The sequence below is a fragment of the Symphodus melops genome (assembly GCF_947650265.1).
Source record: "Symphodus melops genome assembly, chromosome: 13".
Taxonomy (NCBI): Eukaryota; Metazoa; Chordata; class Actinopteri; order Labriformes; family Labridae; genus Symphodus; species Symphodus melops.
In genome coordinates, this window is record NC_136703.1 from 6,258,220 (window position 1) to 6,329,283 (window position 71,064).

The window sequence follows — 71,064 nt, forward strand, 5'->3', positions numbered from 1 at the left end:
CAGCTTTCTTCTTCCAGAAGAGGAAACGTTTTAAGAATTTAAGATTGTGTAAAAAGAAATACTTTGTGAGTTGAGTTGTAAATATAAAGCTCAGTGCCATTAAAAAACAAAATCTGATGTTACAACAAGACGTGAAGGTTAGTAAAACCATATTGAAGGTATAAATGTGCAGGGCAGCCAAACATCTGCAAGGAGAAAAGACATCAACATCACAGAAAGAATTTAACATCTCAACCCAATGGTCTCAGGTTTATGAAACATGGGCTCCATGTCTAATTGATTATTTTGCACACCAAACAGTCTGGTAACAAAAAAGTAGTAATAGTTATTAAACCAGCATTACACTGATCTTACAAACATTTAACATCTGTCTGCAGGCTTTTACTGTAAAGTTTACACAACATCCTGTAAATAGTCTTAGAAAAAAAAATACTTGTTAAATATCAAACAAATTCTAGCTGTTCCTGTAAAGACAAACATTTTTCACACACTTGTGACCAAAGTGTTCATTTCAGCAGCGTCCAGCTGCGTTAAAGCACGTCGACTTCCGGCGTGGCGATGTGACGCACCACTCGCAAAGGCACAAGGGAAGTGTTTATAACAAGTTGGGACGCTCCAGCGGCAGATTTTTTTTTTTCCCCACACACAAGATGCACAACTGGCAGGAGAACGAAATCGAGAAACTATTGACGATCCGTGCTTCGGAGCCGATCCGTCACCTGATCACGGGCACGGTGAAGGACTCTGTGGTCTATCAGAGGATGAGCAAGCTGCTGGCGGAGAGGGGGGTGTACAGGACACATATGCAGGTTATCAGCAAGCTGAAGGCGCTGAGGAAGCAGTACCTCAAATATCACCAGCTCAAGATCCGCTGCGGGAGCGAACACGTCACCTGGCCGTTTTACGAGCAGTGTCACCGGGCTTTCGGGAGCGGGCCTCTGCCTGTCAAGCGATCCAGGAGTCCCTCACCTCCTCCCCCACAGCACCTCTCTCCTCCTTCTCCGCCTCATCCGCCGCCTCCTCTCCCCATCGACGACGAGCATCATGAGGTCGTCGTCGGCCTCTGGGACGATGTGGATGACAAAGAGATCAACAAGCACCTGGGTCCTGTGGAGCCAGAGGAGGACGAGGGGAGGTACAGTCCTCCAGAACAGTTACAGCCCACCAACACCAGTAAGTACACACGTTCTTACTGTGTTGTGAGAAGACACCTGGATGACATGCATGGTTCCAGACACCTTCCCTTCAATAGGGCTGAACATTACAGGGTAACTAACGATATAACTTTAAGAGATAAACAAGCGTGACGTGCTGCTAAATTAAACAGTTCATGTTGGAATAAGGCAGAGGTATTACATTCCCATGGAGGACAATAGGAATTTATGAAATTTGAAAAGTCAGAAGGGGACAGAAATAGCAAAGGTTTGTCATTTAAATATACTTAAACTATAGAAACAATCATGACATATGGACACCAAAATCTGTGCCAACACAAAATAATGTAAATTACAATTAGACCTTTTTTTTAAAGATGGGGCAAGAAGAGCTTATGTATGATCCAAAGGACATTAATGGAGGAATGAGAAAAGAACTCGGACTCATGCAATACAGAGCTTTCTTCTTTAATTAAACCCAATATTAACAGCTGTCGCTTTTTATTGTGTGTTGTGAGGTTCCAGACACCAGCCCTTCAATAAGGGTGAAGCAGCATTTCGGTAATGACTGGAGAAAAAGAGTTCAAGAGAAAAACATCTAAATTGTCACATGCAAATGTGTTTGGGAACTCTTGTTATAAAAATAGTCCTTTTATAAACCTACTGTGTTGAAGCTTAAAGATGAGACCAGTCAGCGTCAGTGTCCAGCGACTGACAGGCTCCCCTCTCTCTTTTGTTTTCTAGCATTCAAACTTCCGTCAAAGAGAAGGAAAACGTCAGTGATGGACCAGGTCTCGTCCTTAGTCAGAACGACAGTATCCCAGCTCAAAGAGATGGATGCTTCGATGCAGGCACAGGAAGAAGCCCGGCTACAGAGGCTCATGGAGCATGAGAAGGAAATGCAGAACAATCTGATGTGTCAGCTGGTTTCCATGCATGAAAGGATCAGCAGAGAAACCCATGAGAGACATGTGGAGCTGGTGGACAGGATTCTCTCTAGGTTCCCCTCACAGCCAGGACCTTCAGGTCAATGACTGACACTTCCCGAGTGACAGTATACAACAGGTTTTTCAGGTTCTCTCTCCTCTACCAGATGATTAGTGCCTAAGCCCACATTCCTTTTTTTTTTTTTTTTTAATTTGACGGGTTACTCTGAAAATGTGAGGTGTATTTCTCTGACATCGTCTTGCCTCAACTCTGCTCACTTGTAGCCAATACAAAACCAGGTTGGTAACGTGCCATATCTTCTCTACATCATGCTCTGTCACTGCTCATAACTTTCACCTTGAACATGTTATTGGGAACTGTTGTCACGTGGAAAAGAAACGATAAATCCCTTGTTTGAGCACTGCCCGATAGTCTCAGCAGCCCCAGCATGTCATGTTCAATATTAATATGCAAGAGATAGTTGCATACAGATGAAATCATTGCAGCCAACTGGTACCATAATTGCATTACAACCAATGCATTTGCCTATTTTGCTTTCCCCATAATTTTCCAGTTTATTACAAACATACACCAAAAAACATACAGCATCACAATCACACACAGATTCAATGTTTATCTGCAGAACCTTTTTATCGATTTAATTATATCATATAGTTACATCTATGTTATAAGTATAATTATCTTGTATAGCCCTTTTCTAATCTTCTGGCTGCTCAAAGAGCTTTTAATCTGCACGTCACACCTTCTCATTCACACACTGATGGCAGAGGTTGCTATTTAAAATGTACAAGAGAAGTAACTCATCACATTCATACGCTGCCAACCGAACAGTGGGAGCAATTTGAGGTTAAGTGTCTTGCACAAGAAAACAGCGGTAATTATGCTGCAGGAGTTGGGTATCAAACTCCCAACCTTCCTCTCCTGATTAATTTGGATTTTGTGACTTACATCGATTTAAATCACAAGGCTGAAAATCAAAATTTTTAGACTTAACTTAAGTAAACATTAAAAGGTAAATATGTCTGTTATGAAGGGTTCAAATTGTCATGGCCGTTTGTCATCATCATGGGCATCAGGTCATGATGGGTTCAGTAAAGGGGGCAATGCAAACACTCATGAGATGCTTCAAACTATTAGCACAATAAACAATTAGTAAATTAAGATTGACTTTCTGATGGAAGTAATGACAAATTAAGTACTTAGGATAAATTTAATTGGACTAGATCATTGGATCTCAGCTGGTGGGTCAGTAATCTGCCTCTGAAAACAAATGGTGTGCAAAAGTCTTTCAAGTGCTTTTAAAACATATTTTGTTAGGTCACATGTTTTTTTTCTGTCTATAGTCCAAACTGCACTATTGTTTAATTAAATCTGAGTCTAGATTTCACATGAAGGAGTTGTTGCTCCAGAGGCTGGCAAATTGAGAACGACAGGTTTAGATAATAACTCTAATAGTACAATCAAAATAACACCTTACCAACGTTGAGCTGTTGCGGCCCTCTGTGAGGGTCCTCAGAGTGAGTGCAGAGGCGTGCAGCGATCAGGTGAATCCAATCAGACTAACGAGTGACAGGATGCAAACAGCAAGCAATCAAGGGGAAGGGAAAAACCAGGAAGTGCTCTACAGGAAGTGATGAGGTGAGAAGTAAGGAAGTGAAATTCAACAAAATAGTGGTCTTCATATAATAATGTCTTTCAGTACTGTACCTTAACTGAGCATGTCGGCAAGAGCAGAAAACCAAACTGTAGCAAACGCTGAACAATGTCAAGAGCAGCAGACATTTCCTTGGCATCTTGACCCTCAAGTGTTTTCATGTGGACTCTTTCTGTTGTTGGATCTTGTGTGTGTGACTTCAGTGATAACAGTTACTGGACCGGGCAGTGTTTCTCTGTTACACTCTGTAAATATTATTTGAGTCATAAAACGTGTATCTGGATGATAATTGTAAAAACAAGAAAAACAGATACAGTAAAAATATTTAAATTTATTTAAAAGGTATTTTAACAGATGATGTACAGAAACAATGAGAAATACAGCAGCTCACTTTACAAAGAGAATTTCTAAAAGGAATTTGCAATAAGTTGCTGATCTCGGTGTCATTCTTGGCTGACACGGAATTCCCGGTTGCATTTTTTATTGTCAGCAATCCGGGAGAAAACGTGTCATTGAGGAAAAACACCAGGAAAAAAAGAAACACTTCTGTCATTACACTCCAGGATATCCTGTTCTAACTTGCAACACAGCACTTAAATAAGTTCAACACAGAACTTGAATCAGTTGGTTTCATTTTCCCTATTGATTTTAGAGAAACAAAACTTAAAATGCACCTTGAATGGCCCTTCTGAATTGCTGTATTTGTATGATCACATCAGCCTCTTAAGTTTCGTCTTTCACATTGTGTTTGATATTTATGGCTCAGTCAGCTGGGGTGTGTATATTCACTGTAGATAACTTTTATACTGTCTTTAAATGCTCCAAGTGTTTGATTGTTTTTATTCTTTGGTTTTGTTTATGAAGCAATGTTTTCAACTGACAAAAATGAATCCACTTTCAGAAATAAATGCTATCTGAGTAATTCAAGTGAGCACAAACAATAAATGAGTGAAGTGTGGTAGGAAGGAGGAGGCTGTTCTCAGTGTCTGATTGAATGCTCGGTATGGGCCCATCTGTCCAGGATGTCCTGTGCATTGTGGGATGGAAACGGACCCCATAACCAGCTGGGGCTTACAATCACAGCTGCATTATGGGTTCCGTTACAATCCCACCCACCACGACACACGTGCAGGTCCGCGTTCAGGTCTCGTCAGGTTAAACCACTGTGAATGAAATAAATAGAGTTATTAGCAGGAACACTTGAATTTATGTGCCAAGAGTTGAACTCTGGGTTTTATCTGCAGATCTTGTCAGAACAGTTGTTACAAACTCTTCTTGTAGAAGATTTAAGTGAATTAAAGGTCACCTATTGTGCAAAATACACTTTACTACGTTGGTCTCACACTAATATGTGTCTCTTGCCTGTGTACACCCCCCCCCCCCCCATAAGAAAAGAACGTCCCATTGTTTGTTCTGCCCTCTGAATCTGCCTTCTCTCTATAAAAAAAAGCGTGCAGCAGGAAATCTCGAGCCACATAACTTCCAGAGATTGGCGTGGTCAGACAAGGCTCATTTACATTTAAAGCTACAGACACAGAAACAGCTTGTTCTGAGCTGGGCTGACATAGAGGAGATTATAGACATTAAATACAGGATCAGAGTGGATTTTTAGCTTCACATACATGTTTTGGGAATCTCTAGACTCATTTAAACTGGTTGAAAAGAAGCACAATTAATCAACTTTAGACAGACAACATGCATTTTTAGAACAAGTGTATGGTAAAGGCAGCCAAACTAAAAGACGTTAAATAGTTGACTTTGAACCCAAACTTTTTTATGGGTTTAATTTGCATAGACCGGCTATTTAGGATTATTATTCTGCATCAGAAGCAAGGCCTAAAACGTGCATTTGTCTGAGTGACCTCCCACAGAACTTCAATAAAAATTGAAGAAATTTTAAAAAATCAGAACAGTCGAAAAAGATGTTGCACTAGTTCAACATCTTGCTAATGAGGATTGTTTCCAGAAAAGTTCAGAAAACTATTTCTGCTGTAGTAAAAACATCTCTGGTTCATCCTGTTTTGTTCTTTAGTGCTGATTAAACCTACAGTAAACTCAAACAACCAGTGCTGACTCACACTGTTGAATGAAAACAGAGCTCTACTTTCACAAACTTTATGACTTTCACTCAAAATCTTCCACTTCACTTTTCATGTGTAGTACACGTACTGAACTTTGGTGATAATCAAGTTGGAAATAAACATTTCTCTTGTAAATAAACAGAACACATTGTAGGCTCTGAAAAAGGACATTGTTTGTTTTTTGACTATTTTTGATTTAGTTTGTCATACATTCAATACTTTTTCATGCTTTGACATTAAGCTGTCCTTTTCATTGGATCATCTTTTTACAACAGCGAAGAAAACACTACAGGTGTGTCACCAGGTGGGAGAGAATCAAAGTTCACTGAATTGATAACTTAGCTGTTAAAACTCACTTTTGTTGCCACAACAAAACGAGCTAAGAGTGTGTCTTGGCTGTTTAAACAGTTCTTCTAACCTCTTTCAGTCCTGTTGACACATCGACAGTGTTAAAAAAAAAAACTGCTTTATTTTACTTTTTAAAAAAAAAACTTTTGTCACGTGTCAGTGTTTCACAATTTGTGAAGTATGAGGGAGTTTTTTCTTCAGGAATGCATGTAAAAGAATGAACATTTTGAGGCTTATTGTTTATCAGTTTGTCATTTTATGAATTTTCTGTATAAAACTATATATTTAAAATGAAAAGCTTTCATCCAAGAGACTTATTTTCAGCCTTCAAGTGAACAGTCAGCACATTCATCTTAAATGAGCAGTATTTTTCTTTTTGAAATTACATTTAAAAAAAAGTGTGTCAAAGGAAACTCAGCAACTCCACAAGTGGATGTCAGAGAAGGACCAAATTATAATTCAATGGACTCCTTCTCTCAGGCACAATCCAAATAAAGTACTAGAGCACACAAATGACTATAGGCACATTTATTTTGGTGCCTGCAGTTATTTGTGCACTTCAGTACTTTCTTTGGATTCCATTAAATTATAATTTAAAACATTTGACTTGGTAACTGCTACAAGCTAACAGATCATTCACCTTAAGGGGGAACAATGGCACTTTTCTGAGCACTGTAATTCTATAAAAAAAAAGTCTATTTGTGAAGTCCAACACCGGAATTCTTACTAGAAAATTCTTTCTCTGGCTACAACTCAAAGAAGGTATAAGCAAAGCCAATAAGAGAACACAATATTCTCTGAATCTCATGCCTTATAATAGGCCACTCAAACTTAAAGCGTCATCATTTCTCCTCCAAAAGTGTCCGAAATAGATTTGAAAATTAAATGTGCATCTCTTACGGTGTCAAAGTCACAAATAGACTTTTAAGTTGCCCAGTCTTGAAAAACCTGTTGTGAATCATCTGATGTGAGGCACAAGAGGTCAGCCAGACACAACAGAGCTGATAGAACGATAAAAGGAAGGAGGGAGCCGAATGAAAATTTAAGGAAGAGATTAACTTCATGGGGATTTTCCCGTAAAGCCTAAAGAAAGGTTGTAGATCTTTTTTTTTAAATGCTGTTTTTATTTCACATGTTTTCAAAAGCCCAGAAGAAGGAGAAGAAGAAAGACTAAACTCCGAAAGAGTGAAATCAAGACAGGGCTTCCATATGAAGACAGACTGCAAAATGCTTTCAGTTTGACATCTACATCAGCCTTTGATAAGAAAGACAGAAGGCTCTTGAAGTGAACAGATGAACCGTCACATTGGTTTCAAGCAGTGAAAAAGAGTTTATGGGAAGAATGTGAGCGGATAGGTGAAAAGAAGCCAAATGAGAAGACATACAGAGATTGAATAAGGATTTCAATTTAACAAATCCAACAGAGTGAAAAAAAGTGAAAGTACAAGAGCTGCGTAAAAAGAAACTCCACAATCAATCAAACGGAGAGTTAGATTTGATCGAGAAGTTCTCAACAATAGTGACCAACAGAAGAAAAAAAGTGTGAGAAAGTTCTCACCTGCATGTCAGGTCAGCGCTTCGTCCCGTCTGCCAACAGCTCCAGAAGCTCAAACTTCCTCTTTAAATAGTCGAGAGATTCCTTTCACTTTCGCTTCTCCTGATCACTTAAGTCCTCCTTTACTTACCTCATTCACTCTCCTCCCTCCTCTTCCTCCCCTCCCCTCTTCCTCCCTGCAGGAGAGAGAAGCCAGCTCATGCTTCGGCTTCTTTCGTAGTCGGTTTTTTTCCCCTAAAAAAAGAGTCAAGGTGACAATAAAGGATCATTTTTGTCATTTTATCTTAATTTTTATCTTCAAAAGATGTCAGTCGTCACAGGAAATTAGATTTTATTTGGCTTTAGCTCTTGTCTTGAAGTGCTCAGTTTATTCTTGCTCCAAGAACTGATGATTTAAATGGTGTTTTTTGAATTTATTTTATGTAATTTCACACACACACACACACACACACACACACACACACACACACACTATATTTAATAATTATTTTCCCTTTTTAGTCCAGAAAAATCACCTTGTATGTCGTCAAAAATCTGCTTTGAGTTGTCATGTTTCTGTCATTCTCCAACATGAGTGGTTTCTTTGTGGACGAGACCGCTTCAAAGACGACCTACATTAATACAATTTAGTTTCTTTCATCTCAGTCAAAAATAGGTTAAATAAATGCATAGCTAATGTAGACTATTCCGTTTAATTTGTGTTGAAAAGCATTAAATGAAATGGGTCATAGTTATTTGAATGGTAGCATTCGTTTTGGACGTGGACGTTTTTTTCTTGGTTAGCATCTTTTGTCAAAACAGTCATCGTCATATAGTCCATTTATTAGTCTTTATTTATTAATACACCATTTCATAACTAAATTTATCTCAAAGCATTTTTAAAAAAAGAGCACCGTAGCTAACCTCCCTTTATAGAATTTACAAAGACCCGACACCATGAGAAGGACAGACAGCAGACATTTATCAAAGTCAGTGTTCAGTTAAAAACAGCCTTTTACCGGCCCTTTAAAATGAGGTAAAGAAAAAAAGAATTGATCAAAACATTTTTTTTTCTTGGTTATTGTTCCCTCTCTCATTTTCCGTATTCGATGCTATAATGTTTATGTGAAGCACTTTGGTCAGTTTAGATGTTTAAAGCGTGCTAATCAAACTTGATTTAACGTGTGGACATTAATGTTTAACCCATCTGCAGCAACAAAGCAGATAAAACGTTAAGAATTCGTTTTTAAAAACGGTGACATTTTGACTTTTATGTTTGAATCAAGGACAGTGTACAAAAACATTTGATATCAGAAGGGCAAGGATGCTTTTATACCAGATTTTATTTTCCTTTGTTAACATGGGCAAATGATGGAAACAGTCAAGTGCGCACACATTTCTTTAGAGAGAAGTAAACAATAAATAAGTAATCCATCTGTGCGTTACGTGCTGCAAATAATACTCACATAAAACTCGCCTAAAAAAAAGTAAAAAATAAAGTAAATGTTTAAATGTTGGAGTTTTACAAATGCAATCAACAGGTTTTTTTTATGTATAAAATGTTATTTTTCTGAGCTGTGTTTTATTCAGATGTAGGTCAAAATATAAGGTCTGCGTTTCGAAACGTGTTATTTTTTATTTATTTATTTTTTGCAGAGATTTCAGTGTTTGGAAATGTATGTGATGCAGGCATATTTACAAAAAGTACCTGAAGTCGAGGTAAACAGCAGCATGATCAGTTATGGGAGTAGCATTGCGCTCTAGTGATGTTTGTGGCAACAGTCGTGGAGTAATTTATGGATAGTAAATACTTGAATCAGTCAAAGTAAAGAACTGCATGAATCATCCTTACCTGTTTCACTGATTGAGAGACATGTGAACTGATCCTGTCCTTGTTTGTTAATTAGATCAAGGTGACATGATGAATGATGGCAAACAGGTGCGATCAACAGAGTGTGACTGGAGGAGTGCCATCAGGCCCTCTGGGTTTCAGCCTGGAAAGTCCGGTGATTTAGGCAGAGCACCTGATCCTCCCCAAGGACCTCCAGCAGGCAGAAGGTGAGGGGCTGCAGGTGGAGTGGAGGGGAGGGGGCTGCTTGTTCTCTGATGGAGGAAGTCTAAATGCACCGCTCCCACGCTTTGTCCTTGAATGTTCTTGAGTAAAGAGCACTTTAGCAGTAAAGCAACAATAAAAGCCTTTTTATTTATTTAGCAGGAGAACTTGGTTCCTAATATTTTCGAATAGTAAACTGATAAACATTTAAAAATTAAATACAAGTCTATCTATGGTCAAGCTAACAATTTATCGCAAATTTTGAGATACGGTGTTACATTCGGGTTTCGGGGGGCTTTTCTGAGTATCTCGAAGAGAGGACAGGGATGGAGTCAGAAATCAGAGAGTGGGAAATGACTTGAGGGAAGGGCCATCTGCTTGGTGATTCTAAAGCCTCTGTACATGGGGTTCATGCATTAACCACTGGTCCACCTGCACTCCCGATCAGGTCGTGGATTGCACTGGTAGATTTTTAAAAAATCCTTAAATAAAAGGAGCAATCACGCATAGCTTAAAATACTCTGCAGTGATTTACATCACTTAATGTTATTGCATTACAATAAGCTTGCATTCGTTTGTACACACATTAAATTAAAATTGTAACGGAAAATGTGACTACTTAAGACTTAGTGTATGACTCAGCAGCATTATCCATAACATATTGTCTTAATGCCGACCCGTTCTCATTTGACACTAGCTGCTTTACATCTCCTTATCGTTCTCTTCATTGACAGTAGTACGAAAATAAAAAACAGAAAGTTGCATCTTGATTTGACTCAGTAGTATTTCAAAGTGTCTGAAATTACATGCAAAGTTGCATAGAGAACGGACAACAGTGTTTGGTCTTTCTAGATGATGTGCTCTCGCACAATTAAAAATGATTGATTTGACTGACAAAAGGTCATGGAAAAAACATAGGCTTTATTATTGGACAACGTTTCTTTTTGCCTAAAAACAGACGACATATTTATGACAACATGAAATCCATTGGAGGAGTCAATCACTCGTGCACTGATTGATAAATGCTTAGTTCCCTTTCTACACGCACAAACAGTTACATGAACAAAGACGATGCATAGATGACACTGGAAGGAAGACCGATGGATCCTTGGAAGAGCAAAGTGTGCATGTGTGCGTTTACTTTGAAAGTCTAATTTGTGGTGTGTTTGCATAATGTGGAAGTTCGAAGGATTCTCCATCTGTAGGCTGAATGGCTGACTTCCTCTCAAAACAGACGCTTCTCATAACTGTGGAAAGAAAGAAGAGTAACTCAGATCACACAGCAGTCCATGACAGTCCCTGAGGTTTCCTGTTGAGACAGACTGGAGGGGCTGAAGAGGAAGTTTAACTGAACTGGTTTGTGTGGTTATGGGTGGAAACTTTAAAGACAATTGAAAAGAAAACTGAACAAAATGACAATTTTGTATTTGTATTAACTAAGTTGACTGGATCTGTACAGAAAAACACCACATTGCATGTGTGTGTGTGTGTGTGTGTGTGTGTGAGAGAGAGAGCGTGGTGTGTGTGTGTGTGAGAGAGCGTGTGTGTGTGTGTGTGTGTGTGTGTGTGTGTGTGTGTGTGTGTGTGTGTGTGTGTGTGTGTGTGTGTGTGTGTGTGTGTGTGTGTGTGTGTGTGTGTGTGTGTGTGTGTGTACCTGTGCAGGCTGTGGACGCCACCCTCTAATTGAGCTGATGCAGTCCTCTTTTCAAATTTCAGATCTCCTGAGTACATCATGGCTCTACAAGAGAAAAGGAAATGCTGTTAAAGGGACTTGAGCTTGTAGGACACTTTTCTCTGACACTTTAACACCGCAGGTCACACCTCCACATTCACACACTGATGTCAGAGGCTGCAATGTAAGTGTCCACTGAACTATTCCCATGCATACTTCATTCCCACGCCGCTGGCGAAACAGCAAAAACAACTTGGTGTTAAGTGTCTTGCCCAAGGACACAGTAGAAATGTGGCTACAGAAACTGGGGATTGAACCCCCGACCAACTGAGCCACAGTCTGCCCTGATACACACAACAGCAGACATCGAGGGACGTAAATACAGAGTGACAAAAGGAAAGAAATATAGTTTATCACACACAAAAAGCAAATACGGCCAATTCAATGGTATCCAAACTTTAAACTCCATATTATACACGGATATGTCATTCCATAAAGACCACTGCAGCGATCCTACACAACTGTTCTGCCATTCATTCTACTGCTACAAAGCTTTTACATTTATATCTTTGGTCAACATGTTCAAACAGGGGATCATTCTTTATTAATGAAGTCACAGTGGGTGGTGCTGCACTGGAGGTGCATGTAACACATCCAAAGTCTACATGTTTGTGAGCGGCTTTCATTATAGTGTAAACCACCACCTACTGCAACTACTGTGCTTTGGAAAGCCATCATTTCAGCCACGTGATATCATGTACACATTTACATTAAAAAAATTAAAAAACCCTGCTTGACTAGAATGTTCTGTGGATTAAGGACACAATGCAGTTATGAATTATAAGGTGCCTTTGGGAAAACTGTAACAAACTTTTATTTTTTTAATGTTTTGGCCCAATCCCTACCTTTAGTAGCCTCTTCTCGTCTGAGCTACAAGGATTAGGACCACTGGGTTAAGTCTATTTTAGAAGAATTTACACAAAACTTTTCTGTAAAAAATAAAATACCTGTACTGACAAAAACTAACCACTATGTCTTAAACCCTGAGGATCTGGCTCATTTTTTGACACCAGTGATTAATTCAATGCATTCATAATGTGCATAAGATGTGGTTTGGATTCATCTTTATTATCAAAACTTTTATTCTGAAGGCTTGAGGTGTATTGCACCAAATGAATCCCCTTACTTCGGTTTATTTTTTGCATGCATTTCCATGACCATCATATTTCTCTGGGTTTTCACCTGAGCTGTGTGAGACTCTTGGCTCCGATATCCTGGCAGGAGTGTTGAGTACCAGCCAGCAGGTAGGGAACAAACTTGTGGATGGAGCCTTTGTCCTGCACTGCTCCAGAAACACCCTGTGCAACTTTAATCTTGTCGCTCTCACTGTGAGGAGACAAGAGGGGAAAAAGTTAAGACACATAAAGCCATGATACCTCTCAATACTATTCAAAGCAAAAGACATTTGACAACCTGTGTGGTGCCAACTTGTGGCTGAAGGTTTTACCATCATGATAATACACTAAGAGTTCTTCATCTTGAAAACTCTTCGATCCTAATGTTGGTTTAAATTTGCAAATCCCCTTTTTTTTTTACTGGTTACATTTCTGCCACTCTGCCGTTTCTAAACTCATCATTCTGTATCACCACTACAGGTTAAGAAACACTGGCATTTATACAAAGGTGGGGAGATTAGACAATCTAACACTTTTCTTTCCTTTCTCTTTACCTCACTGATGATAGTTTCTGTGTTTGTGTACCTGAAGTATCGGGTCTGGGAGCCCAGGTTTTTGTCCATAGCGTCCAGGGAGCCCATACCACGGTACTTCTTCAGCCGGATGCCGTCAGAGAAAAAATATTCACCAGGAGCTTCGCTGGTGGCCGCCAGCAGGGAGCCCATCATCACTGGACACAGAGAGGAGGAGATGGTGTCGGTCAATAATGCTTAAACAGTGGGGATGGATGTAAACTTAAACACTTGACAGGAGCAAGAAGAGGGGAAGAATCTGTCCTTTTACTTTAAGAGGAATACAAGTTTCAGGACAGAATATACAACCATAACTAAATATAAAGACTCCTGTAACATGGATTTGAGAAACACAGGAAACATGGCCACGCCATCTTGTTGTCAAACTTGAATTTCTAAAAACAGATCTTACAAACTCTTGCCCCCAAACTATTAAACTGCCATCCTTCCGTACCTGTGGATGCCCCGAGTGCCAGGGCTTTGGCAATGTGCCCGACAGTCTGGATGCCACCATCAGCGATGACCGGCACCCCGAAACGCCTGGCGTACTCCGACACCTTATATACGGCTGTGGCCTGGGGCCTTCCACATGCCAGCACTGAGGTGAAGAATCAGAGAGAGAAAGAGCAGGATTCAATGAGGTGAAGTTGGTCAACTTGAACAGGTTTCTATTGTCATCATCACTGCTGGTGAATTTAAGGGCGCACTCACACGAGGCAATCTGTACCGAGCCTAAGCACGCTCCTAAAGTCCAGTTTGTCTGACTAAAAACTCCTTGGCCCTGGCACGCTTGGAAGAGGTGTGCTTCAGCATGCATCTGTATCCCACTAAAATGACTCAAAATCAGCCACAAAGTCAGAAAAGTAGCTGTCATGTTCTCAGATTTGCACGACGAGAGGTAACCGTGCTCAGGCCTCGGTGTTTCCTGGAGCAGTGTGAGTGCAGGCCAGTGGGGGACAGTCGTGCTTAAGCACATCACAGGACAACTTAGCTTAGCTTGAGCATTCATTCTCCTACAATAATAGCCTGCAAAATACTCACACAGCACAAAGCTTAACTTTCATGTTGGACAGTGGGATGAAATGCAGTCTTCTATACAAATCTAATCAGAGTTGTGCTCTGCATGCAGTGTGGAAACTCAGAGATTCTAGTAATGTTAAATAAAACACAGATAAACACACTGGATGAGCAGACACACTGGGAATATGACTGAATGTTTATGAAAAGTGAGAATAAGGAAGTAAAATGTGTCACATCAGCAGACTAATATCCCAGCACAGTACGGCTCCATCTTACGTAAACATTTGAAATCTTTATCTGCTCAAACAGCTCATGAACTGATTTTAATTCTCTAACATCTTTACCTTTCGTCTTTCACACCATCATGTGCTACACCCTGAAACTTCAATTTACACAGTGCCAACACGGGAACATTTACTAATTCCTTTTTTTTTTTTTTAACGTCTGAGGTTCTTCTGCTTCCTTTGAGCTCGGGGCTGCCCGGTACTTACCAAACTAATGATCCTCCTACCCACAGACACCTTAGAGCACTGGTGCTCAAACTTTTGGACTCACAACCCCCAAATAGAAAAAAAAAAATCACTTCTATCCCAGCACCTCAGGCTAAGTGACAGAAAATGTTTTTCTGCTGAGTTTAGTTGACCTGCTGTGCTCTCCACTAACACTCTGTCATATCACAGAGATCGTCTGGTGCAGTGAAAGCTCTGCGTGGAGAAATATTCAACAAAACCTTTGAACATTACAGAGGGAGCCGGATCCGTTTGACTAAATGATGTCAAGACAACAAAACATCATGTTTTTTGTCTGATTACTACTGACTGAAGAGGGTCAGAAATAAATAGCACTGATATCTTTCTATCCTTTATTTATGTAACCACAAAGTGATTGGACAAACGATTTTCTTATCATAAAACAAAGATTTCAAAAATATTGGACAGAAAACAAGAAGTTTGGGAAATATATCATTTGAATCTGGTAAAAATGGTTTCACTAGGCTACTGACATGTGGCTGCCTGCCCGCAGCATGTCGAAGCCCCTCTACAGCGTGCTCCTTTCAACACAGTGTGTTTGGAATGATAAAAGATGTGGTCTTTATTTCACACAATGGTGAGGAATTAAAGGAAATACATTCACTTAAACCAGACACCATCTGACCAATACACGAGTGGACAGTGTGTCAGCCTGATGTCATCATCAGCATCAGAAACCAAAGGGTCAGTAAAGTGAATGGAGGAAGAGCAACATTCAATCAGTTTGATTGACAGATTAGTGAGGACACAGGATCAAGCAAAAAAAAAAACCCCAAACCCCAAAACCCTCCAAGGCCACTTCTCAACACAGACAAGCCCTTCCTACCCCTACCTCTGCTACTTCTACTGATGCAAAGCTGTTAACCAATCAGTGCAGCAGGCTGTGAAGTGGGAAGAGGCGGGCACACTCTGACAGCTGAGCCTATCAGAATCCAATGCAGGCCAAAGTTTTGGGGAAACTTACTGGAGTATCCTGTAACTGTGGTTGGGGTTTTGGGGCTGTGGAGCTTTATTGCTGGTGGTACACTGAGGGGAGCTGGACATGGACATACACACACAAATACCCCATTCAAATGCAAGGTCAGGAGACAGAGGAGAGGTTTGAAGAGGATAACGGGTGGACAACAAGATGGAGATGACAAAAAGTATTAAAAAAAAAGAATAAAAAAAAAAAGAAGGCTTAGATCAAAATGATCAAGAACAAAGATATTCGATGATATGATAAATGGCTTTAACACAAGAAACAGACAAATAATCTGCTTTATACTTCCTAAACATCACAGTTTAAACACAACGTGTTCGTTGGTTGATTCCACACGACATACAACTTCTTGGAAACGGATTCCTAAAAAACTGACAGCATATTTTCGAAACTACCATTTGTCTTTCCAGATAGCTACTATACCAGATCAGTTAATCGATGTACACGTCGTAACTTGTTTCCACAGAAAGCACTAAACCCCGACCATCATACCTTGTGTTTTTATTCCTGCATGACTTGCAAAGGCAACCAGGCAGGATCAGCACAGAGCCAGACTTCCCAGAACAAAATTGTCAACACACACTGTACCTGAAGCTAAAAACACGTCACACTAAAATGCCTGACACTCTTTCCATCGGAGCATAATGAAGGGTACGGACTCCCTCGACACAGAGCAACTAACGTGTTCAACCAAAAGATAATTTCTGTGCTTTTATCAGGGGAATATTTCCAGAGCCAGCATCAGGATCCGTCAAGAAAAATCCACGTTCAGGGTTCTTTCAGGAGTTGTTCATTTTTCTACCACTGTTACCTGTCCCTCTTTAACAATCACCATCAACTAAGCATGAAAGAGTCTGCTTATTGGCTGAGGGCAGCTCTGTGGGCGGGGCAAGGCTGGTTGTGTTGTGAGTTTGCAGGTCAGTCACTCACCTTCCTGTGTGATGCAGATGGAGCCGCTGCCCATCCCAACTCTCAGTGCGTCTGCTCCGGCGTCGATCAGGTTCTTAGCCTGAGCTGCAGTCACCACTGCAGCAGACAGGGGGAGACAAAGAGGCTGTCAGAGCCAAGGTAACATTTCTACCTTTACAAGACCCTGCATTTCAATGTTATCACAGACATCAAAGAAGCTAGAAACGAGAGAGAAAAAAAAACATTCGTTTATTTTTATTCTTACAGATAAACAGATAAATGGAATTACCGTTCCCTCCGATGACCTGTATGGTTGGATACTTTTCCTTGATGTATTTGATCATGTTGATCTGGTAGATTGAGTTTCCCTGAGAAGAATCCTGGAGGTACAGAGAACACACTCACTGTGAGTTCAACACTTTACCTAAACCACAGCTACATTCAGCTAAATGAAATCAAATGAGAGGGGAAGTTTCTGCACACTTAAGCTTCCATCCTTCATAGATTTTTATCAAAGACATGATTTCTCCTTTAAACACTCTTTAAATCTTTAAAGTGAGTCTGTTTTAAACCAGAGTACAAGAGAGCCCAATGCTATAATGCTAAGCCGTTAAAGGTCAGTGAAGGAGCCAGCATATCCAGAACTGATTTCCTCTCATGAAGCTAAAGCCACTTTAAATCAGTGTGTATATGTTTAACATGTGTGTTGTCTTTTAAATAGACCTCGAGTCTTCCAAATAAAGTATTATGTAAATATATAAAGTATAAAATATATCAGTCTCCTTCTCTCAGGCTTTCCTCAGGTCCTCCTTACCAGTACAACTACATCCACACCGCTCTGTGCAAGGAGGTCCAGGCGGTACTTGTCGTCGTTGTGGGTGCCGATGGCAGCACCACACAGCAGCTGTTTGCGGGAATCTTTGGAAGCCAGAGGGAAGTCTCTGTTCTTCTTCAGGTCTGTGCGAGCGATGATCGACACCAGCGAGCCTTCTTCATTCACTATGGGCAGTTTTCCTGCAGAGGGAGACAGGGGAGGTTAAACAAGCACTTTCCGTCATCTTTTTCAATCAAACTGTCATTTGAATCCTAAAAATAGATGTTTACATCATCATATCTTCGAAAATTAAGAAATCCTCTTCACCTTTCTTACTCCTCTGGAGGATTTCATTGGCTTCTTTTAGTGTCACTCCAGCAGGGGCGACCACTAGATCCTCTCGCTTTGTCATCACCTGTTAAGATGTTGACATACACACAGAATTAGATTTTTTTTTTCTTGACCGATATGGGAACACTTTAACATAAATCATTAACACTTATTAAGTTACAAAACACACTTTTTTTTCTCAGTTTATGTTTTATTGAAACCATTGTAGCAGCACAATAGCTACGAGTCTATTGACAATAAAAACACTTCATTTCTGGCTCACTTTTCTCCTAACAGCTTTTTCCTTCAGTAGTAATAACAGGAGCTTTTCCGATTTGTAAAGGTGATGGACGCCCTCTTTTGGTATACAATGGTATTACCATGCACCTGCATGTTTTGTAAACAAAACAGATTGTTAGTGAATACTTTTTTAATTGGTTTATTCTAAATACTAATTAATCGATTGGTGATTAATAATTAACATCCCAAGTTTGGACAAACTCAAGCACACACAAGAAATTAGGATTATTGGTTGATGCCACTTCTGTTTCTGAGTTTGGTGTTTAACCGGTGAGGAGAAAGTGTCCTCTGTTCTCCTTTTATGAGGGACAAAAGCACTTATTGTAAATCTGAAAAAGTTGCACTGATAATTAAGAGGCACCCTGTTTTTGAAGGTCTGTCAGAGCTGTGTCGCTCTTTTACATCCGTCTGTTTTCACTTTGTAGAGCTTGCACTCCGACTCGTTACAGTAAGGTAGCTGAGCTCTCAATCTGCAGGGGAAGTTGTGAAGCACACACGGCTAGCTTGTGAGCTCTCGGCCCAAATCCGACTTTACCTTTCAGGAAGTAGTCCACTGAATTCTATTATGAACGTCTAAAGTCCTTCTCTAAGAGCGCCGACCTCCATTTGTAAAAAAGCTGAAGTGCTAGAGTTTCCTACAATACATTTGATTATTTAAAGAAAGCAGGGGGAGATGTTCTCTTTTCAAAGAGGATTTATACATGTACAGGAAAAGAACAGCAAAGTGACACCAGATATGGCCACCATCCACACTCTCTTTCCCATAAAATAATTTGACTTTCTGACAGAGCCTTCATATTTGTTCATCACTCTGAAAAAACGTTGGCCTTCACTATGCCTCGAGATCCAGAACCTTTTGACTCCAACCTTAAACAGGCCAGTAATCTGAATGATGACTTAAAGCACACCCACCTCGCTCAGTGGCAGGTTATTGTCCTCCTCCTTCAGGAAGTCGATGTCTCTGGAAGAGATGATGCCCACCAGCTTACCGCCCATTTTGCCGTTATCTGTGATCGGGATACCACAGAAGCCGTGACGAGCCTTTGCCTGGAAGACGTCTCGGACGCACTTGTTTGGACTCATCACAACGGGATCAGTGATGAAGCCCTGCTCATAACGCTGTGTGGAGAGGGGGGGGGGGGGGATATGGCCGGAATAAGAGGAAAAGGAACACGATTAAATGAAGGGAGGGGGATAAGAAAGGGGTAGGTAGAGAAAGGAGGAGTGTGTGAAGGAATCAAAAAAGGAGGGTTTGGACGCGTTTCGTTGTCTACATTCTAAAGAGCACAAACACATCTACATCTCTGGAAAAGACAGCAGTGAGTAAAAAAAAAGGAGACAAATAAAGACAAAGAACAGCTGACGTGAGATGAAGAGAAATGATCAACCTACTAAACCTACAAGAGAGTTGTTATAATAAGAAAACAAAGAAGACAGAGAAGAGATGAAGAGAAAATAAAACGGACAGCATCTCTACCTTGACTTTGCGCACTTCATTTGCCTGGAACTCTGGAGTGCAGTTGTGGTGGATGAAGCCGATGCCGCCTGTAAGCTGAGTGGAGACAATGCATGTGTGAAAGTCAGGGTCAGAACTCAACTCGAAGGAAACCAAGCGGACTTGTTTCACACTTACTGCCATAGCGATGGCCATGTTGGCCTCTGACACGGTGTCCATGGGAGAGGACACAAAGGGAGTTTTCATGGTGATTTGTTTGGTGAGAGCTGAAGTCAGATCCTGAATAAAAAGACATCAGGGACATGTTTTACATACTGGACTTACTATGACAATACATTTCAGAATTCTATATAAATCGGCCCTATAGGCTCTAGTCCTCATTACAGTGGCTGTAGTTTCACATCTGACCGACGCCTTTTGCTGCATGTTATCCCATACTCTCTCCTCTCAACATTTCCAGTCTGTCTTCAGCTGTCCTTTCCAATAAAGGTAAAACACTGCCCAAAATGATTTTAAAAATCTTTATGATCCTACAAATGTCAGAGGCAGCTTCCATCAAGGTGATTTCCGCTCGTTTTGAAATAAATATTCCAGGATGACTCTGAATTCTGAGAAGCAATGATCAACTGCTCTGGCTTGCGGAGACATTGTAAATCCAATTCTGAAAATATCTTCTAATCCCTACACACCTGCTCTGACAAAGATTACTTTAATACCTCAATATCAGCTTTATTCAGATTTGTTTGTGCTGGTAAAAGAAATCATCACAGCTCACCACTTGTTCTGCTGTGAAGTCAATGTAGCCCGGCAGAATCAGGAAGTCACTCACGGTGAGAAAAGAAAGACGTTAATTAGCGAGGCATTTCCAGTCAGAGACCAAACAAACACACAAAACACATCCTGGTAAGAACGTCACAAGTCTGGTAAGCAGAGAGCACGTTTAATGGAATACATTACGGCTCCGTACTTTTCAATTCAGAAGAAATAATAGCACAAGGTTTCAAGGAAAGTAGTCACATCAATGGCGACAGACGGGACATGGCATGCATTATTTGCAGATGGTGGGCGTTATCAGGTTTCAGTTGGAGCACATGTGTGAAACATTTTACTGAGAACATTTTAAATGGTCGGCATGTGGATCATGTGGCACGAGTGGCGGTGGGGCCCATGTAGCAATGAGAGGCTGTGACCAAAGTGACAGTAAACTCACCATTACTACTCTAAAGCTTTATTTTACTGTCAATAACTTTCAAACAAGCCAATTAAATCAAGCTGGGTTGGGGAGGGAAGGGTTTGGTAGAACTGCAATAGCTTATTCATTACACATTGTTTTTCTTTTGAAATGTATACGGTAAAAGTAAGATATAATTTACAAAAACAACAAATAGCCTGTTTTATATTTGCCTCTGGATGCACAGATGAAAAGGACAGGCAACTTCAGAGGACCGAATGACGGCCGTCAGCGTGTACCGTGCCCAAGCACACCTCTCTGACGTGTGCGACAGCCAAGGAAGTGTCCCGTGCCTGAGCGGTCACACTGGCCAAAGCAACTGGACTTCCGAGTTGAAGCTTGTGTGTTTATGATTACTTGAGGAGTGAATGAGTTTATTCATTTCTGATTTTTGTTTTTAACTTCAACGTAAAGTAAATCGAACTGTCCTCAAACAAAGATACTTTATGAATTAACTTGATATTCTTCTTCTTCTTCCTTTAGACTCCTAAGAGGACCGCACCCACACCCTTCCAACGGAGTCCGTTTTGAACAGTTTTCTTCAGCTGAACCCATGTTTGTCCTTTTCTTTTTTTGCTTCGCTCCGGTATTAGTAACTTGGTATTAGATTTGATTAAAAACTTGTAATATAAAAGTCAGAACACCAAGAGCACAGGACAGGACAAGGGGACAAACCAACAATATTCAATATGTCAGTATCCTATCTGTACTTTGTAGAATAAGGCAGCACACAGTCCAGCATAACAACACAGCAACATTAAACCTGGAGCTAAATTTGGAACCAGCGTGTGTACTGAAGGAATGTGTTCCCTTCTCTGTCCATGAGGCGGCTTTTCAGATGACACAATATGTTCACTTAAACTATCTATAATATGTTACCTTTTTCAATCACCTTCTTCTCCTACCTGCATATCCCATTGGTTTAATGTGATGTCAGTAAAGTTCAAGCCAGTCTTTACACTTTACTGCAGCCTCATAAAGATGTGCGTTTGTTCTTCTTCCAACTTGTGATCACCCAGTTAATATAAGGGGGGTGGGGGCTCCTTGCATGAACTTTGTCCTTCTTTTCAAACCAAACAGCGTTTACTACACAGCTTTTGTTGATGACACTTTAATGCAGAAACTAATTTGCATACTTTGAGCTAAGAGCGAGAGAACACTTGTGTGGTAGCTGTTTGCTTTGTGGCGTGTATTGATCATTGAATTATTGACTGTGTAAACACTTTTTGTAAGCTGCGTTATGATTTTTGTTTTCTGTTAATCTGTTATGAAATGTGCTTCATAAATAACCTATGACCCATTTTTTCCTTTCATTAAAGTTTGTGTATTTCGTTTAGAAAATTGTGTTCACCTTTTAAATGTTATTACCAAATCAACATAACGCATCTTTATTAGCTACTTTATTTTTTTTTTGCACAAACTGTCAGGACATTTTCTGTACCTTGACTAGCTGTTTGTTTCCATAGCAACGCCACATTTTGTCGATGGTCAACTTTGGGACATTTTAGCTAATGTTAGTTTATGACAATGAAAACTAAACTCCTCTATTACACACTAACAGAAAGGACAAACTAGCACCTTTGTACAGTGTGTGTGTGTGTGTGTGTGTGGTGGGGTGGGGAGAGTAGAAATTCTTGTGGGGTCTTTACTTGTAAGTGAGCCCGTCTCCACCGTTGAACAACTGCTGTGCCGTTAGCCCGTCTTCGGGGACGTAGCCGGTTTGCCCGCTGATCAGATAGTCCGCCATAACGTCCAGTTACTGCTACCAGTCCTTTAGACTTTAATAAGAAATCAAGCAGACGACGCTACTAAGGCAACGACTGAACAAACGGCACAAACACAGGCCTGAGGAGATACACCGAGAACTTTCCCTCTCGGACAGTTCACCGTCCAGCCGTCGTCCTGCTCTTAGCAACCGAAAGTTCCCGGTTATTTAGCTTCCTGTTAGCCGGTTGAAAGCGAGCAGAAATATAACATATGAACGATGTATTAGTATTTATCTCTGTTCTATCAGGCCTGTCTGCCAGTATGAAAGACACGCTCTGTTTCTTTCAATAGCTCCCCTCTACACGTGCGTTATTCACATCTGACAGCGTTTCCGACATCGACGTCACATCCGGCCGACCCGCCCCTTCTCCGAGAATAACGTTATGTAAAGTTAATGACTTCTATTGTAATCGCGTTTAAAAAGATTAATTTAGCCTACTGTCATAACAGAAATATGGGCTATACACAAATCAATTTTTTAACGTTTTAACTTTAATAAACTAATTAGTATTTACATTTTATTTTTAACTATTGTTTTTATTTCGACTTGTATTAGCCTCTTAAGTGTATATTGTTTTATCATTATCTTGTGAACTGTCGAAATGCTTTTGTTTGCCTGTGTAAAGCACTGAATTCCCTGGTGTCTGAGAGGTGCTATATACATAAAAATAAACTTACCAAACCTATCTTAAATGGACAGATCACTCAGAATGTTTGTGTTTTTCAAGTAGAAAACGTGTACTATTATAACAGGATTCTTTCACTTTTAACACAAATCGGTAGGCTATACCATAGCTTAGGTGGCATCATTTTTCAGTTGTCTAAATATTTGAAGTTGAAAAAAAATTTGTCAGATTGGTTTGACAAAAGTTACAAAAGCAAAACAAAATTCCCATTTGTTCCAAAGACATCAGAGTATATCAGATATCAGAGTAGTTTGAAAACTGTACGCAGCTTTGGAGCTGCTTTACGTCAGGAGGAGGAGCCTGCCTGTCCTTCTTTGGAATTACCACTTGAGGGTGCAATCTTTCCTCACTGCAGGCTGCTGAGTGAGGGGAAACTTGGCTACACACATAAGGTCAGGAAGAGCAGTAGGGCAGTTAATACTACCATGGCATGTTATTACACTTCACTATATTAGGCTGTGGCAGACGTCCTGGTCCAAAGTACCAAACGAGGTGCCAATCTGATAATGTCAAAGGTAACAGGAGGAGGTTCTGTATTATGTGTTACAACTGCAGTCATTGAACTGAAATATCTAAACCTGTTAATATGATATATCAACTAAAAAGAATGATCATACTGTTCAGATTATTTAAAGATGTGGGAGAAGTAAATACATATCTACATTCAACTATAATCCGTACACATTTCAAGAGCAGCTGCACAGCAACATTAGACCAGAACTGGTGCTTGTTAAGTTTCAACCGAATATACAAAAAAAGCCTTGCCTGTAAGGCCTAAAAATTTGATGTAGTGATGCAGATTCTTGACATTATAACATTTAACAACTTTAAATAATCTATGAAGATTTCCTGTGCTTTGCAGTTTGCAGCATCAGAAATTAACAGCGAGTGAACGTTTCCTAAACTAACTTGGATTCAGACCTGTTGATTTGATGTTGATTTTAACAAACTGAGAGGACTGATTCGGGTAGTTCTGCCATTTTAGTGCTTTTAGACCTCACAGCTGCCTTTGACACAGTCGACCACAAAATTCTTTTCGACTGCCTGAGGGACTGTGTGGGTGTCAGGGGGACCGCTTTGGAGTGGTTCAGGTCCTACTTGTCAGACAGGTCTTTCTCTGTCATGCTGGGGGACTCCACCTCGTCCTCTACTCCACTTCATTGTGGGGTCCCCCAGGGATCTATCCTGGGACCTATCTTGTTCACAATATATCTCCTCCCCCTTGCACAGATTTTTCAGAGACATGGCATGTCGTACCATCTTTATGCCGACAACTGCCAGATCTACATGCCGATCTCTAAAACCCGCCACTGCCCCCTGACACCCCTGTTTGACTGTCTATGTGATGTCAAGGCTTGGTTAGCCCAGAATTTTTTAAGATTAAATGGAGACAAAACTGAGGTTATGGTGTTTGGCAGCGCCCCCATAAACCTGGGAACCCTCAAAGAGTATGAGCGTCCAAAAGTTACCAGCCTTGGCATCACCATAGACAGTGATTTTAAATTTGACAAACAGATAAATGGCTTTTTAAAATCGTGCTTTTATCATCTTTGTCTTTTAGCAAAAGTGAAACCGTTTTTATCTTTTAATCTTTTAGAACAGATCGTGCACGCTTTTATTTCAAGTCGACTGGACTACTGCAACACACTTTATTCAGGTGTTAGCCACAAAGCCCTCTCTCGTTTTGCAGTTAGTCCAGAACACAGCAGCACGACTTTTAACAGGGACCAAAAAACCCCAATCCTCGCATCTTTGCACTGGCTCCCTGTTAATTTTCGAATCGATTTTAAGATTTAATTGTTTGTTTTTAAAGCTTTGAATGGACTGGCCCCACAGTACATCAAGGACCTCGTCCAAATTTATACTCCGGCGCGGTGCCGAGGGTGAGACTTAAAACCAGGGGGGACAGGGCTTTCTCTGTGGTTGGCCCCCGACTTTGGAACGCTCTCCCTCTCCACGTCCGAACAGCCCCCACGGTGGAGTGTTTTAAGTTTTGTCTTAAGACCCATTTTTATTCCCTGGCTTTTTAACTTTGCGTGAGTTTTGTGGTCCTCTGTCTTTTACTTATTTTACTAGTTTACTGCATCTTTTATTGATTTTGTTTTATTCATGGAATCGTCTTGATTGTTTTTATTATCATATGTACAGCACTTTGTAGACATTTCTTTGTTTAAATGTGCTATATAAATAAAGTGGATTGGATTGGACTGTTGCAATCACACCTGATATTCAGCTACCCAAAGAAAGAAAGAAACTTACTAAAGGACAAACGCATTAGATGTTTACTGCTAATGTTGCCTATTCAAAAGGTTTCAGTTGATTTTGCCTTTGAAAGACATCACCTAATATGAGATTCATGTAAAAGTTTTTAAGAATCCCCTTTTCAAGGGGTAATCATCCCCAGAAGAATCATGCACTAATGTCTTGTTTAGTAAAAACACCACTTCAGAAGCATTTCTGTTTTACCTTTCACTTTAAATGTTTTCACATTGTGTTGCTCTGTGTATGTTTGCATATTGAACACACAAGAGACTGGGTCCGGTTTTAAAAACAGTAACTCTATTTCTGTATTAATGTACAACCGTTGAAAATTACAACAATTTTTTTGTATTTTTTTTCCCCCCCATTTTTTTCAAATGTTCTATCAACAGCCATTTTCCAGAAGAAAAGTGGAAGATGTGAGCAGGGAAAAAAAGAGAAATAAAGAGCAAAACAAAGCAAGGGGTGAAGATAAAGAAAAGAGGAGAGCGCACAAGATGAGGGAAAAGGACAGAAGACCAGTTTGGGTATATTTTCTGCAGAAGAGTGTATGAGCTGTGTATACATGGTACGTGCGTGTAAATGCGATGTCGATGTTTAAGGGTGGCGTGTAGTGTGTGTTTGGATTTGCTGAGAATACACTTGCAGCTTCTAAACACTTTCATCATCTGATCAGTTGAGGTGAAAAGATGGATTTTCATAGTGAAAACAGGCAGCAACAGCTCAGGACTTTATTTGCTTTTTTGACCATAATGACTAGCAGCTGGCAGTAAAGGCTGTAGCAGGTCAGGTCTGATGCAGAAAAAAACAAACAAAGAAAAGGGTTATGGTGTTTATTGTGAAACACTGGCATCAAAATCTAAAAGAAATCTTTTACACCTAAAACACACAATCATGTATTGTGTAGTATTTTGTTGATATTAACATGCATTATGTAGCAAAATATTGTTGTTTTTTTTTTCAAGTATCTTTAGCTCTATGTGAGGTTATGAGGTCACCATCTCCCTCACAGCAAACACACCATTGACACTCAGCAAAACATCTACACACACACACACACTCACTGTTACAATAAAAGGTTACCATGTTACATCTGCCTTCCAGGATTGTTTATTGACATGTCAAGCTGCTTGTTTAAAACAGAACCAGGAAAGTGACAGGGACACCTTTTATCTAAGAGGATCACACTCAGCACTGCTCAGAGATTGATGGAAACCTGTTTCTGGCAAAGTCGTCTTGTTGTTATCAGTTTATTTTTTTAGTTTGCAGCTCAGGAGGGGGAGCTGGATTGAAACATTTGGAGGCGCTGGTTTACTTCAGGTGCTAGAGCAGGCGTGTCATGAACAGAAAAAACAAACTCTGCATGTGTTTAGGCCAATCAGATGTGCTGTAAGGGTACAACTGCCATCAAGAGCAAGTTAGTCATTATGGTCCAAGTGAAAGCACCAAATATCCACAATCTGCTTTCTCCTTAAAGAAATTTTATTTCATTTCCATACAAAAAAAAGGTTCGCTGCCATGAGCAGTTTTGCTTTGCCGTCATAGAAAAAATGTCGGAGAACGACATCAGTAACTTTTACACTATTGTGTAGAGCAACATGATGTAGCTGCTCACGTTGGTGTATTAATGCTGAATGTGATATATACCAATACACCCACAGTGTTCTGACCCAGGACCTCTTCGATCAGATATGAAAAGCTTCAACAAGTGTAACTGCGGCGGTATGATGCGCCGAAGCCAAAACCTGGAAATGAGCCGACGATGACAATGAGAAGAGGGAAGGGTAGATACAATCGTGCCTTTCCGTGACCCTGCAGCGTTGTGGTAGTAAGAGGAGGGAGAAACAGAAAGAAAGAAGCAAAATGAGCCGGTGTGGAGAAGCAAGAGGAGGGGCTCAGTCTGACTGCATCACTGGATGGTCATGGAAGGAAGCAAAGGTAAAGGAGGCAAGGAACAAAGGAAGGGAGGAGGGAGATGCTGGTGCTTTGCAGTCGCGATGGAGCCTCAGGTGTCGTGAAAATCCTTCAGCAGCGTGCGTCGCCTCTGCTCAGCAATGTGCATCTGATTCTCCAGGTCCTGAAATGTGAAATCACTGTTAGAAACATACCCCACCAAAAAACCCCAACAACCTCAAAATAATATTAGTCAACCCCAAACCCTTATCAGTACTCCAATTCTGATTTATAAGTCATCCTAGATTCATTAAATCACTAGACCTTACCCCTCTGTCACTAGCACTCAGCTCCCCCTCCCCCACCACTCCTCTCTCGTAGGTGTCGGCCCGCTCCACCTTCCACGACAGGTTTTCTATTTCTGCTTCCAGCTGGGCCTGCTGGTACTCAAACTGAGGAGAAGACATAAAAAAAAAAAAAGAATGACAGCATTAAAACAGCTGGATCAAGACTTCATGAAAAGACGTGTGGCAGAGGGCCAAAATCAAAGATATTCTTATCAAAACAGTCTCTTACCAGTTTCTTTCGTGGGCCTGACTCCATGTAATAGGCGTAAGGGTATGTATACTGCAGCGTGTAGCGACACTGAAGTAAAGAAACAAGAAACATAAAGCTCAGTACAATCTGAAGAAAGTTTGGGAAGTGTTCTTTTAAAACCTGGTCGTGATAAAAACAGGAAGATAACTGAGGGACAAGATCTTTACTCGACCACTCGAATGGTCGGGACTATCTGTGAGAGGCCAGGTTGATTTGATCAAAGTATCGAAAGGTATCACTTTTAAAACTGTCAAACACAAATTAAAGGGCGTTCGTCTTTTGAAATGACGCAATCAGGAAAGAATCAAATACTCAGGTCTTCCCCCCCACCCAGACCATTTCACAACATGCAAGAAGTGACAACGTTACTAAACTGGTTTCTTTCCAGTAATCCAAATTCGTTGAAAGAGGGCTGATGACTGAGTTACATTTTGAAACACTTCAACACCATTTAAAGGATTCAGACAAAGCTAGCTCAATCTGCGTCAGCAGATAGAAGTTAGCCATCATCCTTCCTCCTGTCTGTCTTTCTGCTCTGACAGAAATTATTTATTAAAAATGTTTTACATTCAAACATAAGCTACTTATTTCAGTGATAGCTGTAGTTCAAATGTATCCAGTGTTGTGAAATGTTGATTTCATGATTGTTTAATTTCTCTCCTCCTCACTCTCTGTTAGAGTGGTCCCAGTTTTTCCTCTCATCACTTTCTCACTATCTGAGCATCTCACACTAACACAAATTGCAGATCAGGGAGGGAGTACCTTAGCCAGTAGCTTTGCAGCGTTATGCAGGTACTGCCAATCAATCCAGGTTCCCAGGTTGTTCATCACTCTCTCCTGGATCTTCTCCTGGATCCTCTGGTAAGTCTGAGCCTCCAACTGCAGAGACTTGTTGTGATTCTCCCACTAGGGGAATAAAGATTGAAGAAATAAAGTGGGATGTTAAGACTTAAAGACACAGAAAAGGTTTATTCAGTAGATCCAGGGGTGAGAGATTAGCTGAAATCTGATTTAAATCTGTTAAAAATAAATCTGTTAAAGTTGTGTTTCATAGTTTATCAAATTTAAGTTTGATACAAATCAAATCCTAAACAGACTCCCTCGATTTCTTCATCAGTCTCAGTACAGGGAGGGAGTCATTCGTCTGCTTAGTTTTTACTCTTCACTTTTATCCAACATGGAGTTTTACTAAGCTTTTTCCTCCCACTAAAACTGTTAGCACAAGCTTCCTCAAGCAACTTATAAATGGGTGAGGCGATAAGTAAAAGAATCTCACCCTCTCAAAGTAGAAGAGGTATTTCTTCAGCGCCTCTCTGGCCTGAGCCTGTTGGCTCTGGTTGACTATGTCAGGGTTTTCTTTGTAGCGACTGCACTCGTAGTATTCACTGCCGTGAGTCTTCCAGTCACCGAGACACATCCAGCAGAAGTCTTCCAGCAGACAAAAAAAAAACACACATCATCTATGTCTATCTACGTCTATCATGCATGACAGTCTGTACAGCAAGAGATCACATACAGCCAGATCAAACTAGCTGTGGTTATTAATACATGCTCCATAACTCTAGAAGAATGACCAAAGGTTTCTTTTTCTACATTCATAACCCAGATAACAACATTGGAAAGTACACGCACAATGAGCTTTTCTCATCTTGCAATGAAGGCTGTTGGTCTTTTTTTGTATTAAGTGTGTCCTGCCATTAGGTGGGTGCAAAGTGCCTCAAAGAACGGTGAGCTCATGCTTCACTGAATCATGCTGCCGCTGTGAAACTGAGACAAACTACTTACCGTGTTTACACTTGGAACATTGCTGAAACAAAACAAAGACACAGACAGAATTTAAAACATTGGAACATAAATCTTAAACAAAACAAGCGTCACACTTAGAGGCTGCTTAAATGTGAGTTGAGGTTAACCACTCAAAACATGTTGTGCTTCATCGGACGCAAATTCTACTTCACACATGTGGCACCAAACAGTTCAAAAAGAACAAAGATGCCATGTGCCTGAGCTGGTATGATTTAATTAAGTGTGACTTCATCAAAGCTGAGGATTTTAACTGTCAGAATCTGAATCTAATCTACATTTTTAGCATTTCCTGTCTTCTGTGAAAGCGGGATTCTTCAGCTCCGACTCACCATGTGATTGCATCCTCCGTTCTTCTCAATGCAGATATTGCACTTAGGACACTGGAAGAGAGCAAGAATACTAGCATTAGTGACAACTTTTAAATGACAATGTCAATGACTAAGATGCATCTTTATTTGAGATCACGTATGACTGCATCAGTGTGAAAAACTGTAGTATGCGTACATGCATGTGGCTGTGAATGTGTGCATGAATGTTTGAGTACACGTGTCCATCTATCATACATCTTTAGTGTGCGCGCTGATGTAGTTAGCCGTCTCTGAGTCATCTGCACATTTGGTCAGCCATTTTCGGATGGTTGCACAGTCTGTGGGTGCGTGGTACATCTGACGGCATTTGAAGCTGACAAAGAGAAAAAGAAAAAAAAACACAAAAAAGAAACAATTCAGCAAAACAAAACACACAGCTGAAGAATGACATTATGAAACAAGTGCTCGTGTCGTACCAGAAGACTTCACTGCAGCGACTACACTGCACCCGGCGTGCCCGTGGCTCCTGCACTTTGATGACTATAGGACAGTCAGCACCCGGACACAACTGCAACTGGAAGTGACTCTGTGGAAACAGTGGTCAGGATTTCATTACAAATAAAATATATGACAGTCAACAAACTCATCCTGATAATGATGATAAATGCAAGTGTTCCTTTCTTTAGACAACTTGCTGGAAGTTTTCAGTTCAGACTTAGGATCAATTGTTATGTTGTCTTTATGATATCTGTTCATTCAAATTGTTTTATTTTTATTTATTTATTTATTCTATTTGTGGGTGGGGGGGGGGGGGGGGCTATATGGAGAGTGGATTATATGGAGATGAATCTTCTAGAAGGTGGTGTTGCTGCTGAATTTAAAATGCGACTTTTACAGCATCTCGAGCACCAGAACATTCAGATTCTGTTTGTCATTTTTCTCACGTATCCGCCTGCATAAAAAAAGATGAAAGGCTGTTTTTATCGGCCCCATGCAGAACGTATTTCTATTCACCTCATCGTGATCCTCACGAAAAAACTGATACATAGACAAACGGCATTCTTCCATCATCATGAAACAAACAAAACAATGGTCGGTCGCACAATGAATGAATAAACATACAGAAGACAATGAATAAGCATAACAATATTCCAATCTTGCTCAATAGTAGAAGTTGTCAAATAAACAAGGAAACAAAAGTTTTTTTAAAAGGAGACTTGAAAAGAACAATCCCTCTTCCCATCCATCTAAATCATGTTTCTTATTTCTATACTCCCCAAGAATAACGATGTATGAAAACAAGATTCTTTGCACCAATGGTAACTGCTGAGACACCGCGGGGAGGGTTGATCTCACAGCCAGAGAGAGGATTCTGAAGGGCTGCTTTGTGAAGGACATTCAAAGGTTCACTAGTAGAAACAAACACCAAGGGTTTACTGAGTGTGTCTCTTCTTCTCAAACCCCCTTCTATATGCCTCGGTTCTATCCGTTTCCAAATATGCAGACTCTGTTGCAGCATCTAATAAAAGTGTACACAGGTAACAAAAACAAACAAAACACACACCTCAACGTAGTCTCTGAAGAGGTAGCGTCTGTATTTGTCCTTCAGCTCCTCTGCTGGCAGCAGCGGCAGGACAAAATCTTCTGGCATCTGCAGGGAACAGTCCTGAGCCATACACGAGATACCTGAGAGAACACAAACACACACTTATGACTAAGAGCTTGTCATCGTTCAAATATTATAGTAAGAGGTGCATACTGTATATACACCAATAAACTAAATTCATAGCTTTAGCTTTATATGTCTTTGGCAACAGTGTTGGGTCTAAGTGTCTGGTTTCTAGTGTTACAATGACCCACAAACTGCATTGGGGTCAAGCGTCATCATACTCTCGTCCTTCGTTACAGCTGATAGAGAAATGCTTATCAGGCTCAGAAGGTCTCAGTTACATGGAAGGACTTTATCAGAGAGAAAGTAGCACAGGGACACTCAATGATTTACACCACAGAAATGTGCTCGAGTACAAACGCAGAAGAGGAAAAGTGCTTCGAATCCCCCACACTTTAAATCTTTGGACACACACACGTTAAAGTGTACAAAAAAAAAAAGTTCACACCCACAAACTCATCTGCTCGAGTGCTGACACCAGCACACTTTCTCCATCAAAACACACACAACAAGCTTGTTAACTTTACACCTGACTGGAGTCAACAGCATCTCAGTTTACACTTCCCTTATCTTCAGAGCTATTCTTGTTTTTTTTTTTTTTAAACGTACACGAATAAAAATGTGGGGGTTTAATGCTAGAAAACTATTGTTTAGAGAGTGATGTAGCCGTCATCACATCACTCATGTGACAAAGTTCAAAAAACATTTCAAAAGGATCAGAGGCTGCAACAGCTGAAACCTTGAGGTGGTAAAAAAACACATGGACAGGGATGTAAAGAATAATCACGAATCAGTTAAAAATCGATTCAAAGGTGTCAAGATTTACATCAGTCCTCTGAAAAATGAATCGCAGTAAATATGGTGAGTGTCAGCAGCTGTACAGCAGAGGCGGTTGGTTGAAACATGCAGGTGTTATCACGGCAGCGAATGAAGCCAAACCATCTCATACATTTTCAGTCTCATTTTGTAAAATAAATCATGAGAGAATCGTATCGGGAGCTAAGCGAATCGTGACATCCTCACACACGGACAAACAAAAACTTAAGGACAGACTTATGGCGTTTTGTACACATGCACAAAACTCCTGAACATTTGAGGGGGTGAGGGTCATGTTTGAATGCAAACGGCTGATTGCTTCACACAGACATTTTTCTGTCAGCTTACTCGTAAAAGATCGCATAAAGTCAGGGTGAGCCGATGTGTGAGGATAACATGAAATATTCATAAAAAATTCCTCTCTGTGTGAGCTGGCGGATGATTGGTGGAATTTTCGGCCAAAATACTCAGCGGCTTCATTCTCCTTTTCCTCTTGCCTGTTGGATCTTTTTCACTCATCCAACGTTACTGTGAATACACCCGAGAACAATCAGCATTGAGTTAAATTCAAAGGCTTTCGTTAGTGTCACTCTGATGCTTCGCTTCTGCCATCTTGGATACCTGCAGCATCTTTGTGTATGCCTTGCCCCCCCCCCCCCACCACAGCTAGCATTAAACAAAGTGTGACTCACTCACTAATACCGGCTTGGATGACCCAAACAAACTCGTTACTCACCCACTCCCATGCCATCTTTGACGAGGACAGTGCAGTGCTGCTCCCAGCATCCTTTGCAGAAGGAGTGCTGGCAGGGCAGTGCCAGCAGCGAGTCTCTTCGTACAACCTGTAGACACACCCCACACTGGAGGGACTGAGGGGCCTGAAACAAAGACAAATAATCAACATGAATTTCAACAAAAACTGCTCCAGAAAGCCAGAGAGGCAGCTCAAGAATCCAACACACTAACATGTTTGTTGAGTGTAAATGTGTAGAAAGAACGGCACTTTTGACTAATATTGAAGAAAATCAGATGTGATGCATGATGTTTAAATACAAAAAAAACAACAATCAACCGAATAAGCAATTGATAATTACTTCTTTTTTTTTTTTTAGAACATATTTCTTGAGGCCTTTTTACTTCAAAAGAACGGCTAAAGAGAAGCAGGAAATATTCAGAGGAGAGACAGAGAATGATATGCAGAGAGGTCAGAGGTCAGAGTCACAAAAGAGTTTGCTGCAGGCGGAGACCAAAGCCTCTGCACATCGGCTGTAATCTCCCGCAACTGAGCTCAATCACAACCCCTGGATCTCACTTCATATGAAAACAAAAATTCAGTTAAGACTCTGTTTCTCAGGTAAATCAAACGTCCTTCATTACTCACAGTGACTGATCTGCAGGTGATGCTGGGCTGAACGAGAGCGTCTGACAACAGCAGTGACGAGTTGGACTTATATCTGTGGAATAACAGACAGAACCAAAGGTCAGAATTAGATGAGAGACAGGAAGAGTAAAGGCAGAGCAGAATAACAGAAGAGGGAAAATGAAGGAAGTGTGAAAGAAGTTTATAGAGTCAAATGAGTCAATGAAAATTAAAGACTGTGAGGATGTTTATAAGAAAGCAGAACCGGAGAGGGGAAGACGTCTCTTACTTATGTTGAGTTTATAACGTCTACAGTGCATCCAGAAAGTATTCACAGCGCTTCAGGTTTTCCACATATCTTTATGATTACAGCCTTATTCCAAAATGGATTAAACTACACACAGCGTCCCGTAATGACAATGTGAGTTTGAATTTGTTTGTTCTTTATTAAAAATAAAGAACAAAAAGGAAAAAAAAAAAAAAAAATCACATGTACTTCCGTCTTCCTTTGTTGATGCACCTTGAGCACCAATTACAGCCTCAAGTCTTTTTGTTTATGAGATGTTCGATCGGGTTCAAGTCTGGGCCACTCACAAAGTTGTCCCATAGCCATTTCTTGGTTAGCTGTGTGCTTCGGGTCATTGTCCTGTTGACAGATGAACCTTAACCCCAGTCTTACATCCAGAGCGCCCTGGAGCGGGTTTTTCATATCAAGGATGTCCCTGTAAATTGCTGCATTCATCTTTTCCTCGATCCTGACTCGTCTCCCAGTTCCTGCCGCTGAAAAACATCCCCGCAGCGTAGTGCAGCCACCCCCATGCTTCACTTTAGGCATGGTATTGGCCAGGTGATACGTGGTGCCTGGTTTCCACCAGACATGACACTTGGAATTCAGGCCAAAGAGTTCAATCTTTGTTTCATCAGACCAGAGAACTTTCTCTCTTGTAGTCCTTCAAGTGGGCTGTAATGTGGCTTTTACTGAGGAGAGGATCCCGTCTGGCCGCTCTACCATATAGGCCTGATTAATGGAGTGCATCAGAGATGGTTGTCTCTCTCTCTCTCAGCTGTAAATGGACTTCATCCATTTACAGCGGACGGAGGCCACTATGCTCATTAGGACCTTCAACGCTGCAGACAATCCTGTCCCTGAGGTCTACAGACAACTGATTTGACTTCATGGCTTGGTTTGTGCTCCGAAATGAATACACTGTTGACTGTGGGACTTTCTATAGACAGGTGTGTGCCCTTCCAAATCATGTCCAATCAACTGAATTTACCACAGATGGACTCCAATCAAGTTGTAGAAACATCCCAAGGATGATCTATGGAAACAGGATGTACCTGAGCTCAATGTTTAGTGTCATGGCAAAGGCTGTGAAAACCTATGGACTTCTGTTTTTTTAGGTATTATATTAATAAAGTAGCACCAATTTCAAACAAACTTTTTTCACCTTGTCAATATGGGGTATTTTGTGTCGAATATTGAGGAAAAACATTTTTTAACCCATTTTGGAATAAGGCTGTAACAAAACAATGTGGAAAAAGTGAAGCGCTGTGAATACTTTCTGAATGTACATTTACCTAGTGTCACTACTTTCTGTATTTCTTTAAGTCTACTAATTTTAATCCCAAAAGTCAACCGGGGACAGAGAGCGAGGAAACCTGTACGCATGGCATCTACTTAGTGTTTTACATATGAAGCTATGTTCATTGCATGTGTCCCTGTTGAATAAACAAAGTTAAAAAAATACACACCTGTCCAGTATTTGTGAAACGTGCCAGTGAAAATGCACCAGGATCAGTTTTGCTACTGCAGGTAAAACCTAGGAGAGATGGAGAAAGAGAGAGTGAGTAACCTTCATGTTTGTTTAATGGTATTCGAACTTAGAGGCAACACAATGCTGCTCCAATGACAGGTGACTGGCCATGTCGAGCACGGCAGGACAAAAAAAGCCCTTTGAAGAAATCATTATTGGTACAAATACCATTTTTTTTCTCTTTGTTTTGTTTGTTCTGGTTTTTGTGGCCATATTGCAAATGATGGTCATACCTACACGTGTTAATGTATATTGTGACCCTTGTCTTTGAATATTGAAAAACCAAATAAAAAAATTTCAAATGGAAGAAATTATTATTGTCGGTCTTAATACTGTGGCAAACAGGTGAGGTACTAACCGATCATACGCAACTTTGTCTAGAATAAGTTTTGGTCCAAACATACAAGACACTGTTCCAAAACTTAAGGATGCATAGCACAGGAAGCCCAGTAAGTGCGTTTCTCCTCTGAAGTCTCAAAGCTGTTACCGGTACTCTGTGAACATTTGATGAGGCAGGCAGGCTACCGAGCTCTACTCTCATGTATCACCCTTGCACATCAGGCCAGATGTGTACTGTAGGTCTAATGTTAGTCCTTTAGGTCAGAAATGCCTGCAGATGAAAAATCAACCCATTAAAACGGACTTAAATCTTCTCCTCGGCCGAGCGCCAGACGCACACGGCTCCTTAGAGCTCTGCTCCCAGGTGTGATTGTGCGCAACTGTTAGTGTGTGACTGTAACTGTTGGTAAGTTTCCTCGAAGAGATGACGAGATAAAGAACCGTATGAGGCATGTAAAGGTGGTATCAGCCAATAGTCTGCTTCCTTCAGTGCCGCTCTAAGAACGCATTAATATGTATGTGTGCACTCAGAAGAATCATGTACAATATCAGGTTGAGATTATAATTAGCCTGCTCACTGTAAAACAGCAACCTGATCATTCTAATACAGACACAATAACCTTCAAACAACAAAGAGCCACATGCACAACAACTGTTTGAGACATCTCAGCATTTAGAAACCAAAGCCGAAGCTTTGATTCTCTATGCCAACTCGTTAGCTGTTTGTCACCTTCAAAACTCAGTGACAGGCTTAAATGCCTCTTTGGTACTTGAATCTGTGGACCCTTGATCAGCCTTTAGATACAGCTACACATGCACCAACTGTGAATGAAACAATTATAGCAAGACACTTGATAAAATGTTTCACACAAAACTGGCCCCAAAAATGTTAACTGTGTCAGTGACAACATGTAAATCTAAAAGTTTCTTCTGTTCAAATAGTAACAGATCGGAGAAATGTGAAAACGTTCATTCTACAGCTGCGTTGGGATGAAGCTCGACCACAACAATGCCGTTTCCTCCAACAGCCATCATCAGTTAAACCACAGTTGGTGTAATGAAGACGATGTTTCCCCCCCGCCCCATTGTTTCGTTGCTCAGTGATTCGAATGACTTTGCGAGCTTGAAAAAATGTTGGGTAACAGGAAATTGAATTGTAATGAAACCACTATTTGACTCCACTAATGTAATCCTCCTATGACCGAAGCAAAGAAATGTGTCGGATGAAAACGTGAGCACAGGCTCACACAGCGTTGATCCTCAGGACAAAGCAGAAGCATCTGGACTGTGTTCTGCTCTTCTTACTATCTTCAGTAAGTAAGTAAGTCCAACGTGCGTCAGAGTGGGTCTTCTTAGAACTACTCTGTGCAAAAACCAAAGCCCCAGAGAAATTATTCAGCTTTCAACTATCTTAACTTGTGCTGATTTAATGTGTCGTGTGGCCTTCAGGGACAAACAAATCTGAAAGCGAGGTCTGTCTCCAAGAACAAAGTGTGTCAGTGACCTTTCAACTAACCGTCTCGCTCACTTAAAATGCACATTTAAGACGCCACTTTGCCAACCAATAGTGTCAGATGTTTACAACTCTAATGAAGGGTATGAGTTATTTCATTATATGAAGCAGCAACACACAAAAAAGGTGCTCCTGACACAACACACACGCTCACCTTCAGTGCAACAGCCACAGTGTTAACCTCCTCCGTCAGCACCCGCTGACTCTCTTTGTAGGTCAGGCATGTGAACAGGTACTCTTCTGGGTCAAAAGAGTCGGCCCCTTGTTGTTCGACGTCACTGGCCACACCATCGTAGTAGTCTACAATGTCGCCTTGATCCTCCTCTTCTCCTCCATCATCATCATCATCCTCCTCAGAGTTCACCCCAAAGTCCTCCTCGTTGCTGTCCGACGCCTGGCTGTTCATGTCCACAGACATCAAGTCGATTGAGTCAAACACCCGGACAGGTAGACGTCCCGCCTACCTGTCGTATCCTAGTGGTCCGATTGGCTGTGACGTCTCGATTTAGACTCCACCTCCCTTCGTCACTCCCCTTCGCCTTCAACCTTCTTGCGTCGCCGTAGGGAGACACACTGCCTTCCTGTGTGCCCGAGGCGCTTAGAGAGCGCGCTCAGCAGCAGCGGAAGAAGCAGAAGAAGTCACACTCCCCGTCACTCATTTGGAAAACCGGTTATCTGAACAGGAGGGAAAGACTGATGAAGAGGAAGAAGGAGAGAGGAAGCGGGGAATAGAGGGTATGGGAAATAAAGAAGCAAAAAAAAGGGACAAACAGGAAGAAAAAGAACCTTTAAAAAATGTAGAAGTTATCAAAGTTGTCAACATTTCCTGCTTAATAAAATGTAATTCTCATGTAATGTGCTCATCTGGTTGAGTCAAGTTCCCTTCAGTCAACTTCCTCTCCAAATCTTTTTTAGGCTAATCAAACTTGTTTTCTCAGCACTGTCAATTTCCCAGAATGTTCTATTGTATTGCAAGTATGACAGGCTAAAATGAATCAACCAGGTGTTTCAGTAAAAAAAAGACTTTAGTACTTTATTAATCCGAGCAAGAGGAAACTCAGTGACTGAGAGACAAACACAGACTCAGCTTAGAGTCATGACATGACTAGCAAATATCTTGCATATTTAAAAAAAAAAATTGAGCTATGACAGTGGATAAAGTCAGAACTAAGGGGAGGGAGAGAGCTGACTTGAGGGAAAGGCCAAAACTCAGATTCGAACCCAGGCTGCCAGCTTGGAGGACTATGGCCCCACGCACTGACCACTAGGCTGTCAGCGCTATTTTAAAGTATTTTGGCTATACTGGAGAGTACCGACAAAATGTTTTTAATTTGTCAGGGATTTTATTAATCAGTTTGATTAGTTATCACTCACATTGAATACTAGTGATATTGTGTAAAGGCGTCACCAGAGGGTCATAACATGAGCAAATCCAGCGCTAAAACTAAGAGAATAGATATAAAGGGCTTCGAGTGAACATGTAAAGGAAAACGTGCAAAATAGAAACACAGTCTTTGTCTACATGGCTGTAGTCTTTAAAAAAGAGAAATGTGAGCTGAAAGTAAAATGTAATGAATCAATGCTTATTGTTTTCAGTTCTCCTCAAACACTGCTCACTCTAAACATTCAGTAAGTAAGGAGTGAATGTGTGCATTTGGAAAAAAAACCCCGCAGTATAAAAGTCTTCTGAGGAAAGCGAGTCGTACTGACAAGAAGCTCAGCAAGCTTTTGCATCACCACCACAGCAAACGTTAATGGGATCTGCAGGCTGTAAAGGTCAGCATACAAAATATATGAGGAACTTAAGATGGTGTCGTTTTTTTGATAGCCATGAGCCTCTCCGCACAGAGTCTCCAAAGTCACTCTGGTCACCTTAAAAGTTGTCTTCATTATTTTAAGGCAGAAAACACACCTTAGTTCACACTGAATGACATACAGAGAAAACCTGTTTTAAATATGGATATTTACATGGCTTTTAATAGAAGCAGGTTGGCCATTAAATAAGTAAGTTTTAAACTTAACTCGTTTAAAAGATCTGGAGTGTCTGAAAGTGTTCATGAATAATATCCGAGCTCTGATTAAGAAAGCGACCGGCTCAGACACCACACGACAACGTCTCGAGGAAATCTCTTCCAAGTTATGACTTTGTCTCGTTCAAATCATCATTTCTTTGCATAATAGCCGGCTTACACAAACCACCAGACAGCTGTTGCTAAACATTTGGCTGTTCTCGCTTTGCCGGCATTTTCTACTTAGCAGCTGACCTTTCCTGAAGGATTATGTCATACTCCCAAAACCGAGCTGGAATCTACCTCTGACAGTGAAAGTGAGGCCTGTTGACAAACGGTTAATTTCCATTACTGGCTTGAAGACAAGCAAAGCTAGCCATGATCTAATGGCCGTGGACTGTAACTGAATTAGGTACACTGTCCCTCCCTCCCTGCCCGCCTGCAGAGCCTCGCCTATCCTACTTAACGGTTGACAGTCTGCTTTTCTGTGCAAGAAAATTAAACATCTTAGTCCTCACTTTCTTCCAAAGGATGACTATTTTTCTCAAGTTATGACACTCTCTGTGGCTCTACTCCTGCTCCTCGTCACAGCCACAAAGGCAGGATTTTGAAATCAACCCTGGCTCGTGTATTCTATGATGTTTACCCTGCGACGGTTCAGATCTGTTAAACACGTGTGTGGACACAAGGCATGGGTTGGGGCTTAATGTCACGGTTTAGAGGATTAGCTGAAGATGCTTTAGCTGTGGGGATGAGAGAACAGGCAAACCATAAGAGAAGTTTACTTGGGTGCAAACTGGATCGTAATCTCATCAAGAAACAGGGTTTCAAAAACAAAGTTGAATTAATAAATTTTTTTACTAAATAACAGCAGTAAATAAGTGCATATCTGGGTAAGAAAAGCACATTATTTGGATTTTTAAAAAAAAGGTCTACAATTACAATCATTGATGTTTTCAAATAGTTAAATTTGACCATTTCACCCACTCAGATTTCTCAACTTATGAATTCAAAAATACAGACTGACCAAAATGACCACAGTACATAATGGTACATACAACATTATGCTATATAATAGTATAGTTTCTATTTTCTCTCTTTGAATCTGTTTTTATGCACTGCCTGTAAAGCACTTTTGGTTTTTAAATGTGCTAAACAAATAAACGTGACTAGTATAAATTTCACACAATAACATCACATATACTCTTTAAAGGATAAAAGTCATTAATGTAATATTTGAAGTGTCAAATCCTCCCTCGCACTGTTGTGCAACAATCTGTCCAGGTCCACATGGAGTTCACCTGGGCAGCAATTAAATGTTTTTCTCCATTATAAATATTGTTTTATTAATGCGGATGCAAGCTTGACTTCTTCCCTGCATCTTCTATCACATTGGAGAAGAGACGATTATCTGAACTTTAATCGGACAGGACTATTCATGATCCATGTCGACACCACGGTGAATCCGAGTATTATCAGGTTTATTACGACGTGTGATGCGCGTCCACGACGGTCGAAAGACACCATATCACATGCGTGTGTTGGCATCGATCGACTTTGCACATATCCACCTGGACATGAAACAAGTTTAGCCCTCCATGAGGCGGCTGGCACCGGTGCCGGTCTAGCTGCGTTCCGCCCGGTCCGGGCTAAAAATAGGCACGAAACTGGGTGACACACATCTCGCTAGGCTAATGTATCACAGCGACTCAGCACAGGTTTAATAAGACGTATTAGGGGGATGGGAAGCAATAATATCTGTAAAGGCTGACTCAAGAAAAGGGGGAATGGCCATTTCTAATCATCTGCGTTTTCCGCCAATTTCTTTAAAGAACTAAATGAAAAAAAATAAAAAACATGCATTGAAGTCAAGTCCACAGCACGGTGAGCTAACTTACTGTTAGCCGGGTTAGCTCCCTGGTTAGCATGCTGGCAGGAGTATTTAGCAGGAAAGTATCGACTTGCTAAACTTACGAGTTGTCGGAGCTATAAGCTGGTCTGCTTTCTACAAAATAAATGCGAAAATTCCCCATAAGAGAGGCAACAAACAACAACTTACAGAATAAAAAAGTAAAAAATTTAGCCACCCCCTCCCGCTGTGCCTCCCTCCGCCTCTTACTCACTCCAGCCCGGGGATTGAGATGTAAACAAGGCCCTCTGGAGCTCTGAAGTAAACAGACAGGCTGCATTCATTCCTCCAGGTCGCCTTCGCGAATATTTACCTCTGAGAGCAGCGTCGGCTCTGTCAGCGTTGAAAGCCAGAAGGGTTTTTTTGTGTGGGGAAACTCAAAGAGCGATTTACTCTCTGCTCGCTTGGCTGCTAGGCGGAAGATAGACGTTTACCGAGGTACTTATCAATGACGTCACTTCCGCATTTTCATGCTCTACTGACTCCTCTCTCCCAGGAAAGATGCAGTAACAGCTTAACTTTGTGCGTTTGTATATTATATTATCTGCATCAGCAGCAGCATTAAAAGATACGGCTACCGCTCTTCACCTTCTGCACACAGTCATCTATAATCCGGACGGTATAAGCAGGTTTCACTGAACATATGTTTCAGTTTACAAAAAACAAAGATTTATCTTTTGATAGTTCGATGGGCTTTCCAGTTTTTTCAAGACTTTATAGCATTTCTTATGTGTTCACACAGATCACATACACAGTGGAATGGGTTTAATACTAAAATCTTTCATTGTGTAAATGAAACACTCAAATTTCTTTAACACACACATTTAGTGGCACTGATTTAGTTCTATTTAAAGCTCTGTATGACTTATCCAGCCACACAACCTCTAATGCTGGTTTATTATGTTCATTTTTTCTGATGTTTCTTTCTGTTCCTATAAGTGGCACACGTCAGAATTCAACTGGCTGGAAACATTGCACTCAAAGTACTTAGGTTCTGAATGCATGAGAGGTATGCCTTTATAAACAATGCATTACCCTCTGCTGTGATTCTTAGTGGTGCATGAGAGGCAGAGGGTTGTGCCATTGGGGTTAATGCATTGATATTTGGCCTTAGGTCTGCCCAGAAAGAAGATACATTAGCATTTAGTGCCACAGACATTTGGCAGCCATTAAAAAAAAAATCACCTCCAACTTCAAATCCATGTCCTTTAACTTGCCCTGAGATTTTTGTAACTAATCAACATCGGCCATGTCCGTCTTAACAACGGCAGTTAGACATATCAATTTGTTTTTATGTAGCAACAGTTTTTTTGTTTCTAAAATAAACATGGGTATACAGCAGCACATATAGACAGACATACTTCTCCAACAGGGTTACCCTAACAGATGCGAGTCTTCATTTTGGTATTTTTTTAAAGTAGAAAACTTGCACAAGATGTATGTATATTCCTTGAATCAATCGTTGGACACTGAACTCCTGTTAATCTCTGCCTGGATGCATCTGGTTTAAAAACAAGTGGAAATGTACCCGCATAGTCGAGTGAGAAGGAAATGTAAAAACAACAGCCGAGGAGAAAATTTCGTAATTTGGATTACGTAACTGTGTGATAGCTGTTTTTGAAACCTGGACATTTCCTGTATTTATGAAAGAATTGGTTTCTATTTTATAGTATTGTGAAATAGTTCTTGTTTTAAAAACACATATTGGGTAAAATGACATCTATACTGCTTGTTTTACTCTTTTTTTTGACTGATATTTAAACATTTCTTGCAAAAAATACTTTCCATACAAAAACTGATTTCCTATTTTAAATGCAGCAATCATCTGCTGCGTGGGAACACACATACATACACAAGGTGTGAAAGAGTGACAAAAGTGTGTAAAGAGATGAGTGTGAGATCAAGTGGCTGAATGTGAAACTAAGAAACAAAGAACCCTCCAGAGATTTAGCAGCCTAACAAGGGAAAGGGGAAGTGCAGTGTTTGTGAGAAGAGACAGAGTGAGAGATTAGAAATCACTGAACAGTTTCAATGATCTTTCATTTTTCAACCTAAAGAGAAGGTCAACACAAGGTGACGTAACCACAACAAACAGTTGAATGTTTTCATTGTCGGGTGTCATGTCGAAAATTAGCAGCAACAGAGCTCCGCCAGGCTGCTTTTAGAAAGTGAAAGGAGATTATGGACACACGCGTCAGTGGAGGTAAAACTCAACAGAAGCAAGTAGTGGAGGTAGTGCAGCTTCTGAGAGTTTTCAGCGACTTCGACCTGAATAAAAAATGTTCATCAGCCAGTGTTTGTCGTGTTTTGGGATCAGGTTATTACAAGCCATGAATTCAAGTCTGTGATTTGTCAAATGAAGACTTGAGGACTGAGTCTTTGTACCATGCTTAACACATTTGAAACTGGAAGGACTCTTCCCTGTTCTCACATTCTGTTGACTTTGTTTACACAATGATAACACTGATTTGTAAAAGAGCATGTGTCACGTTACATTTTGCAGGTTTTACCCTCATGTCTAGGCAAGTGTACTTATATTCCATTCAGCTACCATACAACACAACTAACAATACAGCATCAGACCTAGTGATGAAATGTCCAGTGATGAGGAAATGGAGGAGAGTGGAATGCAGGAGTTATATAAATTGATCAATCCACAGATAAAGGTCACTACAAAATATTCTTCTTATTCATCGTCCTGCTTTCTCTCTCCGAGGCCTGCTTATACTGTTCAAGCAAAAGGTCTGTTATATTGAATCATATCAATCAAGCTGGAGTGTGGTTTTGAAATTCTGACATCACACTTTCTCAAAGGGGAACATGTGCTTCTCCTGTCCTCTCTTTTCCCGTTTTGTCGTCACCTTCTTCTTCAGTCCACTGATGCTGCCTCCGTCCCCCTCTGCTTGTCTGTTCTGAGGCCAGGACATGGCCAGTGTCTCAGATGCAGTCTTAGCACCTGGACTAACATTTTCTGCCGCCTCCTCATCAGATGATAGCCCAGCGGCCTCCTCTCCCTCAGCAAGGCTCGCCAGGCCTTGGCTCTTTTTGCCGTAGCGCTGCTTGAGCCTCTCTCTGATCTGGAGCCCTTTCACCAGCAGAGTCCAGTTAGCCAATGCCTTCTTTTCTCTCTTCTGGAAAATGGAGGAAAAGAAATAGTGATGCTGTATTTTGGTTTTAACAAAGGGTTTTTGAAATAAGAGTTTTGCTTTAACTTGAAAGTGAACTGGCTCTTAACCAAAGTGCTAAACACACACACACCTCTTTCTCCTTCTTTTTCTGAAGCTCTTGGTCTTCTACCCAGGCCGCTCTGAGAATCTCCTCGTGCTCCTCACACACGATGTAACCATCAGTCCTGAAACACACAGAAACATGTTCCCTTACATTTCGCATGCTTTTACAACAGGTGTCATTATTAAACTATTGTCACTACATGAGGAAGTAATTGAGCCCCTCTGTGAGTAGATTTCCCATTGTGAATACTTTCATGAAGGTGTTTTAAATCTCAGCGTTTCAATACTGTATGCAAATGTTTGTACTGAGAGGGGAATGCTGAGCACTCTACAGAATTAAAAGCAACAATCTGCTCCTACTGCAGCAATATTTTATTATGTGTGGATCAAAACTGACTAACATAAAACCTGTTCATTTAGATCAATAAAACAATGCTAAGACTGCAGAGGATCTTACTTTGATGTAAAAATTAAAACAACATAAACAACAACCATCAGCCATCCATATGGCAATGAAGACTTATTTATTTTAACACAAAGACTTGCTGTTTAAACAGTTTGGCAAAGCTCATGACTCAACCTCTTCCTTATCTTTGAGTTCAAATAAAGGATGTACAGATTAATATAAATGAACTCGATGTAGAAATTAAAGGACTCATGCAGAGCAGTTGTTAAACCATGACACTGGAGTGTGACAAAATAAACTGTAGTGATCACACTCCCCAGCTTCCTTGTGTTTAACTTCAGTGTCAGCGTTTTCTTACACGGCGTGCGAGTATCCTCCATGGAAGTCAAAGCCTGTGACTGCAGGGGCGGCGTCGATGTCCAGCTTCCTGGCCACGCGGTGCAGATTGGAGAGTCTCACATGAACGCAGCCCACCGGTAACATACAGGGCTTAAACAGGTAGACATTACCGTAGTCGTTACGGGGAACCTGAAAAACAACAGACAAGGATAAAAAGGAAAGAATTCTATTACAGAAACTGGAGCTTGGGTGTGAATTAATTGTCAGTGTTTTAAACGTCTGATTTGTTCATTAAAAAAAACAAACAACTGACTTCATATTTTCTACTGAAACTATGGTTTGTATACGTCGCTCTGCTGTAATCTTATATCTGATGCTACACTGACCCCTTTACTTACCTTCCCGTCCACAGCGAGCGGCGGCTGGTAGTCTTCAGTCTGCCACTCTCCAAACAGAGCCAGGTCTTTCTCTTCCTTCTGCTCAGACGCCATCCTGGCCTTACGGGAACGATTGGAGAAGCCCTTCACCATCTGACAGAGAGTAACACAGTGGCTTTGTCACACACAAGGTTCCTTATATATGCTGATTATATTATTGAATATAACTAAACACAAAGATTACTGTTTCAGTGTGAGTTGTGAATAAATAGCGACAACACTCCTGTGTCATTACACATTAGTCTGGACCAATGAGCTGAAGCATCAACCAATGAGAAGACCGAGTAAAGACAGACCATAAATATCACTGAAAATGCATCATCTTGTGTGCAGCAGGGACGTCACTCACTTAGACTGTAACAGCAGGATGACTGCTGTCGTAAACGGGGGATCGAATTATGTATGAATTATGAATTAATTAAAGCTAGTTGTTCTTTTAGAAAGGGGCCTTTTCCTTCTAATCACATGGAAAAATAGCTGGTCAGTGTCTTGTTAAAACATCCAGAGTCCGACCAGTCTGAGATGAGACAAGACTGAAGATTGATTTGAAGCCCGGAGCTGTGATCACAAAGCTGAAAAACACATTTTATTTTCTTCTGAATACGAAGTGAAATGCTACAGTGAGGTAAACCTCCCTATATAGACCTCTCAGCTGACAGATTACACAGATTACACTTTACTGAAAGAGGAGGTTGACTCGACACATCTCCAATACAGCTGAAACAATAGCCCATGAGCAAGCTTTCATTTTGAGGTGAACTCTTTCTGATGTGGTTCCTCAGTTTTCTGAACATCAGTCAAGAGTCATGTGACGGCTAGAGGTGTCCCGATCCGATATTGGTGCGATATCAGCCAGAAAACGATCTGCTTTATCGGACTGCATCTAAAATCCCAGATATAAGCAGAGACCATTAACAGACTTTAAGATTATAATTTATTTCTCTTGGATTTATTGAGGTTATTTTTCAGGGTCTTCTAATTTTTTAGATTAATTTCATTCACTTGTAGATACTGTAGATATTATGTTGAAGGTTAAAATTATGTTACCAGCTGGTTCATAATAAATGGGTCAATTTTTCTCATACCTACTGTTAATGAATATTGTTCTCTGTTTGAGTAACATCGCTTGATCAGCCTTTTTAAATATTCCACACAACAAAATACGTAATAAAAGTATGTATGATTCTGATCAATATCCGTACAGGCCAATACTCAAGTCTGCAATATCGGTATCATATCAGAAGTGAGAAAGTTGTATCGAGACATCCCTTGTGACGGCTGTTAAACTGATTTTGAGTCGAGTCTAGAGCGGGTTCGATCTGAGAGGAAAACAACATAAAAACACATGAAAAGACTCAAAGAGGAGAAATGATGGATGAGGAAGAGAGAAAAAAGAAGTACTCCCTCCCACCTTGTACGGCTCTTCTCCTAGTCTGACCGTCCGAGCTTCTTTCAGCCACGTGTCTTTGGAGTGGAGTGTGTGCACACAATCCCTTTAAAGTAAATAACATTTACACAGACGAAGAATTACAAGAAATGCTTACTCATCATTTCAGCTTGCCTTTCGAGATTGATGTTTTGAAGTCGAACACAAAAGCAAGACGCAGATAACAGTTTAAGTAATCAAACAGCACCACCAGGTGGACGCTGATGCACACAGGCAAAGTGAATTCAGACATGTTTGTGAACAGTGGCAACGACTGTGTTCAAATACCAATTCTATACACAAATGAGTATTTAAGAAAAAGATGATGCATATGTGTGTTACCTGAAGTTTGCTTAAAGATACCTGGGTGCCATGTTACAATAAGTGAGTGGTCTGCTGAAGCCTTTGAAATAAGTTAAATATTTGCCTTTGTATTTGATCTAGTATTGCTGACTCAGGAGGATCCAGCACAGAAACTTACACCACTAGAACTAAGAGAAAGAGTACTTTCCCCGTCATAGACTGTTACAGATCAGAATCACAGACTCTACTCAGGCTGTTATGCAATGCATATGGAGACAAACCTCTTTGAAATGGATTCAAGTCTAATGGTATATTACTGACCTGGAGTACACAGGCTCTCCCCTGCAGTATCCCAGCACAGTCGCTGACGACGGGTAGATAGCTTCATATTTCAGCAGGTGTCTCTGTAAGGCGTACAGCGGGTGGTTCTTGTACTCCCCCACTGAGATGGGCAGTGGTCTGTTCAGCAGCTTGTTCTGAAGCTGGGTGGACATCAAGAGGGATATTTAGGAGATACTCTCATCAGTCAATGAAACAGACGTAACGATGGAGCCATCTGTCTAGTTCTCTATGCTAATACAACACAATCGTTGAAAAGTAGAGGTGGGGGAAAAAAATCGATTTCTATGAAATTGAGATTTAAAAAAACAAAACGATTTCTACGAAATTAAGATTTTTTTTAAAATCGATTTCTATGAAATTGAGATTTTTTATCTTCTGAGATTTTAAATAGATTCATAACATCCAAAAATCATGAAGTGCTTAGGCTAGCTCTTTATGTCAGTAAAATGCCAAATGGAGCAAATTGAGCAGCAAGAAATTCATCCAGTCTCACAGATGATGGGAACAGATCCTGAAGTAAGCACAAATTCAAAAATAGACTTTCAATCACAAATCTGTCTATATTTTGTTTACTTGTCCGTCTTCCTGTCTCACCTCCTTCTCCTCCTTTTTGTCTTTCTCGTCCTCAGGTCCCAGGAAGGGCTCGAGTGTTTCCTCCCACCACTCTTCGTCCACCCGCCTCTTCCTGGATGATGTCATCCAGGTGGGGTCGTACTTCCTTCCCAGGTCCTTTACAAAGCCGTCATTGTCCACCGACACCACATACGTTATGGGCGCTGTTGCATTCTGGGAGCAAAGTTGAGGTATTCCGACACCATGCTCCACATCAACGCAAACCCAGGAGGACGTTTTGTCCAGATAAACCTCCAACCACTCATCCGCTCCAAGCCCCTCCTTCTTTTTCCCGCTCCTTCGCTTTGTTGCGTTGCTCTTTATTTCTTCTTCCTCATCCTCCCACTTCTTGTCCTCCTCCTTTACCTTGTTGTTCACTCCACCGCTCCTTTTCTTTGAAGCTGAAGCGTTCTTGTTGTTGGCCACTTTTCTTTTCCCAGTCTTTGCCGATGTTTCACCACTCTCGGAATCTGCACTGTCCTCCTCACTCAATGCCTGAAATTCCTCATCACTAAGCCCCTCCTCCTCCTTCTCCTCTTCACTGTTGCTCTCCTCCTTGTAGCTGACTTTTGAGGCGATGCTGCGACGCTTGGAGTTCTTTGGCCTCTGCCCTGCTGACACTATGGCCTTTTCATCTTCCTCGTCCTCCTCCTTTGTTCTATTCGTCTTAGCTTTCTTCCCCCCTCTGTCTGCTTTCGTCTTACCGCCACCTGCTCGTCTCTTGGTGCCTGTCGACACCTTTGGCTCAGGGGGGCTTGCCTTGCCTGTGTTCTTTGTGCTTTTTCCTGAGGCACTTGCAGGCGATTTATCTCCTTTGGTCTGGAGAGAGAAATATCACAAGAACACTAACATGAGAACAGACGACGCTCAAAACATTAATACAAGCTTATGTTGTGTGCTTGATCTTTGTTAAGCAAAAGCAACAGGCAGAGCTAATCGAAAAATAAATGGATGCTGGGTTGAAACAGTAAACAAAGTAATGAATAAAGGGTTTAAAATAACCTCACTTTATCATCAGACATTGAAGAACATGATATGTCGAAGTGCTGGCTTTTTTGGACAAAAGAATAGCTAGCTAGCGCAGCTATAAGCTACATGACATCCATAATGTACCTCTTTGCTTTAGCCAATTTTAAGAGCTTTAACTCCAGAGTTCGTAGGATGTGTTATTTAGGAAATCAGAGTTTAAAGAGGCTCAAGCTGTTAGTATCAAACCACTAACACTAAATGATGACTGGTTTGCTATCAGATGAATATATTGAGTAGATGGGTGAACTAAGTGCAGTTTCTGTGTTTGGGACTTTGAGTACCTTGGCTGATGGGGCTTTGAGAGGAATCGGCTGCAAAGAAAGAACCAATCGGCAGAAGAGCTGCAGAGACCTCAGGACCAGCAGGAAGAGCTGAAGGAAACACAACACAAACCACCATTATTGCACCTTTGTGATGTCACAGAGGTTGTCGATATCTTCAAAAGAACCAGCTGTTTAAAAAAAAAATACCAACATGAGTCATCTCCTGATGGTTTTTGGCCGACAGACTGGCGAGCCGCCTCCCCAGCAGAGCCCAGGGGTCTGGACGCCCCTCACAGGGAAGACTGGGGTTGAGAGTGAACGTAGCTTTAAACCTAAAAATAGGAATAAGGCGAGAAGAAGATGGAAAAAGAGGATTTACAGGTTATTATTAGACTTGTAGTTTGTTAGCTGACTGTCCTCACACACTGTGACACATTAAACAGCTTCAGGCTTAACTCCAATTTCACAGGCACACACCACTTGAGTAGTCCAGAGAGGTAGTTGTGGTCGATTCGTTCCTTGGCGACCATGGCGTAGTGAGGGGGCAGAAGCGACAGAGTGATGGCCAGCAGGTCTGGTTCGCTGCACAGGCGGTTGCGGAACATCCCACTGGCTATCAGACACATGAGGTGGACCTGAAAGAGCAATCACAGGTGTGAATGATTCTGACGTGGGAGGACAGAGAATTGGGAATCAGCGAGAAGGTAAACAATGACACAAATCAGCGCGTGTCCACCTTGTGTGTGTCTATCAGCTGGTCCTTCTGGAACCGGTTCACCATCCGCTTCAGATAATTCTCAAACTCCGCCTGACGCTTTTGCCTGCAATGACACATCAGGTTTGTGGGTGTATAACAGACATCAAACATTCAAACATGAACATTGGCCTTTTGAAAGAATAATTCATGCAAACAGATTTACAAAATGAAAAAGGCTTCCCTGCAGTAAAGAGGATCAAAGCAGGCATGAGACAGCCTAGTTTATGACTTGACATAAAGACACTGGGGTTAACTCTTATTGATTTACAAATTGACAAAGGACATAAAACTTTAAGGAAGTTCTTTTAATGACAAACAGGTGATCTTCTAATAGAACATCTCCTTCAGGCTCTCTATTAGAGAATATTAAGTAAAGTTAGTTTGGAAGCAATGGCTTCTTAAAAACATTCTCTCTTTGACCAGCTTAAGGGCCTGCATGATATCTTCTATATTCAGCCATAAAACCGCCTTTGTCTTTCCTTGAAGTTTTAGTGTCCTTCATAAAAAATAAACCTGCGAACACATGCTGAGTGGATCATTAGCTTTTTTATTTTGCATATTTCCAGCAAACATTTGTATTTTAAAAGATATCCAACAGATAAAGAATAACACTGCAGAATCATCTTTCCCATGTTATATTTGCCCGATATAATTCACAGATGTCCACCTACCTTTTCCTGACCTCTGGAGTCTCGATCTCTATCTCCACTGGCTGAGAGGGCAGGACGGGTTCTGGAGGTTCAAATGGGCCCAGCGGCTCAGACAGCTCTGAGAGACGCAGACACACACACAGTTTTCATTACTTTTGTTTCCAAGCTGTCGTCTTCCTCCTGGCTTAAAAACAAGTTAAAATGTATTTTTAGATTTATTTTTGTATTTTTTTTCTGCTCATCACCACTAACCTTCCACTTCTTCCCAATCATCCCCGCTTTCCTCACTGTCCTCCTCCTCTTCTTGTTTTATCTCAGATTTTTTAGCGTTCATGTGTTTAAATGCTGTTGACGTCACCATGTCAAAGTCGTCACAGTCGGTGTCCTCCTCCTTCACAGCTGACTGGAAGTATTTACTGGTCCTGACAGCAGCGGCGTTCCCTGCAGCTTGTTTTGTGGAGGCACGAGGTTTAGGTTGAACCTTCCTGCTGAGCTTCTCTTCTTTGTCTGTGACGTCACTACCTGGAGGGACACAAAAGGAGAAATGTATCTATTCTTGAGCCCTTTATAGTTCAAACAAGTGTATTTTAAATCCACAAACACAACCACTGTCACCTTGCCCAATCTGCCTCGGCAAAAGACAACACTCTCCGAGAACAAGACATTGCACCGCAGTATTCAGGTACCGAGACGAGACGGAGACAGAATCGAGACCAAGACCATAAATAATATCAGTGAAGAATCATCATGTTGTTGCAGTGGGTTTGTCCCTCACCTCGACTGTGACACCGGGAAGCTGGTTGCGGTGCTCACCGGGGGGTAAAATTCAAATTGTAAATTGAAGTATTTTGTATTTTTGTATCGTCAAATGGAAGAAATTAATGATCTATGAAACAGTGTGAGAGGCTAAGGGACTAACAGCACCTGAACTGCACATTCTTTGATCATGCTGTGATCCTCACTGTTTTGTTCTTGCCTTCTGCTTTTTTTAGATTTTCTTAACTCATTTTCCTGGTGAAAAAAAGTTAACATGCATTATACTTTCTTTGATGCGCAAACAAAAACAATTCAAGTTTAAGATTGTTTTATTGGTGATGCTACAACAGCTTCTGACGACAGGGTGTTGAGAGGTTCAAGTGAATGGATGTCACTGTTTAAGAATACTTTATAAAGAAAGGCTTTGAAGGCAGGACAGACAGGGCCCCCAATCACAGTGTCAACCATAGTGTGATGTGTTCAAATACAGCCAGGCACTTTAATGCTGCTGTCATGAAGAGCAGAATGGAGGCAAATGCTGTTCCCTAACAAACAAACACACACACACACACACACACACACACACACACACACACACACACACACACACACACACACACACACACACACACACACACACACACACACACACACACACACACACACACACACACACACAGAATTAAAAGAGGCAGAGCAGCCAGCTGAAGTAAAACTAACTGGTGTAACATGAAGTCACTGATGCAGAACTTTTTTTATATATATATATATAAATAAAAAAAACAACATGTGCATTGACTGCAATCTTGATGTGTGGTGCATGTTTAAAAACCACACAAGACAGAAACAAGTCTCCTTATGCCACTCTCACAAACATGTTGCATGTTTTGATGAAGTGGGGCACAGATGTGTATCTAAGCCGCTGGCAGATCCACTCCAGTAACCTCCCACATCACTCCCACAGCTGCAGTCTGGTTCCTCTGAAAGTAACTTTTTTTTTGTGTGGCAACAACACTTAAACAGCCATATCTATAAACACAAACCACACAAGGCAGAAAATACTAAATCTATTCTTGTGGGATAACACCACGATGTTATATTTATTAAGAAAAACTTGTGTTGTCCAAATGATTCATTTCAAGCTAATTTGTATTAAAAACATTTACTCTTCATGGTGTAATGACTGATTTTGTTAAATGTGTTTTATATTGTCTATTGGTATTCTGTGTCACTTTACTTATTGGGTAATGTATCCACGTTTATTAACTGATGTTAACAGTGAAACAACACCTGCTGCTTTTAGAAGAGAAGGATCGAAAATCTCATGCAAACTACAATCAGCTGTGATGAATAACTTTGCAAATATTGAGCCTTCATCTGACAGGATACATTCAGCAGGAATCGTGTCAATCTTTCGACACAAAGTAACACAGACCCTTTATGGTATTCCCATTCATTTGTCTGCAGACTCTACACATCCTTTGCAGCTAAATGGGTCGTTTGTTTAAATTCATTTATTGGTAAAAGGCAGCACAGTCGGACTGATGAGTGGATTCCTGACTTCTCATACCTGTGTCTTCCTTCTTCGCTCTTGCTTTGGCTCCGCTGCTCTTTGCCTGCTTCAGTTTCTTTGTATCGGCCTCTGTTACTTCAGACTCTTTCCTCTTTGCCATGTTTGGCTTTCTGTCTCCTCTCTATCGTTCTGTTTTGAAAATCTTGGAAAAAAGTGTGTTTTGGTAAAAACTACACGAACAGAAGTCACTCAGCTTTCCACATGGTGTTGTGAGAGGACAGGGAAACTGCAGTTATCCAACACTTCACTCCGCAGATTTCATAAGCGAGACAACGCTGCCCGGTTGTTTTGGAGGCAGGGCTCTGACGTCACGTCCGCTTCTTCATCTTCGCCACACATTTTAAAACCAGTCCAGACACCTAACACCAATTTTTTTTAAAGTTCTACCCACATTTATACATTTAAAGAAACGTATGTTTTAACATATGTGATGAAATAAAAGAAGAAATTATTTTATTTTCTAAATTAGGCCTTTTCGAGTGGTTGATGTTGTATCATATTTTGGACACTAGGGGGCGGCGTAGGGCTGTATATGACGCTTTACGAGTCCAACTGTAAAAAGAAATGAGTTACCTCTGTGTTACAGCCATAAACTGAAAATATAAATAAATTAATTAATTAGTTATTGGTTACACATCCTCATATTCCTGATATTAACTGTGTCAACTTGAGCTTTGACTGTCTCTAATGAAGAGACACTGATAACTCTCATGGGGATTCATTAAAGACACATTGATGCTGGTTGGCTAAACACCTGGCTACAATAAGGTTGGTTATTTCTTTATTAAAGGAAATTTAGCCAGAGGCATACGTAATGAGTTCAACAGTTGAACAACTCCGGTGACCGGATCCACAGCTGGCATTAAAGGGCCAAAGCAGATTTTGTTCATGTTTTATCTGATTTAGAACTGATCACACCTGTTCTTCATTTCTACCAACCATTTCTGGAGCACAGAATAAACTTAGCTGTGCAGCCTCCTACAAAGTCCTAACAGGCCACAATCTGTCAGCACCACCAGCACTATTAAAACACAGAAAAACACATTATTTAATAAGTAAGTGGTTACTGACTAAAGCTAATGTCAGTACAATGCTGACTATACAATCTATTATGAAAGGATTTCAGAGGCTGCTTGAGTTTGAAAAAAAGAGAGCCACACTACCTGAAAAGAAAACTTTAACAAAACTGCCTCGATGAGTAGTTTAACACTGAAATACTTCTCCATTTGTCTTCTAGTATGATTAGACGATTGTTATAAAAGAAAGAATTATTCAGACTGATGATTAAAGGCCTATTTAATAGATTATTGTCAAAATGTAACTTTAATATTATTGTGCAAATCAGTAGATCATTATCTGACAAGTCACCTGACTCAGAGGCCAGGTCTAAAAAACAAGTAGTCATAGGCCAGAATATGATACAGATTTAGGTGTCCATTGGTTTTATGTTGAACTTACAGATGATAGATATGTGATATGCTGTTTCACAATCATATATGGGTTAAAAAGATGTTTTCGAAATCTGTTCAATAATATCGAGCTTTTCTGCTTTGAAGGTATTATAATTAGTTCATTTTAATGTAACAAGAGCATCATTGTATTTATTGTATTTATTGCTGGATTGTATTTATGCTTATGTTGTTACTTTTTTATTCGATTTTGACTTTTGTTTTTGATTCTGCACTGCTGCTGCTGCTGTAACGCCCGAATTTCCCCATTGGGGATCAATAAAGTTATATCCTATCCTATCCTATCATAGACTCTCAATGTCCTCTTTCTGACAGACATCATATTAGTTTGAATTCATATCCTTTGTTGGTTTCCTCACATCAGTATCAGTAGAGGATTTCAGACGACACTGGCTTAGGTGACTCTAAGAGTCTCTCTCTTCATCCCACTGGGACCATGAATAAGAATGATGTGAGTAAAAGACCTAAACTGCTTTATTATTTTTTTTCAATCTGCAACAGTTCAGTGTGATTCACCTGCAAAGAGTTCTCCCTCTGTGCTCCAAATCAATTTGGTTCATCTCAGTTCAATTTAATTTTCATTTTGTTCTGATTTGATCCGTATCGATCATGTTGGGTTGCTGTGGCAGATGTGTGCGTTTCACTTCAGAGAGCTGTCTGTCAGCTGATACAGTCAGACAGCTTCAGACTGACTCTTTGCAGTATACGGGGCCTGATGGGAACAGGGGACCATATCTGTCCTCAGTAAAGCATGTACCAAACACAAGCATGTCAATTGCATGCATACGCATAAATGAAATCATGTTTAAGAGCTTAGCGCATGTGCATCCATATTTCTGTGTTGACAGGTTTCGCTTCACGGTCTCCTGGATGTGCGCATGCATTTATTGCCTTCTGTGAGCATGTAAGCTCTTGAGAGTGTGCTTGTACATACAGCTGTGCATATGCGAGTGTGGCTATGTGTGTGTGTGTCTGTGTGTGTGTGTGTGTGTGACGGTGACAGAGCCCATAGTCAGTGCGCTGTGCTCCCAGCGCCGTGCATGGCTTCCATCCCTATATGAACCATCAGTACAGTCAGATAGGAATAAAAAGCCATACAGCGCACTGGGCATTGGCAGGACTGGGTTTTAAGAGCAAGGGCATACATATCAACAGACGCAAACAGTAACACACACATGCAAATGATAGATGTAAAGACTTAAGATTTATATAAATCCCCTGGGGCCAGCAAAACTGGATAACAGCAGGCGAAGGTCACAGTCACCTGCAGAAGAAGACATACAGCTGATAGAGGACACTAAACCCTGGCCACTGAGAATACATCATCATACTGGTCTATACTTATCAACAGACTGACCAGCATACACAGAGTCAAATCCATTTCACCTCATCATGGAGGAGTGATGACATATCTGGAGTTAAGGAGTGGAAACATGTGTGACATCTAACCCAAAAGCCCAAATCTGGGCTCTTTATCCCCTCAGTATTGTCTCCCAGGCAGCTGGCTCTCCAACCCTGCAGCACTGACCCAATCAGATTGCACTTTATTGGCATTTCCAAATAATTTGAACAATGTTGACTCGTTTACCTCTTTACTGCCAAGTTGTACATTTTGCAGTTACAGAAAGTTAGTTTTTTAGACGCTGTTTCGATTTGGATTTTTGACCCCTATATAAACTCCCTACTATAATATGAATTCTTGAACTGCTTAACCAGTACTACATGAATTCATCTCCTTTCAGCTTTCTCAAGGGCACCAATAGCAAACACTGTTGACTGTCGGTTGAACAAGTGTTGTCATCTATAATCCACAAACCTGTTACGCATGGATGTTTAGACCTTGAAAAAAGAGGAGCAAAAGAAGGAAATAGACACTCTGGGTACTTTTGCTGAAAGACAAAACAACTTTCAAACATGTAGCAAAGAGTGTTGATGTAAATGATGTAAATACATATATTATCATTTCCATACAATGTAAACAATTTCAAACTCACTTTATATATTGTATATTGATCATGTTACCAGCTTGCTAGTTTTAAACCAAATGCTTCCAGATTAAAAAAATGTTTGTGCTCTATGTGCCTTTGATTTCAAACAAATGTTCCCTCTGTTTGAATAAATGTGTATTTTAATGTGTTGTAACTTCTCTATTCGTGTGAGGAGCTCAGGCTTTTTGTGTAAGTGTAAATCCAACTGTGAGGATTGAATTAACGGGTCATCTCTTCCACTAGTGAGCTCTGTGCACCTGTTGTCCTCTTGGAAAGTATCCTCATGCTGCAAACTTTACCAGATTATCACATTTTAATTATACCTGTTTTTATCTGAACATGCCACAGAGAGGTTTGAACTTGAGTTTCATAAACCAAAACAACTATTTTTAAACTCCATTAAACCACCATGGACAACCTCTTCCTTAAGGCAGCTGTTTATGGAACATTTATCTACATTTACAGATTATAAGAGTGAAAATAGCATTCAACGTTTTTTTGTGTGCCTAAATTTATAACATTAATTGATCCCTCTCCTCTTCTTGAAATACGTGTTCCGTGCTGCGTTATTGGGCCTTATGGGCTCCTAGAATGACTCAGATAATGACTGAGAATTTGGCAAGTGACAGCATTAAAAATAGAATTTCTCCCCCCCCCTCCCCAAAAAGGGAAAAACCCCTAAAAGTCTCGAGAAAAAAGCCCGTTTTAATCTTGTTTTCTACAGAAATAAAGCCAAGTAACCCCTTCCTGACGTGCCTAAAGAGGCTTCACAACTTCAAGGAGCGGATATGAAATAAATCCAATTACCGAGCTGTCAATCAAGCCGCTAATTAGTACGACTCCGGCAGACTAAGTGGCATCAAAGCTGGAAACTCAAAATAGAGGCGAGGAGACACAGAGACAAAAAAAGAAATCACACAAACAGGAAAAAATCGTGGCGGAAACATAACTACCGCAAATAAACCATATCAGGTACCACCCCCTCACACAAGCTCTACGCCGGCTTGTATTTAAGGATCGTCACAGAAAGCAGCTCGTGAAGTTAGAAAAAAAAAAAAACCTATAAAGAAGAAGAAGTGAGCATCCATGCACTGAAGCTGGGACACACCGTGTCCTCCTACGCCTCTGCACCCGCGCTCCATGCGTCCTGCACCCGGTTTGCTGGAGCTCCTGAGCCACGCCGGCTGATCCGCTCCAACAGGATCCGGCTTCAAACAGGTGGGCTCCGGCTCCAGGCTTCGGCTATGGCTCGAGGCCTTAACAACTGTCCAAAATAGAAGTTTTTTGGTCCCTTGATCAGTCTTCCCGTCCAAAGAAGAAGGGGTTGCTGATGCTGCCGCTGCCACCGATGGATATGTGGAGTTTGATCGCCCCTTTACGCATCTGTGCGTATTTCCATTCAGCGGCAGAGGCAAACAGACAGAGAGAGTGAGGGAGAGGGGGAGAGAGAGAGTGAGAGGATAGGGAGGGAGGTGGGGTGGAAAAGGAGAGGAGGAGGAGGACGAGGGGGTGTAACAAAAGCCCCTGAGTGAGGAGGAGCCAGCAAAAAAAAAAAAGAGGGAAGAGAGAAAAGAGACTGAAAAAAGCAAGAAGGGGTCATCATCATACCTGAGCAGGAGACCTCCCTCTGCTTTGCTATGTCTGTGTGTGTGTGTGTGTGTGTGTGTGTGTGTGTGTGTGTGTGTGTGTGTGTGTGTGTGTGTGGAATCAGACAGAGGGTGTGAGGGAGGGGAGGCTTATGTCGCCTCAGTGACGCGCTGTGTTAATAAAAGCTGGGCAGAGGGGCTGAATAGGGCTCTTTTCTGTCTCATTCAAATACCGCCAGAAAGCACTTTCATTCTGCTGATAAAGTATAGAAAGACAGAGTGCATGTGTGTACTATGCAGGGGGAGTGTGTGTAACTGTGTGTTTGAGTGTGTGTCCATCTGCATCCCGCTCTCTCCCTCCCTGTCTCTCTCACTGTCTCTCCCCCTGTCGCTTTCGCTGGCATTTACACTACGAACAGCCAGACAAACAGACGGCTGGCTGTGCAGCCTGACCGATAAACAGAAGCTCCAAAGTCAGGCAAGAAAGTAGACATAAAGAACGAAAGCAGGAAAGCAGCAAATCAAGTTGTAAGCCTCTAAAAAGGTAAAACAGGCACAAAATGTGAGGGGGGGAGGGGGGATGAGAGAAAAGATGGGTGACAGGGCTGCAAAAAGATGGATAAAGCCAGAGAATAACTGTCCTTGGCACTCAATTTCCAGAGGGCAAACAAAAAGGAAGCAGCCCAAAATGTCTACTGACTAGTCATAGAGACGTGCAGCATTACACGAGATAAAAGGGAAAACAAATAGGACAAGAAAAGGAGAGCATAAGAAAGAGAATTTGGTAGAAACACTTCACAGGGATGAAGTGCTCTTGGTCTCCCCCTTCCTCCCCCTTCCTCCTCTTCTTCCTCCTCCACCTCCTCCTGGTCTCAGGGGCTCGGCTGGAGTTGCATTCCAACGCGTCGCTCTCAATCCCTGTTACTCCAGGCAACACAGTTCCTTGATCTGGTCCCACGTCATGCCGGGCAGAGGAGGAGGAGGAGGAGGAGGAGGAGAAGGAGAAGGAGGAGGAGGTGAAGGTGGAAGCAGTCACAGGGGTAGTGGAAGACAGGATTGATGGTAAAATGGATAAGAGGAAGAGGTAGGGGTCAGGTTGAGGGAGGGGGGTGAGAAGAAACGAGGAGGTAAAATGGCTCAAGAGGGTAGAAGGGGAGGAAAGACAGCAGAAAGGGTCAAATGAAAAAGAAGGGTAGAGCATAGCAGAGGGAAAGGAGGGAGAAAAGAGGTGAGAGGGGCAGAGGAGAGGACACAAGAGGGGAAGGCAAGGGAGAAAAGGCCAAGACATGAAAGAGGACAGGAGCAGGTGAGAGGGAGGAGGGGGTGGAATATGTGTAACAAATATAAATAAAAGCAGGGGTAGATGCAAAAGAGAGTCAGAAGATGAAGTATTCTTGAACACTCCCAACCTTCCCCGCAGTCTGCGATCGTGATGATAAGAAAATTAAAAGTAAAATCACTGTTAAGGATCATTTGCTTCACTTGAGGCCATTAAAGTCAGATGGGTTTGTTCTGAGCTGCCTGCTTTAATAAAGTTCAATAAACTGGAGTTAAATAGGGTGAAGAGAAAGATGGATGGGTCTATAAAGAAGACAGAGGGGTGACACGGCCCAGTGTGGCTGGATCGCAGTCAGAGAGTTGCTCAACACAATGACAGTCAGGTGTGAAGCAAATAAACCCGCCTGAGAAGTTTTAAAAGACTCACAGCAGCTTACCTGGAATAAAGTTATAAAAGCAGATATATTTTATTCACATTTCCATTTTATCTTATGGATGGGAGTGAGACTTTTAAAAGATGTGTTAAAGGGATATTCAGATATGTTTGTGAAACAGGGTTGTATGATGTACTTCTCAACAGTCAGAATGTAAGCTGTTTAACCTTTATGAGAAACTAGAAGGAGAAAATAACAAACGCAGTTCCCTCTGGGGTTAATAAAGTATTCCTGATTCTGAAAAAGCACATCTGTATTCAACCATCAGGAAAGAAAGCACAAAAAATCCCATTATAGCGTTATATTGTGGACTCTAATGCTTCATTTGCCACTTCCACATTGTTCCATTTACATCATGTCTTGCCTCAGGAGATCTCCCACCCCTCTCCCATTTGACAGGGATAGTCGTGCATGTGTGAACAACACGATCAGGAGCAGTCTTTCTAAAATGCTCCAGAAATGTCGAGGCCCGCATGTGTGAAAACAGCATGGCATTTAGTTCTACAAGTAACTGTCTTAGCTGTGCTTGTGGTGCTCACTAGCTCCTGAGGGAAGTATCAGTCACATAGAATTTAATTACTCCATTATTTTCAGACCCCTGTCATAAACCACTGACTGACCACTCTATGTCGCTTGGATTCATTGCTGCCATAATTCCATCATTCTTCAATTCATATAGCAGAAGCTTTTATCCAAAACAACGTACGTTCAGTGTATGGAAATAATGTCCCACGGAAACATTAAAACAGTGTACATAGTCCAAGGCAGTCAACTTTGATGGTTTCAATTCAAACAAAAACAGCCCCAGTTCTCCAAGTGAAGTGAAAGATGACCTTCAGAGTTGATCAGCACAAAGAGGATGGAGACAACGCTCTCAGAAACTACATTGCATATGGTTGCTACATTTAATGTGGCCTCAAAAACAAAAAAAGGGGTAGCTTCAGGAACAAGACCGAAAATATCTCCAGTGAATTATATAAAGAAATGGACACAGTTGGTTCTGAAGCCTTAAAGGCCATGGTAAGTTCTCATCTGGAGGAAAAGTCGCATGTTACACATTTGAAAAGCCTTCAGGATGACATCATCTCTGATCGGGTTGCTGAGCAGGATTTACAGTAACTCTCTACTATCAAGCATGAATAAGACAGACAGGAATCTTTCTCAACGTGAACACATGGTGATACAAGATTGTCCATCTCTGACATCTGCCTTAAGGACTTATTTTGGGCTAAATAATGACCACAGTAGGTGGGGTAGGTCGAGTGTTGTTAGATCTGTTGTGCTCGAGCGGAGGATGGTAATGTGGTAAACCATTTATCCGCTACTCAGAGGAAAGTAACAGCAAACAGGATTATTGCAAATGGTGTTTATTGATCCATGTGAGAGGGGAGTGGGGGGTGACGAGTACAGCTTCAATGAGAAGAGAACTAAAGTTAAAGGTCAACTCATCTGGGTTTTGAAGGCCAATACTGGCGCCAATATTTTTCACTGACTTTAGAGTTAATCTTTTTTATGCTACAAACAATGAAGAATTCAGGTTTTTCCAAAGCTTTCCTTCTCAGAGCTGGCAATCCTTTGAAAAAATATTCTCATCATACCTTGCCACTGAAACTCCCAAACCAATAATCAATAAATAAAAAGCTCCTCACAACGACAGTAAGAATATAAAATGGATTGAAGGAGGAGAGTTTCCTCCTGTAGACCACAGGCACTCAGCTCTGGATGTCAAATAATGTTAACGCCCAGATCTTATTTATGCATCAAACACATGCACCAAAGGTTGTACATCATTGGGACCACACTGGCAAAAATTGCATTGCTTATTTAAAACCTTGAAGGTCATGACTGAATGTAGATTTTACAGCAAGCCACAAAATTCCAAGGCTCATCTGGATATAAATATACCCCAAGATTTGACGTGTTTGCCACTCACTTTTTGGAAAATAACTGATAACAGATAAGACTTTAAAACACGATGCTCTGAAGTTTCTCCAATAAAATGAGAGCAAAATATGTTCGCATAGAATGCCTAGAATTTCACAGTACTGAAAGGCTGTCGACATTTCTCTTTCAATTCGTAAACATCTCTTAAAGCAATAATTGACAAGAGGAAAGTGCCCTCCTTGGGTTCATCATGGCTCAAGTGCAAATAGAAGGGACATGTCAGAGGTAAGACATCAGTCATACCAACAGTCTATTCAGGTTATATCAAGCAGGCTGGGAGTTACACCAGAGGCAAGTTTGCTTCTATTATTAAAGCTAATGTTTGGTGTATTGGTTCAAGCTTTTTCATTCATGGCCCGTTGTGAGGCTGGTTTTCTTTGCATTGTTTTGGTGTGCACAGTATGTAATGGGATTACTCTTCATGGAAACAACATCGGCAGCTGTTTTGAATACATAAAAGAACCAGGAAGTGAGCATTAGTCAAGACAAAATACATGAAAAGAGAAATAAAAGTGGCACATTAACAAAGAAAATAAATGATAAAGGCAGAAGGGGATCTTTGTTTAGTGCAGTGCAGAAAAACAACAACAATTGCTGCTCAAACCAAAAGCACTTAAACAAGATGAAGAGTCAACCTATAGCTGGTGTTGAAGAAATTAAGCTGAAGCAGTTCTCTAGTAACTGTTTGAGGCTAGCTCCAAAAGACCAGGGAGTCCTACATGAATTATATATACTATCATATTACTATCATAGTTATGAAGACACTGACTTGCTGATTAAGGAGGAAAACTTTGGACATCACTGAAGTCATAAGGTTTCAACCTCTGGGTACCATAAATGTCGATACCAAATGCTATGGTAATCCATCAAAAAGTTGTTGAGACTTTTGCGACAAACAAGCGGAGCAAGTTATCAACAATACCATCCCCAGAGCCATGCTGTAAGGGAGGAAAATAAAAATGGGATATGTGGCATGGCGCTTTAAGGCAGGCATTTGGAGGAATTGAATACAGGAAAATACAATGTTTTTTTTTCCATGTCTTCATATTCTTCAATTATATATTGAATTTATATATATTTATAACTCTGAACTTTTGTAACTTTTGTATAACAGCAGCCTGCAATGTGCAGAGGGCTGCTCTGTGCTGTGAATATGGATGTGAGGATGATGCATCAGGCAGTGAAGTAAAACCAAGATTTTACAGCTGTAATCAAACACGTCGTAGTCAGACTGGAAATGATGGGAATTTTAATTTCTCCTCATCTGCAAAGAAATATACTCCCGCAGAGTTGGATGAAACACTAAATACGCTTTGTATATAGATTTTTCTCTTCAAGGGATCCTCAGAGACAGAGGAGCGTCAGATCACCTCGTTAGAAAGATATTCTTAATAAAAGTGTCTCGTATGCTCCAAAATAAACTGTAAGTCAAGTTAGTTAGGAACAATTACTTTAGGAGCCTAATTAATTGTTTGATCAGATAGGATGGTATATGGGTTATAAGCGAAATACAATTGTTTGGTGGTAAGGCTGAATGTTTTTATAAATGACATTCCTATCTGCTGTTAGAAATGATCATTAGAAGAAGACAAAATGATTTTGCAAAGAGAAAAGACATAATGAGAAAATGAAAGGATGTGTCTTTTGGTCCTTGCTTTAGGCGTTTGATCCTTTGATGAAAGAACAGAGAGAATTGGCTTTTTATGTTTCCCACAAACTCTGTCTGCCTTTGCCTGAGTGTGGCACGTTTTGCCATTATACACAAAACATTAGTGGAGGAAAGGAAGGTGAGAGAGGAGGGGTGGAGAAATATGAAGAGATTGAAAAAGGCAAGAGAGAAAAAAAAACAGCAGAAAATGAAAAGTGCAAGGCAGAATTGAACACAACAGAAGAGAATAGGCTGCAATAGAAAAACATGAAATATGAAATATGAATAGGCCCTTGATGATATTCCCATTCTATCTGCCTGTCAGAGGGACTTCATTGATATGCAGGGGAGCGCTCCCCTTCTAGCAGCACATATCAAAAGGCAGTGTTATGATCAATAAATATGCCATGGGAATCAAAGCCTTTCTCTTTGATAGCATTGGTCATTTGCCCAGAAACTGTTTAGAAGTGGGAGTCAGGTGTGAAGCCAATGTAGTATGAGTCACCGGTTATATTTACAAGAGAGAGAAAAATCTGATTTTTAACCTTTTGTTGGGTCAGCTGAGCTGCTGATCCTCTTATCTCTTCAGTGGAGATCGGCTCGTCTCCTCTTCGACAGCCTTGAAAAGAACAGTCGTAAAAAAGAAAGTTGGGATTGATCGTAAAAAAATGTCTATAAACAGCTTGTACCCTTCCACTTTGTGATTGATAATGCTGCTGTAATAACAAATTGTGTGACATTTCTGAGTAAACCTGCAGGATAAGGACTGATTGAATGTTTGTGGAGCTGCATGAAACAGGTGCATAAAAAAATCTCTGGGGAAAGACTGAGAAGTGAACATATTTCCCAGACAAGCACTTTGTCACACTTAGGTAAAAACTAAGAAATTAAAAACCTACAACTCTAATGAGCAAGATACAATCAAAGAAAATTGTGATTTTAAAGCAAGAACACTATCGCCGGGTGATTTTTATATTTGCATTTACATGATTTTCATTATGTTGTGTTCGTTTGAGTGTCATGGGTCCCTGGGTAGCTTAAGCATTGTCTTTAAGTCTGAGTGTCTGAGTGTTTCCCTTCTCCAAAACATACTCTTCCTACAAGCACGTGTTAAATAGTTTCTCTCTCCTGCAGCTGTTCATGTGTCAAGGAGACTGTGCCTTCACCAGGGAAGTCTCACGTGTCCCAGGAATGGGTGGATTAAAGACCAATTTCCGGTTTCATTGTTTTTAGTCTTTTTTTTCCTAATATTTCAGTAATTGTTGAGCATTTTAATAGGGACCCCAAATAATACCTATTTTCATTTTGTTAGACATGGCACACTTGGACAAAAGAACACCACTCTAATTTTATCATGTATTGTCATATTTTGATGACAAGTACTTTTTATTGGGTATATTTTATTGGCTAAAAACCTCCCGGCGTTAGTGATGGTATTACTAACTTAAGCAATAGTGTTTTAGGGTTCAAATTTAGTCTATGGTTTATCAGAGTCTGAGGTGTGAGGAAAGTCAGCCCACTGAGTGATTTGAAAGTACTCATATTTCTTAATCCTGAAGTTTTATGACAAGAAGCAGACACACTCACGTGTCCCTAGCCTGTCTAACCCGACCTCCATTACGAGAAAAGTCCATCGGCTCCATTTTTAACCCGCTCCACTTTTCAGAAAATATGTGCTTAAACAGACTGGGGACTTCAAAACTGTAAATCTTAGAATACAGAATATATACTTTTTTTTTTTTTTTTTTTTTTTTACTTCATTCTCAGCTGAGAGAATGAAAATATGTTTCGGTGAATGAAAGACGTAAATCTATTCAACACGTTGGTCCAAACTGAAAATACTTTTTGTTGGCGATGAATTGTGTTGACAACATTTCAAAATGCTCTGTTCTTTGATGTATCACCCAACACTCCCTTTGGCCTTGTTTAAACTTCTATAAACATCTATTTTGTCCTGTTGAGATCAAAATGCTGACACATCTATTCGAGACCATGACAGTGATAAACAAGACACCTGCAAAACATCAGCATGGTCACAGTCCCATTTAAAATGTGTGAGATTTAGCACTGCTGCACAACTGTAAGGCTCAAAGCATCTCTGTGTACAATACAGCCTCAAAAATCTGCTTGCATGGATCTGGAGTGTGAAATTAAGTTATTGTTGTTTGTGCGTGTGTTAGTGTGTATGTATGTGTGTGTTTTTGTACACACAATGCTTTGTATAATCTTTTTGAAGGCAGGTTTAAGTGTGAGCACTAGAAGCCTGATAGCATCAACAATTCACTCACCAAGCCCGTTGTCAAGAATTACTCACCTGGTAGTCATGTGTGGAAGACTCTGTCGAATGTGTGATACAATGAAAGCTTCAAAACAGCTTTTGAGTAGTGTTTGTTGTGAGGCCGTTTGACAAAAATGTCAAATTTAACAGCCTCTTGCTGTATAAAGATTGTTGTGTTCAGCAATTCTCCCAGATGTTTTCTTAGATGTTACTTATTTCAGAATGGTTTACATTGCACCATAACACAAAGAAATGAAACATCTATCCAAAATAAACCAAAAAGTGAGTGTACAATAAAAGAAGCTGGTAAACACAAAGGCTGACTTCTTCCTTGAACAAAGAAGCACTGGGAGGTAAGATGACAACACAGAGAGGTTGACAAATGACAAACTCACAGAGAAGCGAAAGCACACAGACGTGTAATAGACTGTTGGTGATTGGACACAGATGTGACAAACAAGACACAGGTGAAACAGGTGAAGGCAATCAAAAAGGGAGGGAAACCCACAAAGAAGCGATTCATAGGTGCAAGACTACAAAATAAAACAGGAAACACTGAAAACGTATTGCAAGAATATGAACAATAAAATACACACAGGGTTAACGCAACATAGGAGGAACAATACAAACTTAAACAGGAAAACAAAAGTAATGATGGCAATAATACATTCAAGGCACACACAAGGAGAAAAAAAAAAGTACAAGAGGGAATAATGACTAAATAAGACAAGAAAAGACAAATAAGCAACCAAACTAAGCACGACAGCTAATAGCAATCGCACAGTTTCAAATTCTGTTCTTTAGGAAATTAGTTTCTTTGATACAGCTTATGAACGATTCCTGGAGAAGGAATGCTTAAAGTATAGAAATGTCTTCCAGTCCATATGGCCATGTTCTTCTGCTTTTAGATGGAAGTCACAGTGAGGCAGAAAGTAAAACAAAGTAGCCAAGACATCCCTCTCCCCAGCTGCACTCTGCAGCTCTTCAAAATCCACATGGGATATACTGTACAACCCCTTCAGGAGAGTCTTGGGCTCAACGTCTCCTCCAAGATGGACAGAATACCCCCACAGGGCCAAACTTTTAAAATGCCACATCTACAGGATATCAACTTTTTTTGAGGTGTTATACTCTTTTTCCTGTCATAAATGGTGAGCCTTCACTGTATTAGAATTGGACACGGCTACCATGACGTTCTTTAAAGTCTCAAGTTGAGCTATTGGCTGCTGTCATGTTGTTGTATGAGGCAAAAAAGTACCATAATTTGAAAGCGAAAGATAGGGTTAGTAAACGCTACATTTTTTGCTAATAGTTGAGCTAACGTGGTGGCAAGATGCAAACCAAAAAAGTTTGACCCATAACCCTTTGGTTAAGTTAATCTTTAAGGCAAATGTAAGTGGAAGCAACTTGTAAATCATAAGGTAGCCAAGCCCTGAAACATATTCTGTTTTATCATGAACAGGTACAACATAAATATGATACTAATTTAAAAAAAACGTTTAACTAAGGTAATAAACGAAAGGAGAGGTCAGATAATTTCTTAATTGGCCTCCACACAATTCTTGCATCCAGAGGTTCCATATTTTGATATTATTTACTCTTTATAACAAAGCCTGTATTTCTGCGTGTGACGTGCCCCCCTACCTTTCTTTATCCTTTTGTGTGCTTGAATATTTACCACTTTTAATCACAAATGAATTTTCCTCTCAAACAAGACAGAACAAAACATCAACAGCCCCATTTTCATTTTAAGCTTGTCTGCGCTGTCGAATCAAAGAATTTCTGATGTCCATTTGTGAAGTGGCAATCGGTCCCGTCGCCCTCCTGCTCATCACACCTCTATTAGCACTGGAGCCAAATGCTGTTGCAATTACTATCACTGTCATGGCAGACACAAGTGGCACAATCCTGGTGATTAGAGTCAGGCTGTGGCTCACTCGCATGGACATGCAGACACACACACACACACACACACACACACAGTAGTAACATGGCTAAGTGGATGCTCCATTGCTGGGCTACACTCAGCCACCTGCTGCCGTCTCCGTACCTTTGCCTCAGGCAGAAACAGAACAGCGCCTGAGACATTAGACATTAGTCATTAATTGAGCTTAATAGTCTCTTTGTTTAATTGTCTGAGACCAACCTAATGATTATGCCAAACTCAAGTGCACTAAACACCTGGCTGCCATAAACTTGACGCAGTGAGTTTCTTAAGCGAAGTGTGGGGACTGGAAATGGGTCACAGGCTCTCGTCTGCTGGGTCCACATATGACGAGAGTAGGTAACTTTTAATGATCCTGTGACAAGGCTCAAATTGAAACCGCATTTTAAAACTTTATGTGCACATACTCAGGGATAATGGGACATTTATACGTGGCCTAAAACATGCACGTTTTATACATATATTTGCAATGTGAGGTATAGCTCAGCTGTATTTTAACAATCAATTGTCCTCACATACAAAGTCATACAAACCTGTGGTTGTGCCCGGAGCAAACTCCAATTACAGCAGTACTGTTTGGCAGGACACTGACGGTTGGCTACAAAAAACTCCTACATGTTTTTATTGTTTCAGTTGGCTATCTACCGATTCAGGAGGTTTCAGCATCTATTGACTGTCTGATTGAATGGAGGCTCATTTGGATGGACGCATGGACTGAGTGGAGAGATGCATGAGGCAGGGTGGAGGGGGTTTTGAGGGTTATTGGGTGGACGACTGCCCACCCTTTGTGCTCCAAATCCGGGGGAATCTGCTGGCCATTGTGGCTCCCTGCGTGTTCACCAGCCAGAGAGCTGAGAGAGGGGATTTCAGCTCCGCAGAGCCGATGACAAGCAGGGTTTTTTTTCTAAATCGTCCTCTCATGGATTCTCTCTTGCTCTTTTATCCTCTCCGCTTTGTTCTGGATGCAGTGCACAGTCAGCCCCAGCCAGCTATAGTTTAGTAATCTGTGTGTGACTGAGGTTAGAAATCCAGCTCTGGGGTCTTTAAATTTGGATTATTAGGGCTAGCACCTGTGTCTGCTTGGAGAATGTGCTGCAGCTTATGATAGATGCAGTTAAATACTACCTTTTTTTCTACTCTGTCTATTTAATAAGCAGGACAGAAATAGCATGCAGTCACCTGGAATGGGTTATTTCTGTTGAGGTAAAATCAACGCTTATTTTTATTAGCTGCACAGCACTGTCTCTCCCAAAACGAAGAGTCTGAGCAGCTTCTGAATCCAAAACTTATGGGATCCTTTCAGGTGCATTAGCAAAGTCTCAAAGAAGAGTGAAACATTGAATTGGGAGATAAAACTGCTTTTCAAATATATGTGATCTGACAGATTTAAACGACTCCATCTGAACTTAAAGGAAATGAGAGGTCAAACAGCTTACAGAAGAATTGAATTAGGAAGGAAAACATTGCATCATGGAGAGCATCCCAACATCAGAGAATTCCCACCCCCATACCTGCGTATTACAATGAACTGTCATACAGTGCAGATGGCAACAGGATATATATATATATATATATATATATATATTTTTTTTAAATGAATGACTTACTGGCAATGGCTAACCACATGTTGCTTGGAGATTAATGGGGTTAATTACTGATGATACAGAAACAGCAATTGGTTAATTAAATTCAAACATATTCCAAAAAATGTTCCAGCGAGAAAAGGTTCTTCAGTCTCGCCTCCTACTTTTCCTAAAGATGTAAATTCCTTTGGCTTTGCACTGATGGACAAACTTTTCCAACTTCTGTTATGTTCCAAAAGTACCTGATAGCAGTCCTAACAGATTACTTTTCATGTTTAGATTATAATTTTAACATAATGCAATTCATTATTTTCTAATACATATTGCTTTTAAGTAACCATGACATGAATGACTTCCCCAGACATCAGGAGGCCTTTTGGCCAGTCCTGTAATGAGACATTGATTCTTGAAGTCACTGGAGTTTCTATTTCATGGAGCTAAGAGCACATTTTAATCCAAAGTTGTGAAATAACCTAAAAAGTTGAATATTCACTGTTATGTTGTCCATTTAAATTCAGTGGTTTACTCACTGACTCACTTGTTTGTTTGACTGATTGATGCACTTGGGAACTAATTAAATGTAATGCTTAGAGTCGGAGCACATTTCTGTATTTTTACCTTCACTTTGTGTAGAGAAGACTTGAATTTCAAGTTTGTGAAACTAGTTAACCCTCTGAACACAAGTTAGTTTGACATGTTCGCGAGCTGCTAATACTGCTTAGAGCCTGCATACGTGTTCACTGGGCTAGCTCCAAAACAAGCAGAACATGTAAAAGATACAAAGGCTATTAAGTCAAAAGAGTTTTCCACCACAGAGTGAGAGTGCTCTAAAATGGGAAACCAAGCTTTTATATCTTGTTCAAAACTCCATCCCAGCATGTTGGACATGTGGCGAATCAGTTGTGAATGAAGCAGAAACCTTTATCTCTGGAAGTGACAAGTTAGGAAACAAATGGGGCATCCTGGTGGTTTGGTGTATTGGTGCAGATGTGTGTGTGTTTGTGGGTTTGGTTCCAGCCTCGTGCTGGGCTGTCGCGTCTCTCTGCTCCATTTCCTGTCTCTCTGCTCTGTGGGCTGTTGTCGGGCCAAACCGAGGGGAGGTGGATGTGAAAGGAGGTGTGATGCCCAATCTCTTTAAAATGAAAATAAAGTTACATGAATCAGTGGCTCATGGTGAGACGGGGATTCAATTACTCCAGTAAACACATTAAACAAAACCTGTTTTGTTTTTTTAATGGTGCTGCAACATGTTGACATACATAAAATATGAACCCCAG

The 71,064-nt window shown here is 40.8% G+C and overlaps 4 protein-coding genes across 5 annotated transcripts; 1 reads left to right on the forward strand and 3 right to left on the reverse strand.

Annotated features, from left to right (window-relative positions):
* The first annotated feature begins 510 nt into the window (after positions 1-510).
* On the forward strand, positions 511-2,390 carry LOC306834119 (uncharacterized protein). The gene is made up of 2 exons (XM_079359896.1): positions 511-1,173; positions 1,899-2,390. The coding sequence occupies exons 1-2, from the start codon at positions 651-653 to the stop codon at positions 2,186-2,188; spliced, it is 813 nt and encodes a 270-aa protein (XP_079216022.1). The 5' UTR covers positions 511-650; the 3' UTR covers positions 2,189-2,390.
* Positions 2,391-10,673: 8,283 nt separating this feature from the next.
* impdh2 (IMP (inosine 5'-monophosphate) dehydrogenase 2) lies at positions 10,674-22,898 on the reverse strand. 2 transcript variants are annotated; one of them, XM_079359105.1, is made up of 15 exons: positions 22,623-22,898; positions 22,413-22,534; positions 20,308-20,356; positions 19,710-19,811; positions 19,554-19,628; positions 18,989-19,195; positions 17,774-17,861; positions 17,447-17,646; positions 16,922-17,012; positions 16,654-16,749; positions 13,646-13,789; positions 13,205-13,349; positions 12,687-12,830; positions 11,427-11,510; positions 10,674-11,019 (listed from the first exon to the last, which is right to left on the reverse strand). In XM_079359105.1, exons 2-15 carry the CDS (start codon positions 22,508-22,510, stop codon positions 10,998-11,000), a joined length of 1,545 nt encoding a protein of 514 aa, XP_079215231.1. In that variant the 5' UTR covers positions 22,511-22,534; positions 22,623-22,898; the 3' UTR covers positions 10,674-10,997. The 2 variants fall into 2 exon arrangements, with proteins under 2 accessions (XP_079215231.1, XP_079215230.1); XM_079359104.1 differs by having other exon boundaries at positions 22,413-22,897.
* Positions 22,899-26,569: 3,671 nt separating this feature from the next.
* On the reverse strand, positions 26,570-41,981 carry arih2 (ariadne homolog 2). Its single transcript, XM_079359742.1, has 15 exons — positions 41,825-41,981; positions 37,748-38,286; positions 35,680-35,747; positions 33,946-34,018; positions 33,301-33,442; positions 31,644-31,765; positions 30,556-30,665; positions 30,335-30,452; positions 30,101-30,151; positions 29,751-29,772; positions 29,242-29,393; positions 28,728-28,871; positions 27,945-28,013; positions 27,698-27,820; positions 26,570-27,552 (listed from the first exon to the last, which is right to left on the reverse strand). Exons 2-15 carry the CDS (start codon positions 38,009-38,011, stop codon positions 27,481-27,483), a joined length of 1,530 nt encoding a protein of 509 aa, XP_079215868.1. The 5' UTR covers positions 38,012-38,286; positions 41,825-41,981; the 3' UTR covers positions 26,570-27,480.
* A 1,239-nt stretch (positions 41,982-43,220) lies between these two features.
* Positions 43,221-53,936, reverse strand: xpc (xeroderma pigmentosum, complementation group C). The gene is made up of 14 exons (XM_079359897.1): positions 53,632-53,936; positions 51,558-51,827; positions 51,327-51,423; positions 50,635-50,719; positions 50,376-50,533; positions 50,110-50,230; positions 49,917-50,006; positions 48,589-49,425; positions 47,974-48,134; positions 47,335-47,416; positions 45,885-46,016; positions 45,506-45,675; positions 44,770-44,863; positions 43,221-44,642 (listed from the first exon to the last, which is right to left on the reverse strand). Exons 1-14 carry the CDS (start codon positions 53,732-53,734, stop codon positions 44,310-44,312), a joined length of 2,733 nt encoding a protein of 910 aa, XP_079216023.1. The 5' UTR covers positions 53,735-53,936; the 3' UTR covers positions 43,221-44,309.
* Between the last annotated feature and the right edge of the window lie 17,128 nt (positions 53,937-71,064).

What these genes read in the sequence shown, in the direction of transcription:
- arih2 (XM_079359742.1), bottom strand. Translation starts at nt 38,011, where the DNA reads ATGTCTGTGGACATGAACAGCCAGGCGTCGGACAGCAACGAGGAGGAC. An exon ending in TCTTCAGAGACTACGTTGAG is followed by an intron (nt 30,666 to 31,643) that starts GTGTGTGTTTTG and finishes CTGTTTCCACAG; the next exon opens with AGTCACTTCCAGTTGCAGTT. An exon ending in CGCTGCAGTGAAGTCTTCTG is followed by an intron (nt 30,453 to 30,555) that starts GTACGACACGAG and finishes TCTCTTTGTCAG; the next exon opens with CTTCAAATGCCGTCAGATGT.
- LOC306834119 (XM_079359896.1), top strand. Translation starts at nt 651, where the DNA reads ATGCACAACTGGCAGGAGAACGAAATCGAGAAACTATTGACGATCCGT. An exon ending in GTTACAGCCCACCAACACCA is followed by an intron (nt 1,174 to 1,898) that starts GTAAGTACACAC and finishes TTTGTTTTCTAG; the next exon opens with CATTCAAACTTCCGTCAAAG.
- impdh2 (XM_079359105.1), bottom strand. Translation starts at nt 22,510, where the DNA reads ATGGCGGACTATCTGATCAGCGGGCAAACCGGCTACGTCCCCGAAGAC. An exon ending in ACATGGCCATCGCTATGGCA is followed by an intron (nt 19,629 to 19,709) that starts GTAAGTGTGAAA and finishes GTCTCCACTCAG; the next exon opens with CTTACAGGCGGCATCGGCTT. An exon ending in ACAGGTCATCGGAGGGAACG is followed by an intron (nt 16,750 to 16,921) that starts GTAATTCCATTT and finishes TGTCTGCTGCAG; the next exon opens with TGGTGACTGCAGCTCAGGCT.
- xpc (XM_079359897.1), bottom strand. Translation starts at nt 53,734, where the DNA reads ATGGCAAAGAGGAAAGAGTCTGAAGTAACAGAGGCCGATACAAAGAAA. An exon ending in AGCGAAGAAGGAAGACACAG is followed by an intron (nt 51,828 to 53,631) that starts GTATGAGAAGTC and finishes GTGTCCCTCCAG; the next exon opens with GTAGTGACGTCACAGACAAA. An exon ending in CTCTCTGGACTACTCAAGTG is followed by an intron (nt 50,231 to 50,375) that starts GTGTGTGCCTGT and finishes TCCTATTTTTAG; the next exon opens with GTTTAAAGCTACGTTCACTC.